Here is a 72,089-nt window from a genome sequence, read left to right on the forward strand (position 1 = left end):
GTTAGTGTTCCTGGCCTCTCTCTTGCTCTCTGTAAGTGCAGTTGAGCAACTGTAGACTGCCCTACATATACTTTTTCACATGGACATTTAAATAGGTATATGACCCATACAGATATCCATGTTAATAATCATATTAGAGGAATAGATTTGACTTGAGTGGGAAGTTTTATATTGTTACCTTTAATGAGGGCAGTTCAAATGTGGCAGATATAGGAAAGTTACATTTTTCTTTGACCTTAAAATATTCCAGAGGGATTTGATTTTTTTTTTATGGTCCTCTCATGTGTCATGTATTGAGAATGTTCTACATATACATATTGCTTAGCTCTTTCTAATCAACAGGCAAGTGGAGCTGTCTATGGAGGAAATTCAATTGGCCTTGTTACTAGAGCTGTTCACTGACCCCCATGTTTTGGTTTTGGATCTGGATTAAGTTTGTGTTTTGGTTTTGGTTTTGGCAAAACCGCCCTTGCATGTTTTGGTTTTGGGTCTGTATTTTTAAGAAGAAATTGCTAAAATATGCTAAAATCACATAATTTTTCTCTTTTTTGTTCCTACATTATTATTAACCTTAATAATACAAATTTTCAGTCATTTCCAGTCAAGTATGAACACCTCACAGGTCACAATATTATTTTCATTCACTTTCGGACAAAGACTGCAGCGACCTGGCTCGATGCTAAGCGAAAGAGCAACGACACAAACACACAGCAGTTCATAGCACATCTAGGAAACATTGCCACACAGCAGTGGCAGAAAAGAAAAGTGGTACAAGATGGAGTTGCCCTTGGGCCCACCCGTCCTTATGTAAGATATTGAAAAGGACATGTACAGTTTAACTAACCAAGCACTCCAGCGACAAGCAGCGCAACTTTTGTGGATGAAGTGCTAGGTTTGTTTGGATCCCCACAAAACAAGGTAACAGTGCTGTGGCAAGATGTTGTTGTCATCATCCTCACCCTCATCAGTGTGTATATCATCCTCACACATTATTAATTTGTCACTGCTGGAATCCACCATTTGTCACTGCTGGAATCCACCATTACAGAAGTGTCTGTATTTTGATGTAATTGGCAGTATGTATATGAACTGTCTGATGTGTCTATTTCTATGCTGTCATTAAAATAATTCTCCACCATCCTTTGGATGTTGATAGTAGGATCAGGTGATCACGTTTTTTGGTCAATTCTTTTAGACCAGACCAGATGTCAAAATGTTGTGCTGAGTCATCTGCATCATCCCTGGGTCTCTTGAGAAAGCTAAGTTGTTTCCTAGCAGCAGTTGACTGAGAAGCTCAAGGAGGAGACGTTGTCCTGTCACGTAACACTTGAGCTGTCATATTGCTCACCAGGAGCTCTTTGTATCTCTCTGGGTCAGTTGGAAACAAAGAGAAGACATAGCTCTTAAATCTAGGATCAAACACAGTCGCCAAAATGTAGTAATCCAATTTCAAGATTTTGATAACTCTTGGATTCTGGCGAAGCGAATAAAGTACTTGATCTACAAGTCCGACATACTTAGCGTAATTGCTTTCTTTAATCTCTTCCTTCAGTTCCTCAAGCTGCTTTTCCAAAGGTCTAATTTAGGGAATCACTTGGCTCAAGCTAGCAGTGTCTAAACTCACTTCACAGGTGACTACTTCGAATGGTTTCAGCACCATGCACAACATGGAAAGTATTCTCCACTGCGCTTGAGTAAAATACATCCCCCTCTTTTCCCAATGTCATGGCTTGTGGAGTACGCGTGGATGGATTTTTGCTGTTCCTCCATCCACAGAAGCATATACAGAGTGGAATTCCACCTTGTCACCACCTCTTGCTTCAGTTGGTGGCAGGGCAAATTAAATAGCTCTTGTAGCTGCTGCAATTTTCTATATGCTGTTGCCGAATGCCGGAAATGTCCAGATATTTTACGGGCAACAGACAGCATCTCCTGCAAATCCCTGTCATTTTTTAATAAGCTCTGCACCACCAAGTTTATTGTGTGAGCAAAACAGGGGATATGATGTTCCTGCTGGTGAAGGGGAATCACCAACTCAGAGATACGGCTCACGCCCCAGGTATCAGATCCTAGAACCGCTTCAGAGGTCTTCACCTATAGGAACCGCTTTTCCCGTAGAGCTAGATGCGCTCACAGGTACTCTGATACCCCCAGGTCTTGTATTCTAGTAGTAGGAGCTGATAACCTGAGAAAGTAGCGCTGGTGTACACGCAGAGTTGGAGTGAAGATTCCGGCAGAGGTTTTGAGGGTCACAGGCAATACGGCAGTGTCAGTATCCGAGCAATGGGTCAGGGTCACAGGCGATAAGGAACGTCAGAATCCAGGCAATAGGTCAAGGGTCACAGGCAATCAACGATGTCAGTATCCAGGCAAGGGGTCAGCAACAATTATCATGATATCAATAGCAAGCAGGGAGCAATGACACAGCAGGGTAGCAGGGACTATAACCGGCAGGGAGGCTTTTCCGCTTCCTCCCTTAAATACTAAGGAGAACCAATGGAAAACGTTTGGCACAGCAGGAGAGAATAGCTTCAGCTGAAGCTAAATACTAATTGGCGCACTGCAGGGAGTGAGCGTCCGGGACAAACCGGAAGTGACGTCCCGGTCATCATAACGATGGCCGGAACGCTGGGGCAGAGAGTCGCGCCGGTGCCCGAAGCCGCCACGGCTCGTGACACTCGGTGGGCTGTCACAGTCATATAATCTTTAGTTTGCCCAGTTCCGTTTGTCCACATATCTGTGGTTAAGTGTACAGTGGGTAGAATGGCATTTTGTAACCCAATAATTACATTTTTACGAACCTTCTGGTAGAGGTGAGGAATAGCTTTTCTAGTAAAATGGTGTCGTGATGGAATTTGGTAACGGGGTCACAAGACCTCAAGTAGCTGTCTAAATCCAGCTGCATTAATAGTGGCTATTGGGCGCAGATCTAATACTAGCATAGTTTGCCATGGCATCTGTGATTCGCTTTCTGATTGGATGACAGATGTCATACTTGCTTCCTCTTGCAAATGATTGTTTAACAGTCAATTGTTGTAAACTACTAGTAGTCTTCTTCTTGGTCTGCTTCTGATATGAAGATCCACCCCCAGCAGCAGCAGCAGTGGGACTAACACTCAAGAATTCTTCTGCGGAATCCAGCATAGTGGAGGAGTCATCTAGCCTTAGCAACTTGGATGCAGGACTAACTCTGATTGCTACTGAGGATATTGATGAGAAAGGTGTTGTGGGGGTAGATTGCAGGAGTCGGGATCTAGCTGAGAGAAGGGACCTAGCTGATGCTGGACTGGATTTTGCTATTGTTTTATCATAAGTTTCTGATTTTCCCAACAGCTTGCCACGAACTTGCTTCAAATTGCGTACCATGGATGAGGTTTCTAGATGGCTAAGGTCCGTACCTCTACTGACTGTGGCTTTACAAACGCTGCAAATGGCTAGACAACTGTTGTCAGGATTTGGGTAGAAATAATTCCACACATAAGAGGTGGATTTTTTGGTCTTATGTCCAGGCATAACAATGGCCTTCTTCTTATCACATGCAAGACCTGCTTCCACTGGTGCAGGATTTACACAAACAACATCATCCTCATCAACATCCTCATTAGCGCCCTTGTCAGCTACACAAATATCCCCCTCATCCTGTTACAATCCCAAAGTGGCAGAAATGGACCTCTCGTGTTTTGTGTGTTAGCTATATAACACAGTACAATGTGACTTCAGATTTAGAACAAGTCTGCCAGCCATATTATTTCTATTTCAGCAATGAGAATTAGCAATGGAGCAATGGACCTCTCCTGTTTGTTAGCTAAAAACACAGTACACTGTGACTGCAGATTTAGAACTACACTGCCAGCCCTATTATTTCTATTTCAGCAATGAGAATTAGTAATAGAGCATTGGAGCTCTCCTGTTTGTGTGTTAGCTATATAAAACAGTACAATGTGACTGCAGCTTAAGAACAAGACTGCCAGCCCTATTATTTCTATTTCAGCAATGACAATTAGCAATGGAGCTCTCCTGTTTCTGTGTGAGCTAAAACTCAGTAGAATGTCACTGGAGACATTGAAGAACACTGCTACCCCTCCATTTTCTATTCTATCTATGACACTGCCCAACTGCACTAGAAACTACCAAGAATCGTGCTACCCTTTCTGTGTCTCTTTGTGAAATGGCGCTAGATCGCTGTGGAGGTTGGTACTCATAGAATCCAAAAACTCGCAAGATCTGATGACGTAACAATGATGTTATGCCTCATTTTCAATTCTGAGGGCGTGCAAAAGTACCGAGCCAGCTCAGCTCGGTACTCAGATCTGCTATGTCAAGGTGGGCTCGGTTCTCTGAGAACAGAGCCTGAGCATCTCTACTCGTTACTGTGAAAAGTAACGCGGCCTGAGCACTATTTTCATTATTACGGTAATTTCATTATTCCGCTTAAATAGCATTATTACGGTTTTGAAACGCCGGCTTTTTGCTCGCAGCTCCCTGATCTGCGAGCAGAAAGCCGGGTAAAATTTACTGTAATAACGGTAATAGGATTAATGCTACATTAATCTGAGGGGAATTGAATTCCCCCCCTATAAGATTAATGAGTAGCTCTTTGGGTCCACTTTGCCATGACTGAGACTCTAGTTTACAACTATAAGCCGAGCAGGTTACTACCATCACTGTAAGAAGTTTCACCACTATTTAGCAAATTTATGGTAAATCTCTGGAGTCATCACTAAAGGTAAATATTTTAGTATGTTTACACCTAATACCCCAACACAGTTGTGAGGTACATGCAGGGCCGCCATCAGGGGGTACAGCCAGTACTGCTGTGAGGGGCCCGGACAGACTAGGGGGGCCCGGACAGACCTCTCCGTCTGTCCAGACTACCTGGACTGTCCGGGGCCCCGCAGTCACCGACCGTGCCTCCCCCTTTTTCTTTTTTTACTTACTTTCTCCGCGATGCTACAGCTCTGCCTCCCAGGCTCTGATAGGCTGGGAGCGCGGGGCGCGGTGACGTCATCACTGCGCGCCGCACTCCCAGTGTACCAGTGACCGAAGGCAGAGCTGTAGCATCGCGGAGGAGAAGGTAAGTAAGTAAATAAGCTATTTTATTTTTTTTGAGGGAGGGAGACGGAGAGCTCAGGGGACCATAATTTTTTTTTTCATGAGACTGCTGCTTTAATATAGATTTATTGATACAACTACACCTCCTACCGAAACTTCTGTAAATTATTATTTGTTAATATTTTATGTGCACTATTCTGAGGTAACAAGTGTAGCATTGCTCAATGCAAATTGTAAATATGACAATCTAAAAATGACCCCTTGCTGGGATTGGCAACCTGTCACAGTAACATCCTCACCCTACACTGTCATCCTACTACTATAAGTCTCCACTGGTCATGGTCCACCATACCACACTTTATGAATGGTTTTATTAGTTTTGTCCTTCTCTGTCTTTCCTGAAAACATCACTCTACATCATTATTTAGCATTTCCATATATATGCAGTCAATTCCTCGTTGCTTGGCACTCCTTCTACCTCTTACCCTCCTATTGGGAAGTTTGCTACTATCACACAATATTGACACCTGCACTGTGTATCCAATGTCTTTACACTGCCCCCCCCCCCCTGCACGATAGACACAAACATTGTGCTACAGCCTTAGCTAGCCTAGTACACCCACAAAGTACAGATACTAACTCTTTGCTTCCACCAACACTACACTGCATCTTGGCCACACAGTACTCCCTCACCACAATACAAGCTACACTATACTGTCACCCTTTACAATACTTACACCATTTACATTATGCTACATCCAACAATGCACCTATACTTCAAAAATAAAGGACATTCACATTGTACTACAAATAGCACAATACTGACACCCACACTAAACTGTAATCTGCACTGCCACCAAATACCATACTTACACCCACACTAAGCTGTAATCTGCACTGCTACCACATACCATTGTGGAAGGGGGGGAGAGGGAGACCTTAATTTTGGAGGGGGGGAGAGGGAGAAGGGGACCTTAACTGTGATTGGGGGAGAGAGGGGGACCTTAACTGTGGGGGGGGGGGGGAGAGGGGGACCTTAACTGTGATTGGGGGGGAGAGAGGGGGACCTTAACTGTGATTGGGGGGAGAGAGGGGGACCTTAACTGTGATTGGGGGGGAGAGAGGGGGACATTAACTGTGATTGGGGGGAGAGAGGGGGACCTTAACTGTGATTGGGGGGGAGAGAGGGGGACCTTAACTGTGATTAGGGGGGAGAGAGGGGGACCTTAACTGTGATTGGGGGGGAGAGAGGGGGATATTAACTGTGGGGGGAGGAGAGGGGGACATTAACTGTGGGGGGGGGAGAGGGGGACATTAACTGTGGGGGGGGGGAGTGGGGGACATTAACTGTGGGGTGGAGAGGGGAACATTTACTGTGATGAGGGAGTGGGGAGGATTGTACTGTGATGAGGGATGGGGGGCGCAAGTATGGCAAAGATGGAGGGGGGCACATGTATGGGGAGGGAGGGCCCCGCCAGATTAATTAGTACTGGGCCCCACAGTTTCTGATGGCAGCCCTGGGCACATGCCCCTCTGTGATCACATTGTCGCGGGGGGAGGAATTGGGAGAACAGAGAGGTGACATGAGCAGTCCGCTTCTTTACAATAGCCATGATGAAGTTGACACTGTTAGGTTGATGTTAAACATGTGCTTTCTCCGACAGATTAAGAGTGTTCAGTGCAAGTACAGTATGCTTGTGCAAACTCGAGCTAGGTGTCTTTGTTTGAATCATATCAATCTCTGAAATATGTTCCTTATCAAAGTATGAATTCTATGCCTACACAAAATGGGTGCACTTTCAAATTGATAATGTTGATTGATGCATATTTTTTCCAGAAACAAAATTTGCTAAACTCAAGTGTGCATGTTTCTAAATATGTGTATAGCACAAAGTATAGACGTGGATTCTTAAGTAGGCAAATGCATATTTGCACATACTGTATGTAAACAATAAACTTTTGCGCTCACCTTTAAATCAAACCCCTAATGTTGCCAGGAGCTTATCAGAATGGCAGATATTTCTAAAACTGTTAAAAAAAAAGTAAAACATAAAATAAAATATCATTTACTGGTCTTTTGTTAAACATATTTTTGTAATCTGCCATAATTATAATTATTAACATTAGCGTAGAGACTGAGACACACATATATATATATATATACGTATGTATACATATATATATATATATATATATATATATATATATAAAGACACACATTGCCTTTCTTTAAACTTCTGTTATGTGAATAGATGGATAAACAATAAATCTGTAATATAGTAATTGGGCTTGCCTTTGATTTCAATAAGAAGAGATGACTGTTATGTAGTAATTGTGGATCAGTTTAGACAGTACCATTGTTTCATCTATCTCCATATATACATATGTTTTTAGGGCACTACCTACAAGTTACATTTTAATTAACTGTATAAAATGGAATTAGAACTGCAAGTTTCCTTTACTTTTAACGCTCATTATTTATTTCCATTACCAATAATTAGCATTTTTACTATGCCTGTGATAGTTTCAACATAATTTGATGTCCAAGAGGGTGGAACAAGTGTCAGGATGGAACACACAGTATGAACGAACATTTGAGTGTTTCTCCACTGAATTGTTATTGTTTAGCCTCAGTGACTTCTTGTCATCCTGACATTTGGTCCATTTTCCAAAGCTACAGAAAGCAAGATAGTCGTCACTGAAAAATAGATGCACATGTGATATTTCCATCTAAATACCTTATACTTCTAAAACAATGCATGGCTATTCATTTAATTTAATAATTTAATAAATGTAATAATTGTATTACATTAAATAAAAATAGCTATACAACAATGGTGGCAATAAAGGGTATATAAACTTTTTTAAATCAAATAACCATGCACTGCCTATTACCTAGCTACATTTTAGATTGTGGACTTGTGAAAGGAGAAACTGTTCTACACAAATGCAGTTTAGTTTAGCCCAGAGTGTTCTGGGAGAGCTAGAAATGCATCTATGGACGGTGGAGTCAATGATTCATAAGATTTTTATTAAAATTAATGATAACTAATCTGACAAATATTATGGGCATCAGGGCAAATATGGATGAAAGTCTAACTATTTCCTCCATATTTGCTGACGATAGTCGCGTTTCACGGCTAGCCATTGGGATATGGCCAGAGTTGGGGAATAGAGGCACATACATAGAGATTATATTATACCATGTGGCATGTTGCTCTCTCCCATCCTGCCTTCAGCAAAACACTGCCTCACCTTTGCTCCATTTTTAAGCATAGTTGTATTATGGGAAATGCCTAGATATTACATACAGCACTGCTACACCCCAAAAACAAAGCACTGGGACCAGAGGTTGGCTGACAAATATTAAGCTGGGGGAATGAGATTCAGTTAAATATCCTATTAGTAACATTTTAAGAAGAAAAAAATGTAGGTGGCCCACTGACCTGGCCCAAGACAGCCCAATATGGGACCGGCCCGGGAGGCACATGTCCCCTTGGCCCCAGTCCACGCAGCCCCTGACTGGGGCTTTATGTGCCTATATCTGATATTAGTTCAGCAGTCCAGGATAACGGTTCTTATATTGCATGTACCTTAACACTTATGAACATACATATCATCTTGAGACGCAAATAATTTGCCTTGAATAGATTATAGATTAAAACATGGCATTTACTACTAGTACTTTCTCTGTTCTGTGTTGCTCAGTCTCTACCTCTCTTGATTTTTTAACATGTTAGCAATAAACACCTGTATTAAAAACAGCTAGGGGAGGATTAAAGAGATATGAACACTTATAAAGGTGCCTTTGGTGTATAATTGTTGTATTATTGTCTTAAGTTTTGCACCCTATTTAGCAACTGTATTGTGTTATTCTTTTACTTCCTGATCTGCCCCCTAAGACAAGCTCAGAACATAGTGTACCATTTACACTGCATGCACAGAATTGGGGCAGGATAGACATATGAAAAGGTTCTTCCGGCCATGACAAGAGGAGGTGTTGCTCAAGTCCCTGAACTTAACTATCACCCAATGAGCCACAGTTGCAGCATTTTGGTCTTCTGCTGCCTTAGCTAAAATTTGCGATTTTCTGTTAACATGTCTAATTTCACACAATTTAAAATTACATTTAAAGGGGTTTTCCAATTTAATATAACATTTTATTAAATCTCTTCCTAATAATAGAATATATTAGTTGTATTTAGCATGGTCCCAGCACTTATACATAGCTGGGCCCTCTGCCATTTATCTTCAGCACTTCTCAGCTCTGTCTGCAGCAGGGGATATTATGGCTACATGTAAGTGCCAGTACCCTGCTAAATGCAGTGAATGGTGGGGATACCGAAGGACAGGCCGACCACCAAAGTTTGGTTATTGGGAACAAATTTAGTAAAATAAATTTTTTAAAGTACAAATCCCTTTAAATGTAATTTAAATTGTTTCAAAATTACAAATATTAACAATCACAAGAAATTTCCTAAGGTGAAATCACAATGCTGCATAAAAAAGCAGCCTGAGTTGCAAAATTTGTGCAAATATTATTCAAGCCAACATTAATGAAAAAACTTTAATAAGTGTCCAGAAAAAAATGAACTTATTGAGATGGAGCTGTAATATGCAAGATAGAAATCAGTGCATGTTTTCCATATCTCTCTGCTGGAGCACAGGTGTATTCATTACTGACTGACACATTTTGAAAGATCCACAGGTGACCTGGAAAACCTTCACTGTTGGGGGTCTCTGAGGTCTGGATTTGGGAAACATTGATCTAGGTGGACAGCGAGCAATGATAACGTGATTTCTGCATGTGCAAATGTTGCACCCAGTAGCTGGATTTGCTCCTACCTCTTTATCAACCCCTCTGTCTGAGACCTGAATCTGTCTAATTTGGCCTATTGCTCTAAGCTTAGCATTAACAAGTCAACCAACAAGAGGCATAAAAACACCACTTGTATCAAAATAGATTGAATAATAATCTGTTGTTTTGCAGATTGACAATGAATCTTTGTCGGTTGAAGTAAAAAGTGGAAATTGGGAGCTCTGCTCCAAATCATTTGAATTTAATAGCAGGTAGGGGACGTGGATTCAACAATCTGATATATGTATTGGTGGCTAATGTAAGGACAATGGGAACCAATATTGAATATAAGAATGAACATTGAAAGTCTCATCTTCGGAACTGTTGTATGGTGCGGTGTAAATTTCTGATCTAGAATGAGAATGTGGTATGAGCTACTGTATGTAATGTAAGGATTAGTAAGCAAAGATTGTACTGATTGTAAGAGCATTTCACATGCAATCCAAATAATGTATAAAAGAAAGCAAATGAAACCAGTTGGATTGGTGCTTTCCACTTTTTTTTTTGGTCACAAAACATGTGGCAGCTACAGTCTTGTTCATAGGTATTTATCATAATGATCATTAGAGCTGTCATCACACAAACACTGAGCCTTTTTGTGGGAACTAAGTACTGTAAGCGAAGCATAGGAATAAAATACATGTATACAGGATGTCATTGTTCCTTTTTCCGCATACAAGATTTTCCACATTTTTTGGACAGAAGTTAGTCAAGTGTCTGTCTTTGCAGACACTGTCCTGAAGGTTAGTCAATTACCTTAATCACAAGTGGGTGGATCAGTTTGTCACTCAGTTTTATACAGAAGGCTGTCACATACTCACAACTACAGAATCAGAGAATGAAGGATTTAACCTCTACCCCTCAATTATATATATGTAATAGTCAACGTCAGTTGGTATATGTTGGTATGCCATACTGCCAATTCTTCTATCTATCTAGCTATCTATCTATCTATCCTATCCCCAATAACACAGGATACAGCAGCTTTTCTGATGTAAAAATAATTATTAAAATCGCCTAAAATGTACAGTAAAGTCATGCAAAGTTCAAGCGTACACAGCAGCCCCCGACTCAAGCTTTGGCCATCTCAAAGGTACCTGATTTTCTGTTGTGTCACTAGCACCAGCTACAGGTCAGCTGTAAGAGCCGAGTGATAGTGATGACGGTCGTGTGTAAATGCTAGAACATATGATTGCAATGAAGAGCAACTGTAAAAATAAATTTTATGTACAGTAGACATTAATAATATCCTGGTAAATGAATTTTAGGGGGGGAAATTGAAAAATATAATTTTGTTTTCATTAATGACTATGGGCCTGATTCATTAAGGATCTTAACTTAAAAAACTTCTTATTTCAGTCTCCTGGACAAAACCATGTTACAATGCAAGGGGTGCAAATTAGTATTCTGTTTTGCACATAAGCTAAATACTGACTGTTTTTTCATGTAGCACACAAATATCAACTTTAAATTTCAGTGTACAAATAAGTAGGGATGAGCGCACTCGGATTTATGAAATCCGAGCCCACCCGAACGTTGCCGATCCGAGTCGGATCCGAGACAGATCCGGGTATTGGCGCCAAATTCAAATCTGAAACTGAGGCTCTGACTCATAATCCCGTTGTCGGATCTCGCGATACTCGGATCCTATAAATTCCCCGCTAGTCGCCGCCATCTTCACTCGGGCATTGATCAGGGTAGAGGGAGGGTGTGTTAGGTGGTCCTCTGTCCTGGTAGATCTCGTGCTGTGCTGTTTAGTTCTGTGCTGTGCTGTTTAGTTCTGTGCTGTGCTGTGCTGTGCTGTGTTCTGCAGTATCAGTCCAGTGGTGCTGTGTCCTGTGCTCTGTCCTTCTGAGGTCAGTGGTGCTGCTGGGTCCTGTGCTGTGTCCTGTTCAGTCCAGTGGTGCTGTGTCCTGTGCTCTGTGCTTCTAAGGGCATAGTTATTTCCCCAATATTCCCCTGTGTTTAAAAAAATAAAAAAAAGTTATTTAAAAAAATACCAAAAACTACTTTAATTTTTTTTAATTACCACAAAATTTGCACAACCAATCCTGCAGTATAAGCCCATTGGTACTGCAATATTACCAAGTTCACACATTCAGCAGTAAAAGTCCAGTGGTACTGCAATATTACAAAGTTTACACATTCTGCAGTATCAGTCCAGTGGTGCTGTGTCCTGTGCTCTGTCCTGCTGAGTTCCGTAGTGCTGCTGGGTCCTGTGCCGTGTCCTGTTCAGTCCAGTGGTGCTGTGTCCTGTGCTCTGTGCTTCTAAGGGCATAGTTATTTCCCCATTATTCCCAAGTTTTTAAAAAATAAAAAAAAAAGTAAAAAAAAAATTACAATTAAAAATTAAAAAAAATATATATATAATTATAACCAAATTTGCAAAACCAATCCAGCAGTATAAGTCCATTGGTACTGCAATATTACAAAGTTCACACATTCTGCAGTATCAGTCCAGTGGTGCTGTGTCCTGTGCTCTGTCCTGCTGAGTTCCGTAGTGCTGCTGGGTCCTGTGCCGTGTCCTGTTCAGTCCAGTGGTGCTGTGTCCTGTGCTCTGTGCTTCTAAGGGCATAGTTATTTCCCCATTATTCCCAAGTTTTTAAAAAATAAAAAAAAAGTAAAAAAAAATAAAAAAATTTAAAAAAAAAATAAATATATAATAATTATAACCAAATTTGCAAAACCAATCCAGCAGTATAAGTCCATTGGTACTGCAATATTACAAAGTTTACACATTCTGCAGTATCAGTCCAGTGGTGCTGTGTCCTGTGCTCTGTCCTGCTGAGTTCCGTAGTGCTGCTGGGTCCTGTGCCGTGTCCTGTTCAGTCCAGTGGTGCTGTGTCCTGTGCTCTGTGCTTCTAAGGGCATAGTTATTTCCCCATTATTCCCAAGTTTTTAAAAAATAAAAAAAAAGTAAAAAAAAAATAAAAAATTTAAAAAAAAAAAATATATAATAATTATAACCAAATTTGCAAAACCAATACAGCAGTATAAGTCCATTGGTACTGCAATATTACCAAGTTCACACATTCTGCAGTATCTTGTGCTACATATAATGGAGACCAAAAATTTGGAGGATAAAGTAGGGAAAGATCAAGACCCACTTCCTCCTAATGCTGAAGCTGCTGCCACTAGTCATGACATAGACGATGAAATGCCATCAACGTCGTCTTCCAAGCCCGATGCCCAATCTCGTAGTACCGGGCATGTAAAATCCAAAAAGCCCAAGTTAAGAAAAAGTAGCAAAAAGAGAAACTTAAAATCATCTGAGGAGAAACGTAAAGTTGCCAATATGCCATTTACGACACGGAGTGGCAAGGAACGGCTTAGGCCCTGGCCCGTGTTCATGACTAGTGGTTCAGCTTCACCCATGGATCTTAGCCCTCCTCCTCCTCCCCCCCCCTACAAAAAATTGAAGAGAGTTATGCTGTCAGCAACAAAACAGCAAACAACTCTGCCTTCTAAAGAGAAATTATCAAAAATCCACAAGGCGAGTCCAAGGATGTTGGTGGTTGTCAAGCCTGACCTTCCCATCACTGTACGGGAAGAGGTGGCTCGGGAGGAGGCTATTGATGATGTAGCTGGCGCTGTGGAGGAACTTGATGATGAGGATGGTGATGTGGTTATTGTAAATGAGGCACCAGGGGGGGAAACAGCTGATGTCCATGGGATGAAAAAGCCCATCGTCATGCCTGGTCAGAAGACCAAAAAATGCACCTCTTTGGTCTGGAGTTATTTTTATCCAAATCCAGACAACCAATGTATGGCCATATGTAGCTTATGTAAAGCTCAAATAAGCAGGGGTAAGGATCTTGCCCACCTAGGAACATCCTCCCTTATATGTCACCTAAATAACCTCATCGGTACAGGGACACCTAAATCCCGTGGTCCAGTTGGATACACACCAGCAACACCCTCCTCGTCAACTTCCTCCACAATCTCCATCAGATTCAGTCCTGCAGCCCAAGTCAGCAGCCAGACTGAGTCCTCCTCAATACGGGATTCATCCGAGGAATCCTGCAGCGGTACGCCTACTACTGCCACTGCTGCTGTTGCTGCTGTTAGTCGGTCATCTTCCCAGAGGGGAAGTCGTAAGACCGCTAAGTCTTTCACAAAACAATTGACCGTCCAACAGTCGTTTGCCATGACCACAAAATACGATAGTAGTCACCCTATTGCAAAGCGTATAACTGCGGCTGTAACTGCAATGTTGGTGTTAGACGTGCGCCCGGTGTCCGCCATCAGTGGAGTGGGATTTAGAGGGTTGATGGAGGTATTGTGTCCCCGGTACCAAATCCCGTCGAGATTCCACTTCACTAGGCAGGCGATACCAAAAATGTACAGAGAAGTACGATCAAGTGTCCTCAGTGCTCTAAAAAATGCGGTTGTACCCACTGTCCACTTAACCACGGACATGTGGACAAGTGGTTCTGGGCAAACGAAGGACTATATGACTGTGACAGCCCACTGGGTAGATGCATCCCCTTCCGCAGCAACAGCAACAGCTGCATCAGTAGCAGCAACTACAAAATGGCGGCTCGTGCAAAGGCAGGCAACATTGTGTATTACAGGCTTTAATAAGAGGCACAACGCTGACAACATATTAGAGAAAATGAGGGAAATTATCTCCCAGTGGCTTACCCCACTTAGACTCTCATGGGGATTTGTGGTGTCAGACAATGCCAGTAACATTGTGCGGGCATTAAATATGGGCAATTTCCAGCACGTCCCATGTTTTGCCCACACCATTAATTTGGTGGTGCAGCATTACCTCAAGAGTGACAGGGGTGTGCAGGAGATGCTTGCGGTGGCGCGCAAAATTGCTGGACACTTTCGGCATTCAGCCAGTGCCTACCGCAGACTAGAGGCACATCAAAAAAGCATGAACCTGCCCTGCCCTCACCTCAAACAAGAGGTTGTGACGCGCTGGAACTCCACCCTCTATATGCTGCAGAGGATGGAGGAGCAGCAAAAGGCTATTCAGGCCTACACAGCCACCTACGACATAGGCAAAGGAGTGGGGATGCGCCTCAGTCAAGCGCAGTGGAGACTGATTTCCGTGTTGTGCAAGGTTCTGCAGCCATTTGAACTTGCCACACGAGAAGTCAGTTCCGACACTGCCAGCTTGAGTCAGGTCATTCCCCTGATCAGGCTGTTGCAGAAGCAGCTGGAGAAAGTGAGGGAGGAGCTGGTAAGCCATTGCGATTACACCAAGCATGTAGCTCTTGTGGATGTAGCCCTTCGTACGCTTTGCCAGGATCCGAGGGTGGTCACTCTTTTAAAGTCAGAGGAATACATTCTGGCCACCGTGCTCGATCCTCGGTTTAAAGCGTATGTTGTGTCTCTGTTTCCGGCGGACACAAGTCTACAGCGGTGCAAAGACCTGCTGGTCAGGAGATTGTCCTCTGAAGAGGACCGTGACATGCCAACAGCTCCACCCTCATTTTCTTCCACATCTATGGCTGCGAGGAAAAAGCTCAGTTTTCCCAAAAGAGGCACTGGCGGGGATGCTGATAACATCTGGTCCGGACTGAAGGACCTGCCAACCATTGCAGACATGTCTACTCTCGCTGCATTGGATGCTGTCACAATAGAAAAAATTGTGGATGATTACTTTGCTGACACCATCCAAGTAGACATGTCAGACAGTCCATATTGTTACTGGCAGGAAAAAAAGGCAGTTTGGAAGCCCCTGTACAAACTGGCTCTATTTTACCTGAGTTGTCCCCCCTCCAGTGTGTACTCGGAAAGAGTTTTTAGTGCAGCGGGGAACCTGGTCAGTGAGCGGCGAAGGAGGTTGCTTCCTCAGAACGTTGAAAAAATGATGTTTATAAAAATGAATAATCAATTCCTCAATGAAGTACAGCACTGCCCTCCAGATACTACAGAGGGACCTGTGGTTGTGGAGTCCAGCGGGGACGAATTGATAATGTGTGATGAGGAGGAAGTACACACTGTAGGGGGAGAGGAATCAGAGGTTGAGGATGAGGACGACATCTTGCCTCAGTAGAGCCTGTTTAGTCTGTACAGGGAGAGATGAATAGCTTTTTTGGTGTGGGGGCCCAAACAAACCAATCATTTCAGCCAAAGTTGTTTGGTAGGCCCTGTCGCTGAAATGATTGGTTTGTTAAAGTGTGCATGTCCTATTTCAACAACATAAGGGTGGGTGTGAGGGCCCAAGGACAATTCCATCTTGGACCTTTTTTTTTTGCATTATATGACCAATCAACAGTCGTTTGCCATGTTCAAAAAGTAAAACCAAATTTAAAAAAATTCAAGAAATTAAACCAAAAGTAAAATGCCGTGTCATAATTTAAAACAAGAGGTATTGACGTGCTCTAAAACTACTGTATTGTTGTTTATATTTTATAAACACTACACTTGAAAGCTTGAGTCTTTCAATAAAAAAGTAACTGTCCATTGCACGAATATTTGCAACAGGGACAATTTTAGGGTTAAGAAAGTCAACTAATAACACTTCGACGCTGTCTGTCTTTATAAACACTACACTTGGAAGTTGGAGGAGGTATTGTGGCCCCGGCACCAAATTTACTACCGGGGCCACTCCACTGTGCAGTCCATATTTAGGTGTATCAGATATTAAACAACGGTGACAGTTGATGCCCAATTTTTTAATTATATTGTGGCCTCGGTACCAAATTGTGTACCGGGGCCACCACACTACGCAGTCCATACCCTTTTTTGGTGGAATTCTGACACGTAGAGGGTTTTTTAATTATATTGTGGCCTCGGTACCAAATTGTGTACCGGGGCCACCACACTACGCAGTCCAGATACTTGTTTGGTGGAATTCAGACCAGTTGAGGGTTTTATTATTATATTGTTGGGACCACTCTATCTATACCACACTACAACTCTATACCACTCTATTTAATACTTTAATTCTATTTAATACTTTAATTCTATTTAATACTTTAATTCTATTTAATACTTTAATTCTATTACTAATTACCATAAAGAGGAACTGCCGCTTCTATTTAATACTTTAATTCTATTAGTAGTTACCATAAAGAGGAACAAAATAAACCAATTTTACCAAAAGTATAATATGACTTAGACTTACAAACACTACACTTGAAAGATGATGCCTTTAAATGAAAAAGTCAGTCTTCATTGCACGACTATGTGCAACAGGGACAGTTTTTTGGTTTACAAAGTCAACCAATAACACTTCGACCCTGTCTGTCTTTAACATACTTGATGGGATCTCAATGACGAATTGTCTGTACCATGTTTGGAGGAGGTATTGTGGCCCCGGTATCAAATTGGGTACCGGGGCCACCCCACTACGCAGTCCAGATACTTGTTTGGTGGAATTCAGACCAGTTGAGGGTGTATTTATTTTATTGTGGCCCCGGCACCAAATTTACTACGGGGGCCACTCCACTGTGCAGTCCATATTTAGGTGTATCATATATTAAACAACGGTGACAGTTGATGCCCAATTTTTTAATTATATTGTGGCCTCGGTACCAAATTGTGTACCGGGGCCACCACACTACGCAGTCCATACCCTTTTTTGGTGGAATTCTGACACGTGGAGGGTTTTTTAATTATATTGTGGCCTCGGTACCAAATTGTGTACCGGGGCCACCACACTACGCAGTCAAGATAGATAGATGCGTATCATAGATAAAGTACATTCAGTGGTGTGGGGCAAATTGAAAAATATTCAAAATGCACTGACATTATCAAAAACAAGAGGTTGTCACACGCTAAAACTCCAACATGTATATGATGGAGAGGATGGAGGAGCAGCCGTATGTGTAGTGTAATGCAGACCTGTTGAAGGTTTTTTATATATTTTATTGTGGTGCCCAGTGCCCACTCCTCTAGGCAGTCCAGGTACATTTATTGGTGCGAATCATACAAGTTGATGGTTTTCTTATTAAATATATTGTGGTGACCCACTCCTCTACGCAGTCCAGGTACATTTATTGGTGCGAATCATAAAAGTTCAGGGTTTTTAATATATATTGTGGTGACCCACTCCTCTACGCAGTCCAGGTACATTTATTGGTGCGATTCATAAAAGTTCAGGGTTTTTAATATATTGTGGTGACCCACTCCTCTACGCAGTCCAGGTACATTTATTGGTGCGAATCATAAAAGTTCAGGGTTTTTAATATATATTGTGGTGACCCACTCCTCTACACAGTCCAGGTACATTTATTGGTGCGATTCATAAAAGTTCAGGGTTTTTAATATATTGTGGTGACCCACTCCTCTACGCAGTCCAGGTACATTTATTGGTGCGATTCATAAAAGTTCAGGGTTTTTAATATATTGTGGTGACCCACTCCTCTAGGCAGTCCAGGTACATTTATTGGTGCGAATCATACAAGTTGATGGTTTTCTTATTATATATATTGTGGTGACCCACTCCTCTACGCAGTCCAGGTACATTTATTGGTGCGAATCATACAAGTTGATGGTTTTCTTATTATATATATTGTGGTGACCCACTCCTCTAGGCAGTCCAGGTACATTTATTGGTGCGAATCATAAAAGTTCAGGGTTTTTAATATATATTGTGGTGACCCACTCCTCTACGCAGTCCAGGTACATTTATTGGTGCGAGTCATAAAAGTTCAGGGTTTTTAATATATTGTGGTGACCCACTCCTCTACGCAGTCCAGGTACATTTATTGGTGCGATTCATAAAAGTTCAGGGTTTTTAATATATATTGTGGTGACCCACTCCTCTACGCAGTCCAGGTACATTTATTGGTGCGATTCATAAAAGTTCAGGGTTTTTAATATATATTGTGGTGACCCACTCCTCTACGCAGTCCAGGTACATTTATTGGTGCGAATCATAAAAGTTCAGGGTTTTTAATATATATTGTGGTGACCCACTCCTCTACGCAGTCCAGAAAGATACCTTGTTGCAACGTTTTGGACTAATAACTATATTGTGAGGTGTTCAGAATACACTGTAAATTAGTGGAAATGCTTGTTATTGAATGTTATTGAGGTTAATAATAGCCTAGGAGTGAAAATAAGCCCAAAAACTTGATTTTTAAACTTTTTATGTTTTTTTCAAAAAAAATCCGAATCCAAAACCTTAAATCCGAACCGAGACGTTTCGTCAAGTGTTTTGCGAGACAAATCCGAACCCCAAAAATAACGAAAATCCGGATCCAAAACACAAAACACGAGACCTCAAAAGTCGCGGGTGCACATCCCTACAAATAAGCAAGTATTTGTGTGCTACATGAAAAAACTGACAGTATTTAACTTATGTGCAAAACAGAAAACTAATTCGCACCCCTTGCATTGTAACATGGTTTTGTCCAGGAGACTAAAATAATAAGAAGTTTTTTAAGTTAAGATCCTTCATGAATCAGGCCCTATATTATTAACAGGTGACAATAATTACTTTTTTTCTGTGCGTTTTCCTGTGACTTCATATTCGACATAGGTATTGTATGTATCCAGCATTGTTTTGTGTCTGTCTCAATATGGCAAGTGCCGTATAAGTAGAACGCACCAGACCCGTATTCCCACACATGGTAATACTGACAGCTTCCATCTGCCCAACAGCTTTCTCTCAAATACCTCCTGCCAACCAGCTTTCTCTCACAAGTCCCTGCATTTATTTAATTTGCCCCTTGCCCATCATCGTCCTCTCACCTGCCTCCTGCTACCCACCAGCTATTCCCTCACATACCCCCCACCCAACTGCATGTCTCTCACAAGCTGTCTGCCCACCAGCTTTTTCTCACATGCCCACTCTGCCAATCAGCTTTCCTCTCACATGCTCCCTCCTCATTAGATTATTCCCCACATGCCCTTCTTTTCACCAGTACCCCTTATTCTTACGTGATTATTCTCCATTACTGTAAACTGTGTTATGCTTTTATTAACCCTTCAGGCACTGGCCTGGCAATACAACCTCTGTGTCACAACTCCCTTCTCCCCCTGGAGGAATCATCTGGGATCATTTTTGTTATTTTTGTACAATTTATTTTTTTTGTTGTAAAACTTTCCGTTCAAATGCTGAGAAAGATGGGTGGCAGGTAGCTGCCTAAACCTTCATTCTTAAGGACTCGCCCTGTAATTCACAGACTGTTGTGCGCATATAGGAGCATATTCAATTAGGATTCGCGGATGCGAAACTGTCATCACCCAATGGGGTGCACACGGAAATCCACAATGTCGCGGTACCGGAACCCGTGCAGCCACGTGTAATCGCGGGCGTGAAACCTAATTGAATATGCCCCATAAGATTTTCCAATTGAGGTTGCTTTGCTTTCCTGGGTGCCCATCTTCACTTCTAATGGAGGAGGTGTCCGGTGGTTATGTTTTGCACATGAGCAGGATTACGCAACCAATACAGCGCATGCATCGTGGCACAGTGGTTAGCATTGCTATCTCACAATGTCGGAGTCATGGGTTTGAATCAGACCAGGGCCCTATATGTGTGAAATTTCCCCCATAATTGACTGATTCTTCCCACAGTCCAAAAACATACTGGTAGGTTAATTGGCTTTTGACATAAATGTACCCTAGTCTGGTATTTGTGTGGTAGGGAATTTGGACTATAAGCTCTAATGGAGCAGAGACTGATGTGAATGATTACATATTCTATGTACAGCTCTGCATAATAAATAAATGATCATGAATAAATATTATGTCTGTACAGCAGGTATCATTGGATGTCATTGTGGTTATAGTCTAACCACTACTAACCAATCAGAGCGATTTTCTCTAGAGATGCTCACTGACCCTCGTGTTTTGGTTTTGGATCTGGATTAACTTTGCATTTTGGTTTAGGTTTTGGAAAAACCACCCTTGCGTGGTTTGGTTTTGGTTTTGGATCTGTATTTTTTGGGGGGAAAATTGCTAAAATATGCTTTCTACATTATTATTATTATTATTATTAATATTATTATTAATAATAACCTCAATAACACTAATTTACAGTCATTTCCAGTCAATTTTGACCATCTCACAGGTCACAATATTATTTTCATACACTTTCGGACAAAGACTGCAGTGAGCTGGCTGGATGCTAAGCGACAGAGCACCAACACAAACACATGGCAGTTCATAGTTCATAGCACATCTAGGAAACATTTCAACACAGGAGTGGAGCAAGATGGAATTGTCCCACCCACCTGTATGTAAGATATTGAAAAGGACATGTACAGTTTAACAAACCAAACACTCCAGCGACAAGGAGTGGCACTTTGGTGGCTGAAGTGCTTGGTGCCCACCCACCCTTATGTTGGATTGACATATTATGATTGATGGGCAGCAGAGTAGACAAGGTTATAAAGTCGACTATACAATGACATCAATAGTATTATTAGGGCATCAATTGCAATGTAGACAGCATATATTAGGTTGAAAATTCAAATGTAGACAGTATTACCCCTAACTCTAACACTGTCCCTATCCCTAGACCTGTCCCTATCCCTGTCCTTAGACATATCCTTATCCCTGTCCCTAGACCTGTCCTTAATCATATCCCTAGCCCTATAATAATACAGTCCACATTTGAATAGTCTATCTAATCATACTGTGCACCATGTGAATTGGCGACCTAATAATGCTGTTGAAACCTGAATTGTTGACTGCCTTACTGTTTTCTTCCAGCTCGGCTTTTACATGTAAAAGTATTTGGGCACCACTTTTTGAGTCAGAATGACAAGGTCTGACCTTACAAGTAGATGGCTCACTGACAGTTGCAGAACTAGCACTTCTAGAGAAAGGCGAAGGCCTGATTTTTCCTTGCCACTGCATGTGTAGAATGGCATGTTGCCAATTTTATTTTTTTTGCCTGGACTACAGGTGTTTTTTTCTTTACCAAGGTAAAAGGTGCTTTTTTACATTCTTGTTTCCCTGACTTAAAACCACTATGCACTTTAACATAGGTTTTAGCACATGACATAGAGGGATTAGTATCATCATGACTGACACTGAAGAGTGACAAGAACAATGTGACTGAAGACTGGAGAGTGACAAGAACACTGCTACCCCTGTTTCTGTGTGACCAACGGCACTGAGACTGGAGAGTAACAAGAACAATGTGACTAAAGACTGGAGCAGGACAAGAACACTGCCACCCCTCCTGTTTCTGTATGAGCTATGGCACAGTAGAATGTTACTGGAGACTTCTAAAAACACTGCCAGCCCTATTATTACAATTTTGCTTTCAGCACTGAACACTGCCACCTCTCCTGTTTCTGGGTGAGCTATAGCACAGTAGAATGTCACTGGAGCCTTTGAAGAACACTGCCAGCCCTATAATTTGTCTTTCAGCACTGAAAACTGCCACCTCTTCTTTTTCTGTGTGAGCTATGTCACAGTACAATGTCAGTACAGTACAGTACAATGTCACTGGAGACTGCCAAGAGCACTGCCACCCCTCCTCTTTCGCTTTCATTAATGACACTGCCCAACTGCTCTGGAGACTGTCAACAACCCTGCTACCCCTTCTGTGTTTCTCTGTGAAATGGCGCTGGATCTCCGTGGAGGGAGGTACTTATAGAATCCAATCCGCGTCATCCTTACCCCGCCCCCCTTCTATAATGGGCCAAAAATGGTATTGTATAGAAGGGGGCAGGGCCTAATGCCCCCCCCCCAGACATGGCTAAGTTTGGAGATCTCCCGGGGGGTGATCTCAAAAGATGGCAAGTATGGTTTAGGCTCACAAAAAAGCAAAATCAGCAATCTTTCTGTAGTAATGGATGTGTTTGCATGTGCAGATGCTGCAAGTATTTCAGCGCTCAGAGCTCAGCTGCAATAAGACACCTAGAAAAATCTGCAAGTCAAAGCTGAGAGCACAAGCTGTCCTGGACCTAAAGCAGTGTAGTAACAGAACTTCCTCTCCTGAGTGCAAGAAATGACAGGAATAAACACAGAAGCAGGATGCCTGACAGCACCCTGCCCAGACAGAAACAGTGACACAGTCTGCGGGCCAACTAAAGTGACACAATGGAGAATAGACAACCATATCTCTATTCAGACACAATGGGGGGGATTCAATTGCCGGCGATGTGGTAAGTGGACATTCCGGTGTGTACAATGCTGGCAATTATGTTAAAAATCTCTGCTCATTTTACTCGCACCCCAAAATGAACAGAGATTTTACAGAAATCTCCGCCGCGAAGTGCCTCACAGACGTTCCAGAGAAACTTTGCGGCTAATTGAATTCCCCATTATGTTTTGCATATCAAAATGAAGTAATCCATACTGTAAAATAGGTTTAGAGCACTCAATGAAAAAGGGACAGATGAAGGGGTCTATGAAAGTTGCACTTTAGCAAATGATAAATATTACAACGGTTGCTGAAATTAAAGTCTCTCTTTTTAACTTCAAAGGGAAAATAAAAAATGAAAACAATCCTTTGAGTCCATAACAATTTTCAATGGCAACAACTGTTTCACTCCAGTATCTGGGAGTAAAGCTTCCCATTGGGCAGATGCCCACCTTCTCTGGTGGATTTCATTAGGTAGCAACATTCAGTGTACCACCACCACAACATGTAGTCACCTGCAGAGAGTGTTCCTGTGAAACCAGCAACAAGACTGAATGTAGTAACTCCTAGCAATAGGAAAGTAATAATATGGGAAAGGGACATTGAAAATACGCCATCTATTATTATTATTATTATTATTAATATTTATTTATAAGGCGCCACAAGGCATCCACAGCGCCGTACAGAGACAAACAAAATTACAATACAATGGGAGACAGCACAGTACAGTAAACACAGCAACTCAGTAAGCTCAATGCACAGCTAGAGAGGGCGGGGAAGGGGGAGGGAGGATCCGCAAATGACGGGGCCCAAGAAGAAGGGCGCAGAAGACAGGGAGACCCCCAGGGGGGAGGAGGGAGCGAGAGTGGACGTGGGGTGGAGGACCCTCGAGGAGGAGGGCTAAGTAGCTGGAGAGCAGAGTTAGAAGTGGTGGAAACAGGAGGAGAGATGGCCGTGCTCAGAGGAGCGTACAATCTAAGAGGAGGGGTGGTCAGACAGAGAGACGCAGGGGAGAGAGGGAGAGTAGGGGGACAGAGGCAGAAGATAAGGTAGGAAGTTAAGTGGGAGACAGAAAGGCTTTAAGAAAAAGGTGGGTTTTTAGGGCCCGTTTGAAACTGGACAGATTAGGGGAAGTTCTGATGGAGGGAGGGAGCTTGTTCCAGTGGAGGGGGGCAGCGCCGGCGAAGTCTTGGATACGCGCGTGGGAGGAGGTTATAAGGGGGAATAGAGGCGACGGTCAGAGGCAGAACGGAGAGGGCGGGATGGAGCATGAATAGAGAGGAGGGTGGAGATGTAGGGCGCAGTGGAGTTGGCGAGGGCCTTGTAGGTGAGTGTGAGGAGCTTAAAGAGGATTCTGAAGGGGAATGGGAGCCAGTGAAGGGCTAGGTAGAGGGGGGAGACAAAAGAGGAGCGGCGAGAGAGGAAAATAAGCCTAGCTGCAGCGTTAAGGACGGATCGAAGGGGATCAAGATGAGAGTGGGGGAGGCCAGTGAGGAGGAGGTTGCAGTAGTCCAGGCGGGAGATGATCAGAGAGTGGATAAGGCATTTGGTGGCATCTTGGGAGAGGAAGGGCCGGATGCGAGCGATGTTGCGGAGCTGGAAGCGGCAGGATTTAGCAAGAGAGAGGATGTGGGGGCCAAAGGAGAGAGAGGGTTCGAGGATGACACCAAGGCAGCGAAGTTGGGGGACAGGGGAGATAGAGGTGTTGTCGACAGTGATGGAGAGGTCAGAAGGGGATGGGGTATGAGAGGGAGGAAAAACTATGAGCTCAGTTTTGGCAAGGTTAAGTTTGAGGAATCGAGAGGACATCCAGGAGGAGATGGCAGAGAGGCAGGCGGACACCCTAGAGAGGAGGGAGGGAGAGAGATCAGGAAAGGAGAGGTATAGTTGAGTGTCGTCAGCGTAAAGGTGGTAGCTGAAGCCGAAGGAGCTGATGAGTTCACCCAGGGAGGAGGTGTATAGAGAGAAGAGTAAGGGTCCCAGAACAGAGCCCTGAGGGACCCCGACTGGAAGGGTGGATGGGGGGGAGAGAGACCCAGAGGTGGTGACAGAGAAGGAACGGTGAGTAAGGTAAGAGGTGAACCAGGACAGGACTGGGCCGGAGAGGCCGAAAGACTGGAGGGTGTGAAGGAGGAGGGGGTGGTCAATGGTGTCAAAGGCTGCAGAGAGGTCAAGGAGGATGAGAAGGGAGAAGTGGCCCCTGGCTTTTGCAGAGAGGAGGTCATTGGTGACTTTAGCCAGGGCAGTTTCAGTGGAGTGGAGGGGGTGGAAACCAGACTGGAGAGGATCAAGGAGGGAGTATTCAGAAAGGTAGGAGGTGAGACGGCTGCAGACGAGCCTCTCGAGAATTTTGGAGGCACAAGGGAGAAGAGATATGGGGCGATAGTTGGAGAGAGAAGAGGGGTCGAGATTAGGTTTCTTAAGAATGGGGGATATGAGAGCATGTTTGAAGGAGGAGGGGAAGATGCCAGTGGAGAGGGAGAGATTAAGGAGGTGAGCGAGGTGGGAGCAGGTGGTGGGGGAAAGGGAGCGAAGAAGGTGGGAAGGGATGGGATCCAGGGGACAGGTAGTGGGGGGGGAGGATGAAATGAGAGAGTGGACTTCCTCGCCGGTGGTGGGACGGAAGGAGTGGAGGGGAAGGTGGTTGGGGGGGGAGGACAGAAGAGTGGGAGGGGTGGAAGAGAGAGTGGCGGAGGAGATTTCAAGTCGGATGGCCTCGATTTTAGAGGAGAAGAAGAAGGCGAAATCAGAGGCAGTCAGGGAGGAGGGAGGGGGGGGAGGGGAGGGGGCCAGGAGAGTGCTGAAGGTGGCAAAGAGGCGGCGGGGGTTAGAGGACTGGGAAGAGATGAGGGATTTAAAGAAAGATTGTTTAGCGAGTGAGAGGGCAGAGCTGTAGGATGAAAGGATGAATTTAAAGTGGAGGAAGTCAGCCAGGGAGCGGGATTTTCTCCAGTGACGTTCGGCGGAACGGGAGCATTTTTGGAGGAAGCGGGTAAATTTGGAGTGCCAGGGTTGGGGTTTGGAGCAGCGGTGTCTACTTACATAAATGACACACAGCCACAGGGCTGCCATACAGTTTGTGAAATTTACAATTCATCAGTAAATAATGTTATGCGCGATCTCCACGCTTGTGACAGAACAGCAGAGGAACTGCCAGAAAGGCCGTTTGACAGTTACACAGTTACTTTCTATCTCTGATCATCATAGGATTGTATGAGAGCCAGTAGTTGCTGACCGAGATCATTTCATACAATTGTAATAAATATATCTCTATGTTCCATACAAGCACGGAGGCTGAAAATAATTATGTGGTACAGAGTTAGTGTTGATTCTAAGAAACACAGCTGATTATGTAGCAATGAGGATATCTTCCACTATATTGTATTATATTCTAATTGATACACATGTCAGTGCTGTTTGTTTGAACGAACACTAACTCTGCACCGCATAGTTATTGTCAGCAGATCTGTGCTTGTATGAATAAACCATAGAGAGACTTTCCCAATCTGTGACTGGCAGTGGGGAGATGAGGTGGGATTGTATATACCATTTCTACCACTGTAAACGGATATTAATATCATCTGTATTTTGGAACTATCGTGATTGTGTATCTACGATATATATTGAAGCTTTTAAGTGCTAGTTCTAAAGTGTGTTTGTTTTTTAGAAAATCAAGATTTTGCACTCTCACCTTATACATATTTTCTTGCTTTGTGTTTTTGAATGGAGACTGAAGATACATGACATATTTGTTCCTATTTTTGTGGGGATACTATAGCATTTTAAATTAACAATGTGTATTTTATTAATATGCAAGTTTTCTAGTTATTAAAAATTTGAATGCTTAATTCCTCTATGACTTTCTATTTTATATGCACTGCAAGTTTTTATGTATAGTTTTTCACCTTCTTGTGCCAAATTACACCTTACTGGCCTGTCAAACAATTGTCTGCAAAGTGTGCCTGTGCTAGAAATATTGTGTAGCATAGCATCTGTTAGTACATAGCTATCAATCTCTGACACATGTTTGAGTAGGATTAGCATCAGGTTAGCCAACTGGTTCTACTCATTATTCTTTGTGATAATGATCAGAACTACTGCTGTCATGGCTCTCAACTAGGTGATATTCTGGGAACCTGACACTGCTTTAAGTGAAGCTTATACTGTACCTGTAAAGTAATAGAATATTTATATGAATAAAGGAGTTCACATCTTTTTGTGCAACTTATTGTGAAGAGAGTAATGATATGAATGTGGAAAATGGAGTAGTCTATATTTGAGCTGTCTAACAAAACTATCTACAATCAAGTCGTCTGGGGTAACATTTTACGCTTAATGTGACAATGACCTTCTGTCAATAGGAATATTTCTAGGACAATAAACAGGTTTGTGCAATCTAGATGTAACTAGGATAATAGTAAGAGAAGTCTGATCATCCATTCACTGTTTAAGGTCTACGTAATTATCCAATAATTATTCATAAATGGCATTTTATAGAATAACTAAGATGTTTTAATTTGTAGCTAGGCAAATCCATGATGGTTCTCATTGTCAGTCATATCTAAATAGGCAGTCCATGCCACTGAAAGCAAAGTCTTGTATGTGATACTGAAAGAAAATGACATAAGTAACTTGAGCTAACAAATAATTAGAGGTACCAGAATACAAATAAGTAACATTATGTCAGGCCTATACATCCAAGATCAGACCACAGTGGCTGGTGACCCCTGATACCCAATAACCAGTCGCTATATATACAGCAATACACTTAACAAATTATATATATCAAGTATAAAAGAAACAGCAGACCTGGGGGTAAATGTATGAATCTCCGAATTCTTCATCTCTGGCGTGTTCAGCCTCTTCAGCGCTTTAATTTAAAGCGGCGCTGCATTGTAAAGGGAGGTTTCCCTTTACAATGCAGCGCCGCTTTAAATTTAAGCGCTGAAGAGGCTGAACACGCCGGAGATGAAGAATCCGGAGATTCATACATTTACCCCCTGATCTAAGAGTTGAAGTTGATCTGCAAATGTGACATCCTTATATCCATATATTCTGTAACATCAATCTTCTAAATTAGCTTGAGAGTTCAGAAATGTTCATAAAGAAACAAAAAAAGCAGCACAGCAACTTTCAGAAACTTCCTTCAGCCTTAGATAAGTTCAGGAGTCAATGGCAACAGTCTATTCAATAATAATATCATCAAATTCCAAAGCATGGTACAAGGCAAACACCATCGATGAATGGGTGGATGGAGTCAAAACTGGAAACCATATCAGAAGAAAATGTATGGCAGGCAGCAGACAAATGGTGGTCAAATGGAAACCAGATCAGATACACAGAAGAACAGAAATGGGTATGCAAGACACTAGTAAAATAAACTCAATAGTCTGGCATGGTAGCCGGATCTATATAACTGGGGGATAAGACGGGAGAAATAGATATTTCATTGTGTGGCAAATATTATATGGCAAGATTACTTAAAAAAAACATAGTGATTAAAAAATGACAAAAGCACTGCATTCCCTCTCTTTTAAGCACCCACAATGTAAAAAAAACTATACTTTGCAGACAGCTTTTTAATATCCAAGTCTTACACACAAAAATCCACTGCTCCCCTTCACATGTCTATGTCTAGTGGAAAAATGACTGAAATATAAAACCAGAAGGAGAAGGGTGCACAGTATAGAATAGCACATTTTATTACAAATACAAATAAAGAAATTAAAAATACACATATCACATTCACATCTCAGGATTAAAAATCAATCGCTTGGTCCTTGTAGTTACCGGTTCCTTTGAGGTTTTCCTAACATTTCACAGTGTCCACTTTGCAAACAAGCCACACTTTTATTCAAGGTTATCTTCACATGCACTGTGTCTTACTAATAGAATAATTATATGGTGACTTTCCATAAATGATGTGTGGTTTACTACCATTTACTACAGAAATATGGTATTGATAAGGACCGGGCCATCTTACCAACATCATGGGCGCCTGGGCAAAGCAGTGCACCGGGGCCCCTATATATATATATATATATATATATATATATATATATATATGTGTGTGTATAGAGATACAGATATAGATATATAGAGATAGATAGATGTACTTGCTCAGTGACCCTTGAAGGTTTTTTTTGCAGGTGTTTTCTTTTGCAGGATTATTCATTCTAATTAAGAGCCCTGCCTATGGGGCCCCCTTGCCCGTGGGGCCCCCGGGCACCTGCCCATCGTGCCCAATGGAAAAGATGGCCCTGGATAAGGAGTCCAAAAGTGTACTCTTAAAAAGATAACTATTACATTTATATACATTACAGTACTATCAAATCTTATATGCAGTCAAATAAAGCATATATTCAACTAATACAGAGCTTTCTTAAAGGAATCAATTTAAATATAAAAACAATAATAACATTAATTTGAATGGCACTGTACAACTCCTCTGTTAAAAGGCAGAAAACAGCAAGGGACCTGGCTTAAGAAGGCATCATGTAATGGTACAACAGATATAAGTCACTTTCCAAACCAATCACATGTGCTGATGCTGTTTTTGACCAAGAATGCCAATTGTTTTCAATCTTTGCAGTATGTCTCAGCCAGTATTTGCAAATAAATGATTGTTTTGTTTTTTTAATACAGGAGGATTGCAAAGGCCATATAAGAAAAACCCAATTAACTAATTTCATCTAGCGCTTTATTTATACATTAATTGGTTGGAAATGGAGCATATTTTCTTATTTATCCATCAAATCAATATTCAGCAGTTGCCACTAAAATGATCAGATCTGAAAAGCAACTTTTATATTATATAATGTTTTACCCAATAAGTGAAGTTATTGCTCTGTTCAGCTGACAAATGGCCATTTGATTAAGATCATGCTTTATTTTATCATTCTTTAAATATGCCATTTAAAGGAAAGTTATAAGCATTGCCAACAGTGCATTACCATAACTATATACTAAAGCACCCTGAACATGACACATTACTCAGGTATTGGTGTTATGCTAATGAACACCACCTTCAGAATTTCTCATACCAACTCAAGTTGAACATGGCTTTTCAAGAAATTGAACAGTCCACAATGCAGGTCATGGAAGATTTGTATTTAGGATTATGTCTAAATTTTTGCAGAAATTGATTCAGCAAATACTTTCTGAACAGTTGTTTAAAGTATGCAGTTTATTTAAACTAGCATAACAGCCCTCATTCTGTGTACCCAAAGGATCTAATCTCCATCAACAAATAATATGTGCAAGAAGAACTAGCTTTCAGCTTCCATCAACACATTCTTCTTGGTATGTTGTTTGTGGCCCTCAATACGAGCTATGCATGCAAATATTTGTGTGTTTCTTCTTCCTGATATCTTGCAAGTAAGTCAGTACCTGCTCATTATATGATAATACAATAGTTAGTCCTTCCAAGTATCCAGGTTTTCCCAGGACAGTGCCAGTTTTGAATATCTGAAACTCACAATGCTTAGAATCATAGAATTTAGAAGCCAGATATAGCTAGACTAACATAATTAGTGGTAACAGATTTCTATAACATTTGGAACCAAAAGTGAAGCAATGAGTTTTAATATATTGTACTGTATATTATATATGTCAGTCCTGTTTAAGATATACTGTGTTTCCCCGATAATTAGACCTACCCCGATAATAAGCCCTACTCCTGGTTTCCCCGTATGCTCCAAATTAAGCCCTACCCCGAAAATAAGCCCTACCTTAATCCCCATTTTGTCCGGTCCCTGCACTTCAATCCATGGCCCCAACTCCGCCTCCCTGCATGAAATGGATGCCGCTGTTAAACATTTAACAGTGGCATCCAATCACAGCTGCAGCGCTCACTGTCTCACAGTGAGCGCGCCCCCTCCCCCATGCGTGCCAGCGTCATTTGCAGAAGCGCCGCGGAGGAGAGAACCGAAAAGGAGGAAAGAGAAGAAACGGTAAGTAAAGTACACTGTCGCGGGGGGGAGGTGCCGCGAGTCAGGGGAGGGGCCAAAAAATGTTTTGTTTTTTTTTCCTTTTAATGTGCCACAGAGGGGAGGGTAGCGGGTGGCTGCTGCGCCCCCTTAAGCTTGCGCCCTGGGCGACGGCACCGCCCGCACCACCCTAGTTACGGCTCTGGCGAAGGGGATACAGAGTGATATGATAAAGGGGCACAATGTGATGGTGAAGGGGTCTAAATACATCTTACGTCATTTTGACCCAACTACTTAAAAAACGGGACTACCCGGTAATTATATTTGCTTAGGGGTGCCTTGGAAAAATTATGGTGACCCTAAGGGTGCCTCAAGCTGAGAAAGTTTGGGAACTACTGGGCCAAATGATGATTTAAAATGTTCCTGCACCTTGCCTCTTTCTCTATTACTTTAATATTGTTGTTTGTATGCTTAGGATACAGAGGACTCACCCAGAGGTTCTCACACAGAAAGCTGATGTTGCCAGAATTACCCTGTATTTGATCATGCAGGCTTCCTGTAACTTGTAGAACTCTGAGTAGGGCTTACAAGCACCAATACATGATGTGTAAGTCCCAGGGAAAGTGTCCCAACTTTCTGCTACCTGGGGTAGATTGGGGAAAACACAGCTAAGAGAAAACAGCTTTGGGCAGATTTCTGCTTTAATAAAAACAACTAAACACGATGGGTACATGCATAGCATTGTTGAAACAAAATGTATATATCAGAGTCTCCGGCAAGTGTGGTCTTAAACTTCTGCATTTTTTGTAACCCTTGGCATTCATTTTCCATATAACTTTGCGCCCGCTTGATCTTTTATACCTCGAGAACATCAGAATGACTGGTAACTGGGCAATAAAGTCTAAGTTCGGTCAGGACTCAGATACTGATTTGAAGGCCACACAGCAGCCATTCACACAATATGGTGTCAGCCGTCCTTCTTTTCCTAGTATTGGCAACATTACTTTAAGCACAAACCAGATTTGACTTTGGATAGTTTGTCCTGAAGTTAGATCTTTTTTTGTCTGGATGATGTAAAGTAGTTGACAGCTGCTTCATCTTTTATCTGGGGGGTTTTTTGTGGCCCTGGTCAGACCTTGGAGTACGGCCCAAGGACTTCATTAAGTCACATAATAATAGGAATGTTCATTTGCTGCAGGACTCTAATCTATTGCTTCAACTTGAAATTGGGGATCTAGATAATAGTTCCTGATGGAATTCTTTCCAGATTCACAATATATCAGTGTCCATCACTGACATTCAATCCTTCCTCACAAATGCTTCTGGATGCAGACAATACTTTTGCTCTTTGTGAACTGTATATAGTACTAAACCGCACTGCACCACTAAACTATAGAGGAACAAATCATTAATGTTACAAGAAATCATGAAGCTATAGATGCACCATAGCTCTATTTATCATTTCTGGCATCACTCAGCCACACTAAAAATGATAATCATTCAGGCTCACAATTGAAAGAAAGATAAATAGATATTCTTACTGAAGAGGCGCAGCTTAAACAAGTCTGATGAGGATTTAGAACCTGGGTGAGTGAGTTTAGGAGAAAGAAGAAGATCTCTTTACCAACAATTGCAAAACATTCCCTTGAGGAAGAAAAAGCCTAATTCTTCTCCCTAGTATCCGCTTTCCCAGAACACTTACTTCTTTAAGTCCTGCTATAAGCTGTGTTTTGTATTTGTCCACTGCACAGTTAGATTCCCTTGTCCTTTCTTGTAATCGGTTGGAGAAGTTAATCATTCCCAGACCTTGCAGCATGGCAGTTCGGTTACAGAGTCATTCCACTGTTTTGCCTTTTTTGTTTTTAGTGATTGTATATTGGAAAACAGGTTTGTTTTCTACTTTATGTATTGTGTTTACTTTTAGCTTTCTGATTTAAATGTGGCATGCATGCTTTGCTTTCTCCTTGGGATGATTTGTTATTATATGGAGACTAGAATTTCATTGCCCAGGTTACAACGACAATTAAATATCTTTCAAATATTCAAAGGACAGTCATTCTCCCAGAAGAGAAGTCTGGCATAAAATGGGGTGCTGACATAATTGGGTTGCTGGAAATGTACTTTAAAAATAATTCCATCACAACGTTTGTAGATGTGTTCTACCCTATATGTTACTTTACAATCTTTTCTGCTACACAGAAAGATGAAATTATTTCAGAATTCTAATCTGCCCCAACTGAGGTGGACAGTCAGTGATCCGAATAGCTGGTACATCTATATTGCATGTCTGGTGGCAGTGCCAGGTTGCCCAAGATTTCTGGTGGTTTATTCTATTAGCTTTGATTTTTTTCAAATAACATTTAAACCTGATCCCTGGGTAGCTCTTCTTTGTGGTCAATTGAATGTTACTGCATATGCTTGTGGCTGCCCGGTGGTATCGAGCTACCCAATGGCTTGGAGACACAGTCCCATTCCAACTTTTTCTGAAAATGATGGATTTTATACAAGAATTTGAAGCCATGATGACTACATTGCAAAACAGAGGATACCTTGCCCTAATGTACCTGGTGGGAAACCTAATTTGAAGGTGGTTCTTGTGCACACGATTATGCAACAAATTGCCTATTTACAGAACACAAATAACATAAATATGTGCTATTAAAACTCTATTCAGAATGACTGCCCTGGATGACAGCATACTAATTATTCATAATTACTCATGTGCTTACATGCTAAATAGTTCATATTTCCAGAAAGTATTTTCATTGTGCTGGCAGCATAAACACATAAGAAAATTGAACTTTGTCACCAATACCTGTAACCATTCTTCGCCAAATAGCAGACAGGAAAAACTGAAAAACATCTAATTCTAGGTAGTCGATTGTGCAGAGGTAGATCTTCACCACAGTGTGTGTGGTCTGAGGTTCCAGCATAAATCCCCACTAAAGAAAATAATCAAGGTACCTGAATGCAAGAAAATTCCAATCAAGTCTCCTTTTCATACCATGGCTCTATGACGGAATAATCCCTGTATGTCTTTCCTCTCTCATTATTGTCACTCAAGGAATCTGCCTTACAAAGGTTTGAGTTTTACAAAGGTGACTGGTACTCTCTGCATATGTACTGTACCTAATATATTTAATATTATCATCACAATAAAATACTTTTGTAAAGATTCTGTTTTATACAAAAGAAGTACTAATAGCATTCCACAAAAATGTGCTAAATATATTTCAGGCAACAATGAAAGTTTTATCATAGTAGAATATTTTTTCCTATGCACCTCATTTCCTATGTTTAAGTGGAAGTGCAATCCACCTCTAATGTCTGCAATACCACTAATACTTGCCTGAGAAAGTTTATCAATCATTGTGACTCTATAAATACCTTTGTACCATCTGAGAATCCCAGTAACAGTTTCCTGGTTTGTATGCTTTCAAAATGCAGTACTAGAATGGGAGAGTGCAGCGTGCAGTGACCCACATAAAGGGTCATTTAGATTTGGACGCATTTGTGTGCAAAAAGTACACATAAAATGCATGTCACAATAATGGCGCTCTTAAGTGGTTATTTTGAGTTGCAAATATGTTAACAATGTTTCAGACCTGAATCTCATGTCAGGTCTATATGCAAATAGCCAATCAGAGCAGCTTTCTCATGCTCTAAACAATGTGGATTGTTTTGCATTGTGGCTCCGCAAGGAGCAGATTATTATTGTCTTACATTATCTTACTTGTAGTATTACAAGTGTTATGGTGTAAGAAAAGAAAAATGTTGCCCGGTACTCAGAAACAAACAATATATAAAAACGCACTATGTGTCAGCATATACATAAAGGAGAATTTTGTACACAATAAATCTATATTGGGGTTAAGCTCACTTGCTAGCATCAGGGGCGCACGCAGGGGGGGTTTCTGGTTCTCCAGAAACCCCTCCACTCCGCGAAGAACAGTGTCCCTACATAGCGGCACTGTACTATACAGCAGCCGCGACGCTGTCAAAGAAGAGTCCGCGGCGGTGCTGTTCAGTGCAGTGCCGCTGAAATGGAGCTGCTGCTCTCTCTATATGTTTTTAAAAATCCTGCGTGCGCCCCTGAGCATCAAGATAATTTCTGTAGGTGAGTCCATAATCTAGTGATACAAATTTATATTCAGGATGTCAGATTTAAAACCTTCCCTGAGCCTCCATCTTGTAAACCCTGCAGCACCTGGAGGGAGTGGTCAACTCCCAGAAAAACAAACTAGAAAAAGTGTTATAGTGTGTCCAGTCTGTCATAGCCTGGAGCTGGATGTGAATTTTAGGTGGCGACAACACGCTATTCGTTCCCCCATAGTGGTGGTATCCAGCCCAGGCTATTGGGGTGTTTTTATTAATTTATTTTATTGGTTTTTTTTAACACTAAAAAGATCCATACAGATGATGATCCTCATCAGTGTGGATGTTTACTGCAGTGGTCTAACACCTGCAAGAGATACTGTCACGGTCACTAGGAGTTTCTACCCAGGTTCCAACAGATGGTAATGCTGCCAGAGGGGCGGAGTTACACCACGAACCTCTGAGCAGTGAGGTGAATGGTTGTTTTATTCCGCGGGTAGAAGACCCCGGGTGTAGAAAGCGCAAGGATGGAACTTCTGTTGCTCAGATCTTTGGGAGAGAATGGCTCCTAGTCCGACATTGGAGGCATCTACCTCGAGAAAGAAGGGAAGGTTCACATCAGGCTGCCGCAGAACAGGAGCGGTGGAAAAGGCCTCTTTAAGGCTTTGGAAAGCTTGAAGGGCCTCGGAGGACCAGTGTTTAGTATTGGCACCCTTTCTGGTCAGGGCCACAATAGGAGAGGCAATAGAGGAGAAGTTCAAGATAAAGCGTCTGTAATAATTCGCAAAACCCAGGAAGCGTTGTATAGCCCTGAGGGTAGTTGGCTGAGGCCAAAGTAGGACGGCATTAACTTTGTCAGGGTCCATCTCCAGACCTACTCCGGATACGATGTATCCCAAGAATGGAATTTGGGATAATTCGAAGGAGCATTTTTCTAATTTGCAGAATAGGAGGTTCCTCCGCAGTCTGGAGAGAACTTCTGCCACATGTTGATGGTGGGAGACAAGATCTTGAGAGAAGATTAAAATGTCATCCAGATAGACTACAACGCACACATATAATAGGTCCTGGAAGATCTCGTTCACGAATCCTTGGAAGACAGCAGGGGCGTTACACAGTCCAAAGGGCATAACTAGGTATTCGTAATGCCCATCCCTGGTGTTGAATGCTGTCTTCCATTCGTCGCCTGACTTGATCCGGATTAGGTTGTAAGCGCCACGGAGATCAAGTTTGGTAAAAATCCCAGCACCCTTAATACGATCGAAGAGCTCGGTGATAAGAGGAATCGGGTACCGATTTTTCACAGTTATGGCATTGAGCCCCCGATAATCAATGCAGGGTCTTAAGGTCCCATCTTTCTTCTTCACGAAGAAGAAGCCTGCTCCAGCGGGAGAGCTGGAAGGTCGAATGAACCCGCGATGAAGGTTGTCCTTGATATACTCTGACATAGCCTGTGTCTCTGGTAGCAAGAGAGGGTATACACGGCCCCTAGGAGGGTTTTTGCCAGGTAGTAGATCTATAGGACAATCCCATGCCCGATGAGGTGGCAGGCTTTCAGATTGCGCCTTATCGAACACGTCAGCGAACGGGACATACTGTGGAGGAAGGCTTGGAGGACCAGGTGTTATAGACGATCTGTTGATTTTGAGTGGTACCACTCGGGTTAGGCATCTATGATGACAATCCGGGCCCCAGGATGTGACTTGGGGAGTACTCCAATCAACTTGTGGCGAATGAAGCTGAAGCCATGGAAGGCCAAGAACGATGGGACTAGTAGTAGCAGGAAGGACCAGCAAAGAGATTTTCTCTCGGTGTAAGGCTCCAATTTGGAGGGTCAAAGGAGTCGTACAGTGAGTGATAAGTCCATTAATGATACGAGAGCCGTCTATAGCGGTGACCGCTATGGCGGTTTTTAACGTGACCACTGGTAGAGACCACTGGTTAACTAGAGCACTGGAGATAAAGTTGCCGGCAGCGCCGGAATCCAGAAGTGCTTGAGAGATAAAAGATTTGGTGGTTGAGAAGATGGTAACATCAAATGCACACACTTTGGAATCCATAGAAGATGGAGAGGAGTCCAGGGACCCTAACCTTACCTCTCCAGAACTGGTTAGGGCCTGGCATTTCCCGACTTCTTAGGGCATGAGTTCAGGCTGTGAGTAGGGTCAGTACAATAGATGCAGAGTCTATTTTGTATTCGTCGATCCCTCTCTTTAGATGTTAACTTAGAGCGTCCTACCTCCATGGGTTCCACTGGAGGGGGAAGATGACGAACTTGAGGTGATGGACGAGTGAACCCCTTAGAGGTGCTTGTTCTTTCAGACTCCCTCTCACAGAATCTCATGTCTACCCTATGACATAGGGAAATTAGATCATCCAAGGAGGAGGGTAACTCTTGTGTGGTCAGTGCGTCTTTGATCTTATCCGTCAGACCCTGCCAGAAGGCAGCTATCAGGGCCTCGGTGTTCCACTGTAGTTCAGAGGCGAGTATCCGAAACTGAATGACGTACTGGGCCACAGAGTGTGATCCTTGGCGTAGTCGGAGAATGCTGGAAGCCGCAGAGACAACGCAGACAGGGTCATCGAAAATTTTGCGAAACGTGGAAATGAAGAGTGCACTATCCTCCAATAGGGGGTCATTTCTCTCCCACAGAGGGGAGGCCCACGCAAGAGCCTGTCCGGAAAACAGAGAAATTATGTAGGCAATCTTGGCACGATGAGTGGCAAAATGGTGAGGTTGAAGCTCGAAATGGAGAGAGCACTGATTCAGAAAACCTCTACACATCTTGGGATCTCCATCATATTTTGAGGGAGTAGGCAGGTGTAGCATGGAAGCAGTAGACACCTGGGATGGCACTGGGGAATGAGAAGATGCTGGAGGTTCAACAGTCGCTGAAACATTTTGTGGAGGATCTCCTCGGGCGACCAGAGTCTGGAAACACTGGAACAGATGTTGCTGCCGAACATCCTGTTGTTCTACCCGAGTGACCAGATGCTGCAGCATCTCCTTAGCTGTTGGTTCCAATCCTGGGTCTGTCATGGCCTGATCTTACTGTCACGGGCACTAGGAGTTTCTACCCAGGTTCCACCAGATGGTAATGCTTCCAGAGGGGCGGAGTTACATCACGAACCTCTGAGCAGTGAGGTGAATGGATGGAGTGTAAGGGACAGCAGGTAGATAGGAGATGAGTGAGGAAGTCAGCGACTTGCAGCTATAGATGTGATGAGTCAGTGACTTGCAGCTATAGATGTGATGAGTCAGTGACTTGCAGCTATAGATGAGATGAGTCAGTGACTTGGAGAGCAAGTTGTACCACTGTAGTGATAAGGAGACTTGTACTGGTGCTGGTAGGTAGCGGGGTAGTCGGTGGTCTGCGTGTAGCAAGTTGTACCACCGCTGTGGTGAGAAGGCTTGTCCAACACAGATATGCAGGCACAACGAATAGTCTGTAGCAACAATGTGTAACTCGAGAAAGCAGAGCAGGTAATCAGCTGGAGAACTGAAGACACGAGCTGGAGAGTATTCAGTCTGTAGCGGTATGGGAACCGTTTGAGGAATAGAGCAGGGAATCAGCTGGAACTGAAGACACGAGCTAAACACAGGAACACCTTCAGAGACTCACAGGGAGTGAGAATCAAGATCAGGCAACTACCTAAGGCTGCAGGTGCCTTAAGTAGGGTGAGGTGATTGATCCATCAATCACATTAGTGGTCAGGTGTAGTTGTTAAAGGGACCTGCGCATGCGCAGTGCGACAGGATGGCAGACGGCCGCGGTTCAACACAGGTGTGAGCGGGAAAGATGGAGAGCCACATACCAGAGTGGAGGCACTCACACTCCGGTGAGTGACAGTACCCCCCCTTTTAAAGGTGGGCACAGAACACTTGGAACCGGGTTTGCCCGGAAATTTTTGGTAGAATTTTTAAAGCAGGGCTGGAGCGTTGAGGTCATCAGCGCGAATCCAGGAGCGTTCTTCTGGACCGAAGCCCTTCCAATGAACGAGGAATCGGAGAGTTCCTCGCAAAGTTTTTGCATCCAGAATTTGAGATATCTCGAACTCCTCTTCTTGATGAATCTGTACTGGTTTAGGTACAGAAGGAGGAGCAGAAAAGCGATTAATAACAAGAGGTTTGAGCAGTGAGACATGGAAGGCATTGGAGATCCGGAGGTTCTTTGGTAAGAGTAGCTTGAAGCATACAGGATTTATGACTTGAGTGATCTTGTATGGTCCGATGAAGTGTGGCGCAAACTTCATGGACGGAACCTTCAGGCGGATATTTTTTGTAGAAAGCCATACACGGTCTCCAATCTTGAGTGGTGGAATGGCTCGCCTCTTTTTATCTGCGAAGAATTTGTATCTGGTTGATGCCTTTCTCAGGGAGGATCTCACCTGAGTCCAGATGGTTTTGAAGTTTTTACAAAGTTTCTCCACCGCAGGAACTTGGGTGGGAGAGAGGGCAGGAAACTCTGGGAGAGACGGATGGTGGCCGTAAACCACGAAAAAAGGAGTTTTAGTAGAAGATTCATGGTACGTGTTATTGTGGGCAAACTCAGCCCACGGGGGTAGATCTACCCAATTATCTTGGTTGGCTGAGGAGAAGATTCTTATGAAGGTCTCAAGGTCTTGATTGACTCTTTCGGTCTGTCCATTTGATTGAGGGTGGTAAGAAGATGATAGGGAGATTCGGATACCCATGGTCTTGCAAAGGGCTCGCCAGAATCTGGAGACGAACTGTACTCCTCTATCAGACACGATCTCGGAGGGACAGCCATGAATCCGAAAGATCTCTTTAATAAAATGGTCAGCCAAGGTAGAAGAAGATGGTAATCCAGTTAGAGGGACGAAGTGAACCATTTTGGAGAATCTGTCCACCACTACCCAGATGGTATTACATCTCTTGCTAAGAGGAAGTTTGGTGACAAAGTCCATACTTATATGGGTCCATGGTTTGGTAGGGATAGGTAGTGGTTGGAGCAATCCCGCTGGTGTTCTGCGGGAAGACTTAAATTAAGAGCAAATCTCACAAGCGGCCACAAACTCTCTGACATCCTTTCTGATAGAGGGCCACCAATAACTCCTGGAAAGGATCTCAAAAGTCTTTCGTTCACCAGAATGTCCAGGGAAGCGTGAAGAATGGTACCATGACAATATTCTCTTACGAAGAGATGGCGGAACGAGGGTTTTTCCAAATGGTAGCACATGGGTGGAAGACGTGGCCAAAGTCACAAATTTGGGATCCAGTATAGGATGGTCGGAACAATCCGTGAAGCCAGAGGGAGGTGCAAACGCCCGTGATAAAGCGTCTGCTTTTTTGTTCTTTGCAGCTGGTTTGAATGTAATGTTGAGCTCGAAGCGGGAAAAGAAGAGTGACCATCTCGCCTGTCGAGGGTTTAAGCATTGAGCTGATTGTAGATAGAGGAGATTTTTATGGTCTGTAGAGATGGTTACAGGGAAACGAGCCCCCTCCAGGAGATATCTCCACTCCTCCAATGCGACTTTTATAGCTAACAGTTCCTTGTCACCGATGGTGTCGTTTTTTTTCCGCGGGTAGAAGACCCCGGGTGTAGAAAGCGCAAGGATGGAACTTCTGTTGCTCAGATCTTTGGGAGAGAATGGCTCCTAGTCCGACATTGGAGGCATCTACCTCGAGAAAGAAGGGAAGGTTCACATCAGGCTGCCGCAGAACAGGAGCGGTGAAAAAGGCCTCTTTAAGGCTTTGGAAAACTTGAAGGACCTCGGAGGACCAGTGTTTAGTATTGGCACCCTTTCTGGTCAGGGCCACAATAGGAGAGGCAATAGAGGAGAAGTTCAAGATAAAGTGTCTGTAATAATTCGCAAAACCCAGGAAGCGTTGTATAGCCCTGAGGGTAGTTGGCTGAGGCCAAAGTAGGACGGCATTAACTTTGTCAGGGTCCATCTCCAGACCTACTCCGGATACGATGTATCCCAAGAATGGAATTTGGGATAATTCGAAGGAGCATTTTTCTAATTTGCAGAATAGGAGGTTCCTCCGCAGTCTGGAGAGAACTTCTGCCACATGTTGATGGTGGGAGACAAGATCTTGAGAGAAGATTAAAATGTCATCCAGATAGACTACAACGCACACGTATAATAGGTCCTGGAAGATCTCGTTCACGAATCCTTGGAAGACAGCAGGGGCGTTACACAGTCCAAAGGGCATAACTAGGTATACGTAATGCCCATCCCTGGTGTTGAATGCTGTCTTCCATTCGTCGCCTGACTTGATCCGGATTAGGTTGTAAGCGCCACGGAGATCAAGTTTGGTAAAAATCCCAGCACCCTTAATACGATCGAAGAGCTCGGTGATAAGAGGAATCGGGTACCGATTTTTCACGGTTATGGCATTGAGCCCCCGATAATCAATGCAGGGTCTTAAGGTCCCATCTTTCTTCTTCATGAAGAAGAAGCCCGCTCCAGCGGGAGAGCTGGAAGGTCGAATGAACCCGCGATGAAGGTTGTCCTTGATATACTCTGACATAGCCTGTGTCTCTGGTAGCAAGAGAGGGTATACACGGCCCCTAGGAGGGTTTTCGCCAGGTAGTAGATCTATAGGACAATCCCATGCCCGATGAGGTGGCAGGCGTTCAGATTGCGCCTTATCGAACACGTCAGCGAACGGGGCATACTGTGGAGGAAGGCTCGGAGGACCAGGTGTTATAGACGATCTGTTGATTTTGAGTGGTACCACTCGGGTTAGGCATCTATGATGACAATCCGGGCCCCAGGATGTGACTTGGGGAGTACTCCAATCAACTTGTGGTGAATGAAGCTGAAGCCATGGAAGGCCAAGAACGATGAGACAAGTAGCAGGAAGGACCAGCAAAGAGATTTTCTCTCGGTGTAAGGCTCCAATTTGGAGGGTCAAAGGAGTCGTACAGTGAGTGATAAGTCCATTAATGATACGAGAGCCGTCTATAGCGGTGACCGCTATGGCGGTTTTTAATGGGACCACTGGTAGGGACCACTGGTTAACTAGAGCACTGGAGATAAAGTTGCCGGCAGCGCCGGAATCCAGAAGTGCTTGAGAGATAAAAGATTTGATGGCTGAGAAGATGGTAACATCAAATGCACACTCTTTGGAATCCATAGAAGATGGAGAGGAGTCCAGGGACCCTAACCTTACCTCTCCAGAACTGGTTAGGGCCTGGCATTTCCCGACTTCTTAGGGCATGAGTTCAGGCTGTGAGTAGGGTCAGTACAATAGATGCAGAGTCTATTTTGTATTCGTCGATCCCTCTCTTTAGATGTTAACTTAGAGCGTCCTACCTCCATGGGTTCCACTGGAGGGGGAAGATGACGAACTTGAGGTGATGGACGAGTGAACCCCTTAGAGGTGCTTGTTCTTTCAGACTCCCTCTCACAGAATCTCATGTCTACCCTGTGACATAGGGAAATTAGTTCGTCCAAGGAGGAGGGTAACTCTTGTGTGGTCAGTGCGTCTTTGATCTTATCCGTCAGACCCTGCCAGAAGGCAGCTATCAGGGCCTCGGTGTTCCACTGTAGTTCAGAGGCGAGTATCCGAAACTGAATGACGTACTGGGCCACAGAGTGTGATCCTTGGCGTAGTCGGAGAATGCTGGAAGCCGCAGAGACAACGCTGTCGAAGTCAGCAAATTGGATAAAGTCATTTCAATTAAAGTCTAGCAAACTTGGTTGTCTTTGTCTGAAAAGATGCGTACGGTACGCTTTGACGTACAAGGGCACGCTACGGCGTGAAAGGGCGCACGCATCCACTACACGTGGCAGCAACAGTAATTGGTCTTTTACCATACATTCGCACAAACACGCATACTTATAAAATAGTACACATTATTGGTAGTTGCAACACATAGTCAGTTATGTCGAAATATAGTAGTATTTATATGTTATATCAGAGTTACATGCATATTAGTGAAATACACAGAACGGGTTAAAGGAATAACATCATGAGTGGTATCATAATGAACCTTGTTACATATCCTACTGTTTGGTTCACTCTGCGAGGGAATCGCAGAGTGCATACGCAAGTTATGAATGATAGGGAATTATGAACTACTTAAGACTAAGGAATTCTGGCGGGAAGAGCAGAGCATACCCCCTGCAGAGATGACCCCCTCCTTTGGATTCCTTAGGATGAACCAGCCAATGATTGACGACCCCTTGGACATTCCTGAGACCCGGACCAATAGATGCAAGCCATACCATCTTCATTGTATTACTGTACTTGATTGTGTATATAAGCAGCAGCTTGTGATCCAGAGTGCAGACTTCTTGTCCCCAGACTTCAGGATTGAATGACTGCACTGGATCCAGAGCGCCTGCGTAAAGTAACGGCTGTATTTACTATTACATCGCTTGAGCATATTTTTTCCACTTATTGCGAATAAATCTTTGTGCGTTGGAAACACAAATCGAGGTTCGACAATCGTTATTGGTTAGCGACAATACGCACATTACAATTTGGGGGCTCGTGAGCTTTGGAGGTTTCGTTGCCGATGATACGCAAGACCAACGGATTTCGGTTCCTCAACAAAGGGTGGAGACGCGTCATAAACGGGTAAGAACGCATTGTGTTCAAAACCTGAATTTTACTCTGTGTTGTGAAACCGAATGTCCGTTTTGCATTATCTAGGGCACGCTAACTAGAACCTAGGGACAAAAGAGAAAACTGTTTCTTTTTTCTGTCATTGTGCGTTTTAACTGTATTGCATTGTTTAGCGTATGTGTACTTCCTGCTGTGCGTACGCGAACTTCCGGTAAACTTGCCACGTGGTTAAACAATCGTTTTGATAGTTATTATACATGCATAGTATAATTACTTGTGAAAGCCTCTGAGACATTATTACTATTGTTGGGAACTTTTGATTTTCTGCGCAGAAAAGGTGTATAGTGTGTGATGTTGTAACGTAGATACACTGTTTTATTGTTGAGGTGCTCAGTTGCTGTCTGACGAGGCGGATTGCCCAACTGAAGGACGGTATACAGGGCAGGTATACCGAATGCGAAAACTGGGTTTTCGCAAAGCGCTACCAATAGATCGCAAGGTTTGCTAATAATTAGTATTGGTAGGCAGTGCGATCCGGTCGCACCGTTAGTGCGAATTGGTGAAGCAGCTAGGAGGAATTATACTGGAAAGGCAAGTTGATTGTATCGACTTTGCGCTCCCAGCGATAATAAACTCAGCAGATTTTGTGGTTTAGCCAGGGTATCGAGGAGCTGATAGCCCTTGGGGCCCACAGTGATATTTCTGTATTAGGGATCCTCGCCAGGGGCGAGAAAAGCGAGTGAACGCGGCTAAAGGAAATACGTTCACCGAGGATTATAGATCTCTAGCGGTGAGTATAGCAACAGAGTTGAAATTATTAGGTGGAAAGAACAGAGCATTGCGGTGTGTCTGTATTTCACATTTGGCCGGAAGGAACAGAGCATTGCGGTGTGTCTGTGTTCCGGGTAGAAGGTATATTGTTCAACATGGGTGCTAAGCATACGCTAGAGATGGTCAGTGTACTGCCTAAGGAAGGCCCTATTGGTTCAGCAAGGTTTCTCATGTGTAAGAAGTATGGTGCATATGCAACTGTGTATTGTGACACGTGGGTCGGGATGACCAAAGCTTGTGATAGGCCTTTCCCAACAATAGGGAGTTTTAATGCAGAGGTACTGAATACTGTAAAAGATAAAATATGGTTGATCAAGTCAACGAAAAAGAGAAATAGACATAATGATTGTTTAAAATTGTGGCAAATGGAAGGTAACACGTGGCAGAGCAGCGAATACAAACCGGAAATAGGCGTGGCGAAAAGCGCGCGCAAGGCGGATGTAACCATTGAGAAGCGTGGCGAACTCAGCGCAAGCGCGCCCCCGCCACCTTATGTGGCGGGAGGGGTAAGTACAGCCGTTGTTAAAACTGAAAATAGAAAAATTACTAAGTTGTACCCTGTTTTAAATCAGTTTCAATCAAGTGTATCTGAAAACGAAGATGAACCCACTGTGATTTCGGCCATTGCCCATGCTGTTAATGTACTAGAGGCTCAGCGCAAGTATGAGAAAATGGCTGAGATAGGTGAGAGTAGCGTGATCACTAGGAGTGAAAGTGTTCTAAATCTAGGGCCTGTAAATCCTGTAGCGTCCCCTGAAGTTAGTGTACCAGAGGGTGTGTTCCCGGTCCGCACAATATCAGTTCCCAATGGGAAACCAGATAAGGATGGTGTAGTTCCTTTAAGAAATGTTACAATGCATTGTCCCTGGACTAGATCAGAATTACGTTCCATTATGACTGAATTCCCAGATCCTAGAAAAGAGTTAGCTAAATATCAAAAATTTGTTAAAGACTTAGGGAATGCTCATGAACCAACCAGTAAGGATTGGCGGGTAGTGTTGAGGGCGTGTCTTCCTCCCAATACTAACATACAAAAATTTATTGGAGATTGTTTGTTGGAGGAAGATGACACCCTGACTGATGAGATTAACCAACGGAATATAGAACAAATTGTCAAACACTTAGCCATCTGTTTTCCAGTAGTAGTAAATTGGAGTAAGATTTTCACCATCAAACAAAAAGATAGTGAAACTGCCTCAGATTACTTTGCTAGAGCTATAACAGCGATTGCACGATTTACTGGGATATCCAACATAAGTGAGGACCCACATCACAGAGAGGTAGCTGTAGGGGTACTGATGGATGGCCTTAGGGAAAATTTAAAGACGAGAGTACAAACCACATTACCTAATTGGAGAGGCGTCACGGTAGACTCCCTTAGGGAGTCTGCTGTGGAGCATGACAAGAACCTTTTTAAAAGAAGGGAAGATAAAAGTGATAGGTTAATGACGGTAAGTATACAGGCTCTAGAAGGGGTGCATACACGACCACCAGCATACAACCCATATAACAGGAAACCTAAAGTGATCAGGTGTTTCAACTGTAACGAGGAAGGACATTACGTTAGAGATTGTACTAAAGAAAGACTCAATACACATAAGGGTGGGTCACATAAATATCCTCCAAGAAAGGATTCACATAGACTAGAAGACTCACATCTACCCGCGCATATTACGGCAGCAAATGCTGCGCGGGAAATCACTAGTCAGCGCTAGGGGTCAGGTCATACCTGTAGTCTACAGCCAGTGAGGTTAACTGAGAGTCAGAGTGAAGAACCAACAATGATAGTTGACATAGCTGGCAGGAAACAAACTTTTCTTGTAGATACAGGGGCGGCCCGATCTGTGATAACCTCTCCTTTCAATCTACAGGTGACCAGCAAAACTATTCCAGCTATGGGGGTGACGGGAAAAGTGTTACATTATCCTCTAACTAAACCCGCCGAAGTTACTATCGGGCCTCTGCATACTAAGCATTCGTTTCTCTTGGCTGCAGCGGCTCCTACTAACTTGCTAGGGAGAGACTTGTTATGTAAAATGGGATGTGTCATATACTGTACTTCAGATGGTGTGTTCCTAGATATACCCGAGAGGGTTGCACATGAGGTACAGGACATATTGGACACCCCTCCAAGGTTAATGTTACACTCTCCTGTTATAGAACAAAGTCCATCTCAAGTAAAGGGGATGTTGCTGGAAATACCAGGTTCCCTATGGACCAGAGATGGACAGGACACTGGACTGATGGCAAACGTAGCCCCTGTCATGGTCAATCTAAAAAGTGGTAGGATAGCTCCAAAAATCCCACAGTATCCATTAAAACCGGAGGTGGAACTAGGGGTATATCCTGTTATTGAGAGGCTGTTACAACAAGGGATTTTAATTCGTACAGCCAGTACAGCAAATAGTCCCATTTTCCCTGTGAAGAAGAGTGGGGGGAGGGGCTATAGATTAGTCCAGGACTTAAGGGGAATTAACAAAGTTGTTGAGAGCCAATTCCCCGTAGTGCCGAATCCAGCTGTCATCCTCATGCAGATTCCACCGTCTGCCAGTCATTTTACTGTCATTGATCTATGTTCTGCTTTCTTTTCAGTCCCTCTTCACCCTGACTGCCAATACCTTTTTGCATTCTCCTACAGGGGAGTGCAATACACATGGACCAGACTACCCCAGGGGTTCATTGACAGCCCCAGTATTTTCTCCCAAGCCTTACATGACTGTTTGCAATCCTTTCAACCCCACAATGGGTCTGTTCTAATTCAATATGTGGACGATTTGTTGTTGTGTTCTGATTCTTTTATGTCATGTTTACATGATACTAAATTGTTGTTGCTTCATCTTTCACAAACAGGGCACAAGGTGGCAAAGGATAAATTACAGCCATGTCAGACTAAGGTCAAATACTTAGGACACTGCCTCACTAAGGGGCTAAGACACCTGACAACCGACAGAATTGAGGCCATACAACACATGACCCTGCCGCAGAGCCAGAAGCAGATTCGTACTTTCTTGGGGATGTGTGGATACTGTAGGTCCTGGATCCCAGGTTTTTCTATTCTGGCATTACCATTGCAGGAGCTAGTCTCTTCCTCAAAACCAGAACGTGTCGTACACACAGAAGAGTCGGAGCAAGCGTTCTTTAATCTTAAAGATAGTCTGACAAAAGCACCTGCATTGGGAATACCTGATTATGAAAAGCCTTTTGAGCTATTTTGTACAGAAGCTGATGGCTGTGCAGCAGGTGTCCTCACACAGAAACATGGTGACGCTAGCAGACCGGTAGCATACTACAGTGCACAATTAGACAATGTGGCAAGGTCACTCCCAACATGTCTCAGAAGTGTAGCAGCAACGGCCCTTCTAGTAAGTAAGAGCGAGGATGTAGTATTAGGACATAATTCAACCATCTATACACCCCATGCTGTATCAGCTCTGTTAAATTCAGCCCAAACCAGACATGTTTCTTCAGCTAGATTCACAAAGTGGGAACTAGCCCTGATGGCACCCTCAAACATCACCATCAAACGATGTAGCACCCTAAATCCAGCTACATACCTTCCGTATGTGTCTCAAGAGACACAAAGGGTGGGAGGTGAGGAGACCCTGGTTGATGATGAGTTAGGCAAGAACACTGACACGCATGACTGTATGGAACACCTGAATCAGACCTTTACTGCAAGGCCCGACATATGTGACACCCCCTTAGAAAATGTAGATTTTACGTTTTATACAGACGGAAGTTGCCATAGACAGACAGAGACAGGAGAGCTATGTACTGGTTACGCTGTTGTAGACGATCAGGATGTGGTAGAAGCTGAACCCCTTGGTCCACCTCACTCAGCCCAGGTGGCGGAACTAGTAGCACTAAGGAGAGCGTGTGAATTGGCAGAGGGTAAATCAGCCAACATATATACTGACTCTAGGTAGGCCTTCGGGGTAGTGCATGATTTTGGGGCCCTTTGGCGTCTTAGAAACTTTACGACAGCAGCAGGTACACCAGTGGCACACTCACAACACATAAAAGGACTTCTGACAGCGATACAGTTACCCAGAACAGTAGCCGTCATAAAGTGCAAAGCCCATACCTTTGAAGAAGACCCAGTGTCATTGGGCAACAACAGGGCAGACGAAGCTGCTAAATGGGCAGCAGGGCAACCTATGACTGTATCGACCGAGACTATGATGGTTTTTCAGACATTAGACACGCAGAAATTAATTGAAATGCAAGATTTGTGTTCCCTGCAGGAGAAGGCGGTCTGGAAGGCGAAGGGATGTGGTCAAGAGTCCTCAGGACTCTGGAGGGATGGACAAGGTAAGCCTGTAGCTCCCCGAACATACTATCCAAGCCTGGCTGAAGCAGCACACGGCCTGACTCACCTGGGTAAAGAAGGTATGTGCAAACTGGTGAGAGCATACTGGTGTGCTCCCGGATTTTCCTCTCAAGCTGGTAAGAAAGCAATGTCATGTCTTACTTGTTTGAGGAAAAATGTTGGGAAAACTATTCCAACTGAGCCAACCCACATCCCTCCTACAGACGGACCTTTTCAATTAATACAAATTGACTATATCCAACTACCACCGTGCAGGAATCTGAAGTATGTGTTAGTGTGTATTGATGTGTTTTCCGGTTGGGTAGAAGCATATCCGGCAGCCACTAATACTGCTGTGTTCACTGCAAAGAAAATTGTACAAGACTTTGTGTGTAGGTTCGGTATCCCTAGAATCATTGAAAGTGATAGGGGTACCCATTTTACTGGTGATGTCTTCCAAAATATGTGTAAACTCATGGGAATCAGTAGCAGACTTCACACCCCTTACCGACCACAAGCCAGTGGTAAGGTGGAGAGAGCAAATGGTACTATAAAGAACAAACTAGGTAAGATAATGGCTGAAACTGGGTTGGCATGGCCTGAGGCTTTGCCGTTGGTCCTCCACAGCATTCGAACCACTCCTAGACCTCCTCTTAATCTGTCCCCCTTTGAGATACTGTTCGGACGACAACCTCATTTGATCGTGAGTCCACAAGACGACTTAAAGTGTAATAATGAAGTGACTGTACAATATCTTATAAGAATGAGTAGACAGCTGAAACAACAACAACAAAAACTAAAAATGCTGTCACCTGGTATGCCAGAAACGAACTGTCATGATGTTGAACCTGGAGACTATGTTATGATCCGCAATTTCTTACGTTCAGGTTGTTTAACAGACCGTTGGGAAGGCCCGTACCAAGTGCTGCTGACCAGTACTACATCACTGAAGGTTGCAGAGAGAGACACTTGGGTCCATTCCACCCACTGCAGGAGAGTCCATAATCCGGAGAAAGTGCAAGACAAGACTCAGACCGACGACATAGAGCTGTCACTTGTGAGCCTGTTCCGGGAGACCTAAAGCCTGCAGTTAAGACACCTGAACCAGAGACGTTGCCTCAGAACTATCTTTCCAGCGATGGAGTGGCGGTTTTTGTTTTTCTTTTGTTCCAGGATTTTCCTTGTTTTTACTTTTTCTAGGACATTCTATTTTTGTGAAGGAGAATGGAGGATGGAGGAGAGTTCTGGGAGTGATACGGATGAAATGGAGGCCGAAGAAAAGTTAATAGGATATCCTGAGCAGCCCATTATCAAACTTGGTCCAGGGGTTATGAAAAGGTCTGCTAGCTCAGGAACTCGGAGGCAGTGTGAGGGGCTATTGTCTGATGAGTATTGTATCTGCAAGTTCTGCAACTCCCTAGTTGACGAGAGATGCATCCAACGATGCCAGTCCCCCAGTACTCTGAATATAGGCGGACATCCTTTGGAGGATTATCACTCCCTGGTGGGTAAGGTGCTAAACCAAACTGAGTGTTGGGTGTGCTCTCACGTGCCTCAAGGGCAGCATAACATAGGACTAGTGCCATTCCCGCTAAACATATCCGAAGTACTCGAATTAAGGGGTGGGAGGCCCATAGAAGGGAGGTACAATAACACTAGGTCCCCTAGTCTGACGCTTCGACAATACTCCATAGGCAGATCTTTGCTGTGCCTAAACATATCTCATGCAAAGCGCCTGGAGAATTGGGAGGCTGACCTATCAGATCAGACAATGGCTCGCCACACTCATTTTAGAGAGAGACTCACAAGGTCACTACTAGGCAGGAATGCTGATGGAAGTCACAAGTTAGGGCGCATAACCAAACATAAGAAGGTATCTATTGGAAAAGTCTCTACAGATAAATGTGAAAATATCATTAATGCCGACACGTGTCTAGAGCAGATGGAGACACTAGGCATGGGTAGTTTTATCAAAACTCTGTGTGATATAATTCATGGGCATACTGTTCCTTATGTTCTCCCTGATGATGTGTATTTTGTTTGTGGGAGGAAAGCTTATTCCTGGGTGACTCTGAGTTCCAAGGGCTTGTGTTTCTTAGCTAAACTGGTTCCTGAAATCATGACTATTACTCATGAAGAAATGGTAGATATTCACAAGACTACATCACCACCATACATACACACACAGTATGAACACCGTGGCAAGAGAAATATGATTCCTGGTGAGGAACCCATAGCTACAAAATTGATTAGTGAAACTGCTGGTTTCCAAGTTATGGTTGCTCTAGATCTCACCAGGACCGCTCGGGGAACATTAAACTTTAAATATATCCAAGACCTAGCTAAATTAATAGATAATATCACCGAGATGTATGATGACACTTTCAGGTATACTGGAAGGGAGCTACAAGCGTACAAGAAGGAGTTGGTGCAACATAGACTGGTACTAAATTATCTCACCTCCATTACTGGTGGGTACTGTGTGACACTGGCCACCCAGTTCGGTGTCAAATGTTGCACGTACATTACTAATAATACGGAAGACCCTAAAGAGGTTATAGACCGGAAGATGGATGAAATTTTGCAGCTGAAATGGGAATTTCGAAAGAGCCATAATTCTTCGTTATATGAGGTCGGGGAAAAGGTGGCGGGTTGGTTCTCATGGTTGAACCCAGCAAAATGGTTCTCCGGTCTGGGGGAGTGGGTACAGGAAATGGTTGCTAGTGTAGGTAAGCTCCTTCTCCTTATATTGGGTGTCATCTTAGCAATTGGTTTAGTTGTCAAATGTGTTCCTACTGTGTTGAAGTGTGGAAAACGGTCTCATGGGAGTAACACTAAGAAAGAGACGGAAAGGGTGGTACCAGATACCGAGATCATGGTCTGTGAAGAAGTATTGTATAATCCTGAACTTGAAACGGTGATTGGGTGATAGTTTATTACACTATCAAAGGGTGGAACTGTCGAAGTCAGCAAATTGGATAAAGTCATTTCAATTAAAGTCTAGCAAACTTGGTTGTCTTTGTCTGAAAAGATGCGTACGGTACGCTTTGACGTACAAGGGCACGCTACGGCGTGAAAGGGCGTACGCATCCACTACACGTGGCAGCAACAGTAATTGGTCTTTTACCATACATTCGCACAAACACGCATACTTATAAAATAGTACACATTATTGGTAGTTGCAACACATAGTCAGTTATGTCGAAATATAGTAGTATTTATATGTTATATCAGAGTTACATGCATATTAGTGAAATACACAGAACGGGTTAAAGGAATAACATCATGAGTGGTATCATAATGAACCTTGTTACATATCCTACTGTTTGGTTCACTCTGCGAGGGAATCGCAGAGTGCATACGCAAGTTATGAATGATAGGGAATTATGAACTACTTAAGACTAAGGAATTCTGGCGGGAAGAGCAGAGCATACCCCCTGCAGAGATGACCCCCTCCTTTGGATTCCTTAGGATGAACCAGCCAATGATTGACGACCCCTTGGACATTCCTGAGACCCGGACCAATAGATGCAAGCCATACCATCTTCATTGTATTACTGTACTTGATTGTGTATATAAGCAGCAGCTTGTGATCCAGAGTGCAGACTTCTTGTCCCCAGACTTCAGGATTGAATGACTGCACTGGATCCAGAGCGCCTGCGTAAAGTAACGGCTGTATTTACTATTACATCGCTTGAGCATATTTTTTCCACTTATTGCGAATAAATCTTTGTGCGTTGGAAACACAAATCGAGGTTCGACAATCGTTATTGGTTAGCGACAATATGCACATTACAACGCGGACAGGTTCATCGAAAATTTTGCGAAACGTGGAAATGAAGAGTGCACTATCCTCCAATAGGGGGTCATTTCTCTCCCACAGAGGGGAGGCCCACGCAAGAGCCTGTCCGGAAAACAGAGAAATGAGGTAGGCAATCTTGGCACGATGAGTGGCAAAATGGTGAGGTTGAAGCTCGAAATGGAGAGAGCACTGATTCAGAAAACCTCTACACATCTTGGGATCTCCATCATATTTTGAGGGAGTAGGCAGGTGTAGCATGGAAGCAGTAGACACCTGGGATGGCACTGGGGAATGAGAAGACGCTGGAGGTTCAACAGTCGCTGAAACATTTTGTGGAGGATCTCCTCGGGCGACCAGAGTCTGGAAACACTGGAACAAATGTTGCTGCCGAACATCCTGTTGTTCTACCTGAGTGACCAGATGCTGCAGCATCTCCTTAGCTGTTGGTTCCAATCCTGGGTCTGTCATGGCCTGATCTTACTGTCACGGGCACTAGGAGTTTCTACCCAGGTTCCACCAGATGGTAATGCTTCCAGAGGGGCGGAGTTACACCACAAACCTCTGAGCAGTGAGGTGAATGGTTGGAGTGTAAGGAACAGCAGGTAGATAGGAGATGAGTGAGGAAGTCAGCGACTTGCAGCTATAGATGTGATGAGTCAGTGACTTGCAGCTATAGATGTGATGAGTCAGTGACTTGCAGCTATAGATGATATGAGTCAGTGACTTGGAGAGCAAGTTGTACCACTGTAGTGATGAGGAGACTTGTACTGGTGCTGGTAGGTAGCGGGGTAGTCGGTGGTCTGCGTGTAGCAAGTTGTACCACCGCTGTGGTGAGAAGGCTTGTCCAACACAGATATGCAGGCACAACGAATAGTCTGTAGCAACAATGTGTAACTCGAGAAAGCAGAGCAGGTAATCAGCTGGAGAACTGAAGACACGAGCTGGAGAGTATTCAGTCTGTAGCGGTATGGGAACCGTTTGAGGAATAGAGCAGGGAATCAGCTGGAACTGAAGACACGAGCTAAACACAGGAACACCTTCAGAGACTCACACGGAGTGAGAATCAAGATCAGGCAACTACCTAAGGCTGCAGGTGCCTTAAGTAGGGTGAGGTGATTGATCCATCAATCCCATTAGTGGTCAGGTGTAGTTGTTAAAGGGACCTGCGCATGCGCAGTGCGACAGGATGGCGGACGGCCGCGGTTCAACACAGGTGTGAGCGGGAAAGATGGAGAACCACGTACCAGAGTGGAGGCACTCACACTCCGGTGAGTGACAGATACACCTGCTGACTAGCTCTTCCAATTCTAATTATATAGTTACCCAGAGTATCCAGGATTGCCACGAATGGTGTCAGGTAGTTTTGTATTAACTGTATGCTTGGGTGTAGTAGACTTACTGGAAGCAACTTGTTTAAAAATGAACATGTCCTTTAAGTTTACAGAAGGCTTTCAGAACTCAAAATGGATGTTAATAGTGAGAAATAGTTTGTAGTCCAGAGACCAAGACCAAGACCAAGGTTACATGAACTGACAAATATCTTCTCTCCTGTTACAGAATGTTGGCAGCAGATAATTCAGCACTTTGTCCATATGTGTTGAAGTTAAAGATATTTTTATTATGGAATAAAATAAATAAATAAATAAATAAATGTAATATACAATGTATATGTATACAATTAGTCATCTGACAGAAAACGCTAATGTTTTAAAAGTGTGAGTGATGCCATGGGGACTGGTGATATTAATAGACTTGTCACTAGAACCCCCTATATTGTTCTATATATGCTTCTATGAGTTAGACTAGTGTTGTGTATGGATGACTGCTTGTCTAGACTCCTTGGAGCTGGCTAATCAAGGCTTCTTATTGTATTCTCTGCTTAGTAATTTTTTAATCACAATGTGATCCATTCATTTTCTAGTGTGGAAAAGAGTCTCTTCATGACACATCTTGGTTCTTGCAATTCACCAGTTCATATAATGCTGCTAACTTTCGTCAGGTTGTTGTGAAATTTATTGAAATAGGTCAAGTCTTGCTCTTCTGTATGTTGTTCATGTGTTTAACGATCCTTGTTTAGAGTGGTCTTGCTGTGGGCTGTAGTCAGCAGGGACAGGTGATGATGTTTACTACATTTGTTATTCTGCAGCTGATGTTTTTTTGGTTGTGACTTATACTCCTGTTGTGTTTATGTATTTGTAGGGTGCTACAATACTCTGTAGCACTGGACATGATGCGTGATGCAGTTATTCATGTAGAATTGTTCCTATATAACTCTTCTATTTCCCAGGTATGGGTTGTTATGGTACATGAAGTCCCCTCCCCATATACTCATGTAAAGCTTTGTATAGCTAGGTGCAAATGTAGCTCCCATTACAGTGCCTTGAATCTGTAGTAGTATTTTTTTGGAACAGGACACAGTTGTGTGCCTATAAGCATTTGATGGCTTCTAACTGGGGAGTAATCTGCTTTTTGTCCATTTCAGGATCTTCCTTTAGTATTGCTCTAATGGCCAGTGCCAAATGATTTTGCAGAGTGAAGTGATGTCAACAAATATATCCTTCCTTCCATGTAGTTATTCAAGATGCTCGGGTTATGTCTCTGAGATAGGAGGTATTTATTTATAGTTGTAGAAACTTGTCCACGTATTCTGATTTTGAGCTATGAAATTTATCCAAGAAACTACTCATTTCCCTGGAGGATTTTTCAGAGATTTGTGGATCTTGGGTAAAAAGTAGAATGTTGGTATTTTTCTATTGAATTTGGAAAGTGCCATTATGCAGTAAGAGCAAGATTTTACCTTCTTTTAAGAATTTATTGAGCATGTGAAAATACTACTGTCTGTTTGTATTAAGACCAAAGGCTTCGCTTCTGCTGCATTTTGGAAAACTTTTCAGTTTCATTTTCCCGTTCAAGCAGTTTATTTCTTAATCTGGCTGTACTGGTCAATCTTCATATCTTTAGTGACCTGCTCTTTATCTAGCTTCCATATCACTTCACGATTCCTATGTCCTATCCCACTATTCCTATGTGTCAGGATTCCCAAAATAAAGACCATTGAGAGTGAGAGTGCGTAAGTGGAACAAAATGTTTTTTATTTAACACAGGTTACACAGGTTTTAGGATGCAATAAAGAATAAGGCAGCAAGTGCAAGTCAGCAGGGTATGGCAGTTATAGTATGGATAACTCAAGAAGCCACAGATGCAGAGAATGGTCAATAGTACTACAGTTCAAAGAGGCAGTGCTGAGAAGCCCGATGACAATGTCTGGTTCAGAGGCTGGAGAAGCAGGATAAACCATGGGTGTCAGGATACCTGGTTTACTCAAGAGGCACGAGGCACCGGATGAACCATGGATGACTGGAATCCATGTTAATCAGAAGGCAGGAGGGCACCAGACGAGTCAGGGGTGCCAGGACTCCAGGTTACTGAGGAGGCAAGAGACACTGAATGAATCACAGGTGTCAGGACTCCAGGTTATTCAGGAGGCAGGAGGCACCAGATGAGTCACGGGTTCAGGACTCCAGTTTATTCAGGAGGCACCAAATGAATCACGGGTGTCAGGACTCCAGGTTACTCAGGAGGCACCAGAGGAGACACGGGTGTCAGGACTCCAGGTTACTCAGGAGGCAATGGATGATCAGCAGGCTGAGAAAGTGTAGTGGTCTGCAGGGCTGAGAACTCTGAGGTCCAAGTAGGCAGGCAGCCAAGAGACTGGATCAGACACAGAGGTATAACAACTTCCGACACAGGAGCTAGATAGTTGGATAGCTGGAGAAGTCACATACTGTAGGTGCTGCATTGCTAGTGATGCAATGGAATGCAGGCACAGGAAAACAGAAGGGTCAAACAAGCCAGGGGTCTAAGTCAAACGGTCCATCACGATACCAGGGAGATGGCAGAAGTGAAATCACAACAAAGTCGGGTCTGGGTCACAGGATGAGGTGCAATACAGGGAGCAAAGAAAAGGTCAATACTAGGAAATCAATCAAGAATCATATGCAGTAGTTAAGGCAACAGATGAACTGGCAAAGACTGCTGGGTGAGGCAGTCTTATAAAGACCAGAGACAGGTGCTAAGGATCCAGGAGTGACGAGCTTAGCTCTAGCAGGTTGAAGGACAGTCCAAGTAATCCAATGGCCCCTTTGGTGGAATAGTGGTACTGCAGGCTGGATACATATATGACAGAGTCCAGACAAATTCATTGCAGACAAGATCAGGGGAAGGCACAGCAGCATCTTGATGCATGGCTGCAGCCAGAGGCAGATCGTGACACTATGACATTGGTGCCACATTTGGATTCAGTTCATATGTCAGTCCTGCTTGGCTGTGTTCACTGCTATTCTGCACTTTAATGATTAATCTGCCATTCTTGAATGTCACAACATTGCCTTGTGAGCTTCTTCACTAACAACTGGTGGCTTTCAATACTAGGTACATATTGAACATTAATTACTGTTATCTTTCTGGTGAGTATAAAGAGCAGTGAAGTTAATTCTTTCCATCTTACTTTGGTGAAGGTGAGAAGAGAAACTTTTATTGTTAATCATAAGACTTCGGATTCTGGATGATGAAGCATCCAGACTGGTGTTAATACCAGCCTTAATACCTGAATGTTTAAATGAAGAGGCAGATCGCTGAAAGAGAGTCCTCACATAGATCAAGTACTGAAGGACAATTTATTATAGCATAAAGAATTGAATGCACTTACGAGCATTTAATAAAAGACGCATGGATCAATAGCATACTCTCAATTATGTGTTACAATGTGAGTCTTCATCTACAGACATCTGAAAACTGCTCTATAGGCAGCCTTATTAGCTGATATGTCATCCTCTTTTATAGTGTTTTTGACCTTATGTTGAGTGTTGTTTCTTGAGTTGGTTCATTATAACTTTCCAAATTAGGTAGTTAACCACTCAGATTGTTTCACATTGCCGACTACAGTTCTTATGCCAATCTTTTGTCTGTTATGTTACCCTGATCAAATAATTATTTCTTGAGCTCTCTGTGTTATACTAGTATTCATCCACAAGCAATTCCACTATGTGAAAGTTGTTTTGTGTACCTTCTCCATTACCATATAGAGGCTCTACCATTTTTAAGATACACCTTAAGTCTTACACATGCTGGCCCTTAATCAGCTTATTTGGATATAGTTTTCTGATTATTTACAATGCATTGCTTAAATTTGCTCATTCAGGTTCTTTCTGTAGCTCCTCACACATCTCTTTTGCAGGTTCCAATTTTTACATTGTACTTTGGGCTTTTTGATCTAACCAACTGGAAGTAGAATATGCCTGGTCTATTGCATTCACATGTTTTGCTTATTAGGATTATCTTTACTTTACATGTCTATGAGTGGTATTTGTCGTTTGTCATATTGCCCACTGTGTAGTTCATTCAGCTAACATTTTTCTTAAGCTTGTGACTTTACTGTTGTCCTGGGACCGTGGCCTGCTAACACAGATAATTCAGAAAATTGTCCAGGTGTTTTGTAGGATAAAAACACGGGAGTAACAAAATGAATAGAAGAATAATACTTTTTTTTATAAAAGTGTAATGACACATTTACAAAGAAGTTAAAAGCAAAATACTCCTTAAGGAGATGTAGAGATGAAGTTTATGGTTTACCGGAGAACTGCAAATCTGTAGTGACTGATTGTTGATATGTACCATAGCCTGCAAGCATGTATTGTTGGAATCTCAACCAGTTTTATTAAAAAATGGCACTTCACCAGGAAAGCATTGTGGGGCCTGTAGTGAAAATGTAATATTAAATTCCACTAACCAATTGAGTTTGGGCAGATAGAGAGCATAGCAACAAAACAGATATAAATGCATGTTATAGTTGGGTAAGGTGCTCATGAACTGATCTAGCAGTGCCCATAACCCTCCCACTGGCCCCTGTATAGGTTGATATAGGAGGGGACAATTAATGTGTGCCCATGGCTGCCTCACCTAATCGTGCATATATACCACCTGAAAAACAATAAAATCATATTCCAAAATAAATATTATAATGTATAATTGGGTTACCATTGAAGTGTCTGTAAAAAGTTCCTTGCTAATAAAGAGGGATATTGAATCAATAGAATGTCATGTATATTCAGAAAGTCATGTAGTGAGAAAGCCAACCCCAGACACGATGGGACAGCCATGTTGGAAATCAGGTTTATTGCTTTTGGGCATGTGTTATAGCACATCCACTGACTCATTCCCCAATACATAATCAAACTCTGTTTTTGTAGAATTCTGCTTTAATAGGCTGAAATAGTTAATTTCTTTAGTTAGTTTATAAATTGGTCTCTAGAATTAGATGAAAATGTTTTATAGAAGCAAGGGTCAAGGAGGAATAGGCCCTCTGCACAAATTCTGTTCAGTCAAGGATTACCCATACTTGCCAACTTATGGAAAATATGATCCGAGAGCTGCAGAGGGAAGGTGGGTGTGCAGGGGGCGGGGCTCCGAAAATCGTGTCATTTTGGCCCTGCCCCCGTGACGTAATGATGCAAAACATGTAATTTTACAGCGGGGGCGGGGCCAAACACCGCGATTCCCGTTGAATCGCGGCGATTTGGACCAAATTCTGCCCGATGCGGGAGATTGCCATACTGTCCCGGGAGTCAGTGAGACTCACCCAAAATGTGGGAGCTGGCAAGTATGGGATTACCAAGCCACAACCCTTGTATCCTTCTTTTTTATGTGTAGTATTTTTAAATCCTGGATAGCCTTATTTTTCACTCTAGGCTTTTTTGTTTTCTCTAGAAGTTTGTATGGTTGACAGTGTTATTTTTAGTTGATAAATTGGGACAACTTTAACAGTTGATTCATCTGCAATCAAATGGCAGTTCCTCCTCATAGGAAGAAGGAGACAGCAACAGATTTTAATAGCAAATGCTATCATCCTCAGACATCAGAAAAGACAGCAATTGCAATTAAAACCTGATGCTGGAAATACTGTTATTTGTGCATACCTGGGTTCTCCCTCTTTTGTCCTCTGCGGAGGATATGCAAGTATGTATTTTTTGTTGTCATGCTATTTTGTCCAGAGACACATCACCTGGAGGCCTTTATCCCCATGATGTCTCTCTATGCAAAACCCTGATTGGTCAGCAGGTGTTTATGTTGAACTATACCCATTTTGTTCTTAAATGTTAACAACTTAACAAAACATATACATTATCGTAGCTGTGCACATAATCATTCTAACACAAAACTTTTTGTATACCTTTGTAAATGCTACATAATGTCAAATGAATTAGTCTGACTGCAGTGAAACTAATCAAAATAATTATGCAGCTGTTATAGGTCACAAATGCTACTATTGAAGAGATAAAAGGCTCTCTAGGTAGCAATATTGACACCAACAGGCTATCTGGAGGTATGACATGTCATCAAACATAAAGTGGCTGGTATACATGTCCAATAACAATGATTTATGAATTGCTAGATATTAAATGAAACTAAGGTGACATGTCAAATCCCTTGTCTTCTTAAGTCTTTTGTCATGCTGAGTGCAGTCTGTTTGTTTAAATTGTCAAACAACATGCCATGTTTTGCTGCTCCTGACTTGCACCTGCATTCATATTGCAAGGGTCACTGTGAAAGTGTAAAGAGTCTGGTGTCCGGTTACAGTCATACAAATAATATATGCATTTCTACTAACAAAAAGATACATTGCTTACTAAGCAGAGGCTAAAGCATAACTAACAAACAGTAATTGTGTAGTACAACAAAAGTTATGCAAAATGTAGCATAAACAATTTTCTATTGTGTCCATTGTTTGTATGAGTCATTATGTTATCTATAAGTCTATTTTAACATGCTTCCCCCCTTTTAAGAATATTTTTGTAGAATGCAGTTAGCTTGGGTGCATACAATTGTAAATAAACATAAAATATCATTTTACGTTCTAAATACAGCTTGCTGATCAATAGTGAACTCTTATTAATATTTCCCACCTCTAACATTGTTATGCGCCATGTACGCTATTCCTGCTCTAATTTATGGGGGTTACAACATTCAGAGTGGGCTGACAATGGAGTAAAGTATAGTAAAATGTAGTGTGATCAAATATAGTGTGGTAAAATTGCAATGGTGTACAATTAGCACAATATTTTATTAAAAAAAATACAGACTAAAGCAGCAATCCCCTCACAAAATGTCCTTGGGTTGTTTCTTCAGACTGCTATTAATTATTTATAATTCTGCATAATTTCTACCCTGGCAACTACAGTCACATGGCATATTATACTTGTCTGCCCTCCAGAGAGATTTTGAAAAGTAGATAATGATTTGTAAGAGAAGAGCTAAGAAAAATTATACATAAATGAAAAAAAAATACTTATAAAGATGCATGATTAAACAATACTTACCTTTTTAACTTATTAAAAAAAAACCTATGGGGATTACTGTTTTGACAATCAAATGTTTCTGAAAGTAATACTCAAAATGTTAAAATTTTAATTAATCAAAAAAGTGGTGTTAAGGACAACCTAAACCAATTATTTAAAATTTTACCAACTGATTATTTAATTATTATTTAAATCTTCCATTTACCTTCTTTTACAATATTCATTTAGAGGGGAGGAGGATAGTAGGGAAGAGTGTGGGAGGGATCAGAATGAATCACTGAAAAAACACTGGCTGCCTGCTGTATGTAAACACCTGTAATAGGGGGGATACTGTCATGCAGCGGTCTTACCGAGAGGACACCCAGGGTAAATGTATCAAGCTCCGATTTTTCCAGCATGTTAAAAATCGAGGCAAATCGCGAATGTTAACCCGCGATTTTAGTACAAGTCATCAAATGTATCAAGCTGCGATTTTTACCCTGATCTTCAAAATCGCTGATCATCTCTGGTGCTTTGCTGTGATGTAAAACACTCCCGTGTTTAGCTAACTCTCCTGTGTTGTAGCAGTGTGTTCTATAAACCCATCACTGTTATACTGCCTGTCATACAGCCAGGGCACCGGCAGCTGTCAAAACTGAGAAAAATAAATAAAAGTAAAAAAAAAAAAAGCGTGGGGTATTAACCCTAGTGCTGCCAGACTACAGCGGATTCCGTGAAAATGGGGGAAAAATTTGCACGGAGACCCCCCGATTTTCACTGAACTAGCACTAGGCAAACCAGCCTGGGGTTGGTGGCACTATAGCAGGGGGACACTGCCATAATGGCAACCAACCCCAGGCTTTTCAGCGCTAGGCTGGATTCCCAAGGGAGTGGGGTCCGACGAAAAAAACGAGCGGGCAACCCCTCTAGGGACAACCAGCCCAGTGCTGAAAGCACTGGGGCTCTTCCTACACCCCTGGGCGGTGGGTAGTAGGGTAATAAATGGTGATTAAAGTCTAAAAAATAAACCAACGCCTTTTTGTGTTTTAGAACTACAAATCCCAGCAAGCCAGGGTGCCATAAATAGTGTGGGCATGCTGCTACTTGTATAACTACAAGCACCAGCATACCCATGGCAGCCAGGGCATGTTGGCACTTGGAGAACCACAAGTGCCAACATGCCCTGACACCCACAGCTGGCTGGGACCTGTAGTTCCGCAAAAAATGTTAAATAAACCACCACTACCTCATTAAAACCACATACATTTAATAAAAATAATAAACCCAAAATAAAGATAGTAAACACCCTCATTTATACCATATATTTTTATTAAAAATAATAAATGCCCTTATACTCATCTCAGATGTTTTCAACTGTTGTCAGCAGCTTTTAATCCGAAAATGGCTGTCAACAAATTCCCAAATATTTTTGTATCCAATAGTCCGGCTTGATAAAGTCCCAAATAAATTTGTAATTCCCAAAGTCCGGCTTGTAAAGTCCAAAAATTATTTGTATATCCAAAAGTCCATGCTTGTAATGTCTTCTTTTCTTTTTGGTCAAAAAGCCCACCTTGTTCCTTGCAGTCTTCATTTCTTCTTGGCCAGGGGGGGGGAGGCCCTTATGCTTGAAATCTTCTTGTCTTCAGCCAGGAGGGCCCCAGATTGGTAAGATCCACACAAATATTCTTGCTTGAAAAAAAAATAAAAAGAGCAGAGCCGCCGCAAACAACTTCTACAATGTAGAAGCTCTGATACGCAATGAGCTAGGTCTATTTATAGTATTAGGGGTTTCCCACGCTGTCGTGGCTGATTACTTTCGCATGCTATATGCTATAATGCCCCTGGCTGATTACTTTTGTATGCCATGTGCTATAGTGTTCCTGGTTGATTACTATTGTACGCCCTGTGCTATAGTATTCCTGGCTGATTACTTTTGTATGCCCTGTGCCAGTGTCGGACTGGGGCATGAAGGGCCCACCGGGGGACTGCAATGCTAGGGGCCCACCAGAGGGGGTGTGGCCAGCCATCATAGAGGCAAGACTAGACGCTAGAGGGGGAGTAGTCAGCCCACGAAGGACAGCTAGCACCATAGTGTAGTATATAAAGAATGCAGTGTGTGTATAAAGAGTACACAGTCTGACCTGCCCCTTAGATTGGGCAGAACAGTCACCATAAATCGGGATTGTCCCACTAGACCAGGCTTGGCTAACCTGTGGCACTCCAGGTGTTGTGAAAATACAAGCCCCAGCATGCTTTGCCAATATATAGCAGCTTATTGCTGGAAGAGTATGCTGGGACTTGTAGTTTCACAAACACCTGGAGTGCCACAGGTTAGCCAAGCCTGCACTAGACTCAGAATATTTGACAGATTGTCCTACCTGTTCTTGTCACTTTTACCACCTGTAGCTGCAGGTTTCTTTAGTTGCGGCTTGTCTGGATCTTGGAATGTTGAGGGCCCTATTTGGAAAAAATAATGGGTACATTTAGAAGATTCCAACCAGCCCTGGCATTAAATCAATAGGACCAACAATTAATACTTAGGCCTTCCTCCAGCCCCAACATTAAAGTTATAGTATTTCCATTTAATAAACCTATTTCCCTCCCTCCAGACAGCCCCTACAATAAATTAATCGCATTTATGTATAATACGTATAATAAATATACCTATTTCCCGCAACTGTCACTGCCATTAAATAATTCATATTCACATTTAATAAATAGACCTCATGCTCCTCAAACTCAGCCCCACATTCAATTAATAGCCCCCAAACTACCCCATCTTAAATTTTATTGGCCCACCTTCACCCTACAAAGAAAATAGCACCCATTATTTAGCCATCACCTACCACACACACATTACATTTCCACAAGCCCGCTGTGCCATCACACACACATTACTGTGCCCCTTAATCACCATGCTGGGCCTCTTTATGATCACACTGCGTCCTCCATGCTGCTTTAGCCCCCCCTTCATCACCCTGTGTCATGCTGCTTTTGTTCCCCCCTTCTCCTGGCCCCCCTTCACTCTGCTATCATGCTTAGCCCTTCACTCTGCCATAATGCTCCCCCTTCACTCTGCCATCATGCTTAGCCCTTCACTCTGCCTTGATGCTCCCCCTTCACTCTGCCACCATGCTCCCCCTTCACTCTGCCTTCATGCTCCCCCTTCACTCTGCCTTCATGCTCCCCCTTCACTCTACCTTCATGCTCCCCCTTCATTCTGCCTTCATGCTCCCCCTTCACTCTGCCTTCATGCTCCCCCTTCACTCTACCTTCATGCTCCCCCTTCATTCTGCCTTCATGCTCCCCCTTCACTCTGCCTTCATGCTCCCCCTTCATGCTGCCCCTTCACTCTGCCTTCATGCTCCCCCTTCATTCTGCCTTCATGCTCCCCCTTCACTCTGCCTTCATGCTCCCCTTCACTCTGCCATCATGCTTCCCCTTCATTCTGCCTTCATGCTCCCCCTTCACTCTGCCTTCATGCTCCCCCTTCACTCTGCCTTCATGTTCCCCCTTCATGCTCCCCCTTCACTTTGCCTCCAAGCACCCCCTTCACTCTGCCATCATGCTCCCCCCTCATTCTGCCTTCATGCTCCCCCTTCACTCTGCCTTCATGCTTCCCCTTCATGCTCCCCCTTCACTCTTCCTTCATGCTCCCCCTTCACTCTGCCTTCATGCTCACCCTTCACTCTGCCTTCATGCTCCCCCTTCACTCTGCCTTCATGCTCCCCTTCACTCTGCCTTCAAGCTTCCCTTCACTCTGCCATCATGCTTCCCCTTCATTCTGCCTTCATGCTCCCCCTTCACTCTGCCTTCATGCTCCCCCTTCACTCCCCCTTCATTCTGCCTTCATGCTCCCCCTTCACTCCCCCTCACTTACCTTTTCTATCTGATTCTTTCTTCTCTTCTGTCTGCGGCGCTCCTCACTGAATGCCAGGCGTGATGACGTCACGCCCGGCATTCAGTATGAACGGAGCCGGCGTCGCAAAAAACTCAAGGTTTTTTTTGCTTTTTTTTTTTCCTTCAGTTACTCGCTCCCCCCCACCAACGAAGAGGGAAGCGATCAGGGTCGGGGCCTACCGGGGATAGACCGGTCTCCCGGCGGGCCAGTCCGACCCTGCCCTGTGCTATAGTGTTCCTGGCTGATTACTTTTGTGTGACCTGTGCTATAGTGGTCCTGGCTGATTACTATTGTATGCCTTGTGCTATAGTGTTCCTGGCTGATTAATTTTGTATGACCTGTGCTATAGTGTTCCTGGCTGATTACTGTTGGACTCTCTGTGCTACATAGTTTCTGGCTTATTTCTGTGCCTGCATGTCCCTCCTGGTGGCCGCTCCTCCACTGCCCAGTGTAGGTTCACTTCCACACCTTCCACCCCGCATACGATCTACACTTAGGACGCACTCCAGGGGTAGTCTTTGCGCAGTTCCCTGGTGAACCCTGGGGGTAAATGTATCGAGGTCCGAGTTTGACAGTATGTTAAAATCGCGGAAAATCGTGGGTGTTAACCCGTGATTTTAGTGAAAAAAACCCGAAATGTATCAAGCTGCGATTTTGACACTGATCTTCAAAATCGCTGGTCATCTCTGGCGATTTGCTGCGATGTTTTTCTGCAAGCAAGTCTAAAGATTCGTGGGATGTAAAAATATGGGGCCCTCCTGGCCGAAGCAAAGAAGACTACAATCTTGTGTTTATTGTGGGTTTTTTATTTTTATTAAATGTATGTGGTAATTACCAGGGTGTTGTGGTTTTTTTAACATTTTTTTTTTGTGGAACTACAGGTCCCAGCCAGCCAGGGATGTCAGGGCATGTTGGCACTTGTGGTTCTCCAAGTGCCAACATGCCCTGGCTGCCGTGGGTATGCTGGTGCTTGTAGTTATACAAGCAGCAGCATGGCCACACTATTTTGGGCAACCTGACTGGCTGGGACTTGTAGTTCCACAAAATAAAATGGCATCCGTTTGTTAATTTTACTTTATCGCCGGTATTACCCTACTACCCACAGCCCAGGGGTAGTAGGAAGAGCCCTAGTGCTATCAGCACTGGGCTGGGGGTCTCTAGGGGGAAGGGGCCCGCTCATTTTTTTCCGGCAGACCCCACTCCCTAGGGAATCCAGCCCAGGGCTGAACAGTCTAGGGTTGGTTAGTCATTATGGCAGGGGGACCCCTGCTGCGTGTCCCACTGCTATAGTGCCGCCAATCAAGCTATCAAGCAGCGTGTTGTATCTGGTGTGTTTTCAAGCAAACTCTCCTGAGTTTGCTTACTCGCAGCTTCATACACTTGAGAGTTGTATAGCTGCAGGGACAAACAGTCGGGAGTTTGATCTCTGGTGATTTTGCAAATAGCGATTTTGAGAGAAGCACAACTCTGGCGATTTTGTATGAAATCTCAGCTTCATACACCTGCGAGTTTCAACTCTCACGATAAAATCGCTGGATTTGCAAAATCGGACCTTGATACATTTACCCCCTGGTGTCAGTTTAGACTCCACATCCTAGGCGTTGAAAGCACCAACTTAAGCTAGTTCAGCAGGTTTTTACACAACAGGTTACAATGCAGGTTGACCGTTCAAACTTTGGAGGGTGGTGTTTTCTAAAATGATTAAAATATTAATTATGTGACCTGTTAGGTATTGTTTCTTAAAATATTATAGACAGTACCATGCCCTAATGTGAAACATGTGTTTAGTATAAACTTGCAATCACATCTATATTGGAAACACATTTCCTGCTATGTAATGATATGCTGTACTTACAACTGAAGCACAGTTGAATATCATGATCCCCCATTCTCTATCTATCTTCCATGGGGGCAGGTTCAGGATTAGTGTCCAGGGTCTCCTCTGACAAAACATCATCTTCCTCTATTGGCACTTCCTTCATAATGACAATACTATGAAATATAACACACAGAGCATTGATGTTGCACACAATTCTTGGCACATATAAGAGGGCTCCTCCCGAGTAGTCAAGACAATGAAAGTGCCTTTTAAGTAAGTCAAAGGCTCGTTCTATGATGGATCTGGTGGAAGTATGAGCTAATTCTTGCTCTGTGGCTGGATGCAATAGAGGACTGAGAAACCACACTTGCAGAGGGTAAATGCTGTCTCCTGAAAATAGAATAAATACAATTTTAAACAAACGACCAATGTGTAGTTACATTCTACCCTAAGGGCTTGATTCATTAAGGAAAGTATGGCAAAACAATGAGTCATTTTTTCTTGAACAAACCATGGTACAATGCAAAGGATGTAAATTAGTTTATTGTTTTGACATACGATAGATACTGGCTGTTTTTTCATGTAGCACACAAATAGTTGATAGTATTATTTTTACACTGAAATTTAAGTTCATCTAGGACATGCCCTACCCCAATTATAAAACTGTCCCCACATTTTAAATTTACCACCCCCTCCAATGCAACATGGTTTTGCCAAAGTGCAAAAATACTCCTTTTTTTGCTTACCTTTCCTTAATGAATCCTAAGTCTGTAAATTGTCAGTCGGTTTAATATGCATGCTTGCAAAGCATCACATAATATGTTTTTCTGATAACATACAAAAAGTAGCATGGGATGCAAAGTTTGTACCAGGGCCGGACTGGCCATCTGGCACTTCTGGCAAATGCCAGAAGGGCCGGTGGCTAGATGGGCCGGCCAACACTTCCCCTGACTTTCTGATGGCTGGCTCCTCCCCAAGTACCAGCCACCTCCGTTTGCCCTGGATCACTCTGCACTGTGCCCTGTAATGTGGACACAGTTTGCAGATTTTTATTTTTCTGAATGAGGGAGGGGATCACGGGGTGGGGGGTCCCGCGATTTTCGCGGGGGTGGGGGTCGCGGGGGGTGCCGCGATTTTCGGGGGGGGGTCGCGATTTTGCAGGGGAAGTTGTGAGGAGTGTGAGAGAGCCAGGGTGGAGTGAGTGCAGGAAGAGGACAGAGAGCCAGGGGGAAAAGGGATGCTGGAAGTGGGGTGACAGAGCCAGGGGGAAAAGGGGGTGCTGGAAGTGGAGTGAGAGCCAGGGGGAAAAGGGGGTGCTGGAAGAGGGGCGAAAGCCAGAGGGAAAAGGGATGCTGGAAGAGGTGTGACAGAGCCAGGGGGAAAAGGGGTGCTGGAATTGGGGTGACAGAGCCAGGGGGAAAAAGGGGTGCTGGAAGTGTGGTGACAGAGCCAGGGGGAAAAGGGGGTGCTGGAAGTGGGGTGAGAGCCAGGAGGAAAAGGGAGTGCTGGAAGAGGGGTGAGAGCCAGGGGGAAAAGGGAGTGCTGGAAGAGGGGTGAGAGCCAGGGGGAAAAGGGATGCTGGAAGAGGGGTGACAGCCAGGGGGAAAAGGGGTGCTGGAATTGGGGTGACAGAGCCAGGGGGAAAAAGGGGTGCTGGAAGTGGGGTGACAGATCCAGGGGGAAAAAGGGTGCTGGAAGTGGGGTGACAGAGCCAGGGGGAAAAGGGGTGCTGGAAGTGGGGTGAGAGCCAGGGGGAAAAGGGGGTGCTGGATGAGGGGTGACAGCCAGGGGGAAAAGGGTACAGGAAGAGGGGTGACAGAGCCAGGGGGAAAAGGTGGTGCAGAAAGAGGGGTGAGAGCCAGGGGGAAGGGGGTGTAGGAAGAGGGGTGAGAGGGACAAAGGATAAGATGGTGCAGGGGCATAGCTAAAAGAAAGTGTAAAGGGAGAGACATCTTAAGAATGGGAATGTCAGGGATGCAGCCATCATAAAACACAAGTAGTAATGAAGAATGGGAATGCACAGAGGGGACAAGTGTTAAAAAAAAAATCAAGCCTTCATACTCCATTCAGGTGTATTTTCTATACCCCCACTTCTAAATGTCCACTTCGACCACTGCCCTCGGCCCCTGCTCCCGACTGGCTGTGTGAGCTGACAGCTGCTGATCCCTCCTCGCCCAGTAGAAAAACAGAACACAGGATGCCATAATCAGGTAAGTTCATATATTTTCTCGTGTCCAATGTGTTTTTCACCATCCTTTCTTGAACTGCGGGTACTACTGTGTATCCAATGATGTTTAAAACACTATGTATTGCTCATTATTGCGCTGTAATGTTTCTTGCATATTTATCTGTACAGAGATTTTTAATTAAGAGGAAAAAACGCTGCTTGTCATACATTTTATCTGTGATTGTGTCAATATATCTATTTTTCTTTGCATTGTAAATGGGGTATTAAGCTGCTCCTGGGACTCACACTCTCGGTATCTGATATGCTGTACCAATTTTTATTTGTGAATGAGTTTTTGTCTGGTCACTACTATAGATTTGGGGCACTACTGTATGGCATACTGTTATTTGGGGGCACTACTGTATGGCATAATGTAATTTGTGGGCACTATTGTGGCATAATATGATTTGTGGGCACAATTGTGGCATAATATGATTTGGGGGCACTACTGTATGGTATATGATTTGGGGGCACTACTATGCCATAATATGATTTGTGGGCACTACTGCATGGCCAAATATAAATTGAGGGTAATATTATGTGACATAATATGACCTGAGGGCACTGCGATGTGACATATTATGAGCTGGGGCACTATGGTGTTGACTCACAGGCAGGGCCGACAAGAGGAATTTTGGGCCCTGGTACAGCAACTTCTTTGGGCTCCCGTCATATTCAACAATGAGAGACTTGCCTTTGGCAGAAGTTCCTTTATCAGCAAAAGGTAGTCCTCATCCAATGGCAATTCAATAAATTGGCTGATTTGCAACATAAATGCCTGTGTGTCTTGTTAGTAGATAAATGAATGCAGTCTTTCACATCCCTGGTTCCGCAGTTACTGCCAATAACGCAGGTGCACAGTCAACTATTTAGTCAGCTGTGATATTGATGTGTGCGGATATCAAGGTCACTTTGCACAGTGGACAGAGTTTCTAAACTTGATGGTAATATTTGCCCGCAGCAGCCAACATCCATATTACATATCCACATCACTCTATCTCCTCAACGTGAATTATTAAACATTTATTTAAATATATAAAACACATTACAGTTAGTCTAACCTATGTATATATATATATATATATATATATATATATATATATACGTACGTACGTACGTACGTACGTACGTACGTACAATGCCTTATGCCTTACATATGTTATTTGAATACAGGCATGCAGTAGTCTGCCATTTATTTTTATTTTTTTTAAAAAGGAAGTTGAATTGCAGCAAATGCTAGCGTTCAAATATATATTTTTGCTGTCTGGTAGTACTCCTACTTTGTGCCACTTGCTTGTTTTGAGTGAAAAGCATTGCACCTGTATGTGAATGTGTCGTATGTCACACTTGCCCACTATTATTCGCTTAGTCTGTCTTTCTGCTCCATTTATCATATAGTTCATTGTCTGTGGTACAGAGTGAAAGATTGGTAATTAAGGTGATCGCTGGGGTGGTGAAAACCATGTCTAGTGATTGAATAGACATTAGCATGCAGGATATCTGGCATTATGATGTTGGTTTCACATATTTTTATTTTATCATCACCTCATCAATGAATGCAATCAATGTTACCAAGAGACACGATTTACTTCAATATAAACTATTTTATATTGTGTATTGCTTTCAATGATGACAGAAATTATGAACATTCAGTTTCATTCTGCAAAGCAATTTGAGCCAATAGTACAAGAGTTGTGTTTCTGTAAAAATATTGTTAGAAGATTTATTCTGGTTTGACCTGTCCAATAAATGTCATCTGAGCCAAAGTCCTCAGCTCCCAGAGGTGATTGGTGCACATCATGTACTCTTCCCCATGTTTGACATTATCAGGTTTACTAACCATTTAAAACTGTAGTGTCCATAGGATGTCATATTTCTATCAATGAGCTTTATGAAGCTATTTTCCCATGCTATGTTCTAGGAATTGATTGAAGTCGCTAAACTGGCCAATACGTAATCATATATGAATTTTTACACTCTTCTGCAAAAGTCAAAGTAAAGGGTATTTGATTTCTTCTCCCCAAAGCAACACCATCTTTCTTCCTTACTACAAACCTGCTCAAAATCTCTCCTATTTTGCATTTGCTTAATATGCTCCTGGCAATTATTAGAAGATGCCATCAGCAAAGAGAATGCGGTTTTTATGTAGATCTCAAACAAAAATTGATTTCAAGTGCACTTTTAAGATGTGATATTTTGCAGATGCCTCTTGATGAGCATTTGGTTTTCAGCCAGCTTTTCAAAACAAGAGTTTAATAATTTCCTGTCATAATAAAACTTTTTGCACAGATGATCAGATGGATTACATTTTAAATCCACATACACACTTCTGAAAGAAAGGAAAACATTGTGTACAATAGAGAAAGTTATGTCAGATTTCACCAATAATATGTAAAGTACTGCAGTAAAACCATACACTAAAGAAATAAAAATAATGCTCTCAGTGAAGTTTGATAGTATATACTCTGTGTGTGTATTATATGACACCTGTCTAATTTCTCACCGATTTTAAGAGGTTTTTGCTGGATTACGGAATATATTTAGATCATTTAAGAAATATGTCCCCAGGAAAAGTTGCTATCTTGCACCTGGAAAGAAAGAACCAAGTTATGTGTCTGATACAGCATGATCTGGAAATAAGACATTTTATTCTTTATGACTATTTTACTGTTCACTCTTCATGTCAATTTTTATCAAACTGGATTACGGGATCTTCAGGGGAATATTTATCTTATACTCTCATCTGTCTGTGTAATTTTGGGTCTGATCACATTACCAACACAATCATGCCATGGCTGGGCATTGTCCTGTAATGATCAATGTCAGCTCTAGTGTGAAGGGCACAATACAATATCCGTTCTATTTTCTTGTTTCGGGTAGTCCTACCAAATCAGCTTGTATTGCGCTTCCTGTTCATGCAATTGCTTAGCATGTAAATATATATGTAAAACTCAATGAAATAAGATGCACTTTGTAAAGTTTTGATATAATATACTACCATCTATTTAATCATGACAACATTATATCTTGGCATGCTTTTATGCTCTTTTCTTTTTTTAAATGAGAACTAAACAAATAGATATGAAGGCTGGAACTATAGCATTGTTTTTCAAATTTTATTCTCATGAATAATGTATCATTAGTTGTACAAGAGAGTAAATCTTTGCTCAGGAGATATTATTAGTGCTAGAATGTTCACTCATGCATGACTAGTACACAAAAGTACATGACAGAAATAGGGAAGACATGGAGATGGAGAAAAACTGGGACAAAGATGTTAATATCACAAAAACAAACCACTCTCTTTAGTTAAAATTTGAGTGTCTTGTTGTATTCTTTCTGTATTACGGACTTGCTTTTTTTTTTTTTTTCATGTA

The sequence above is a fragment of the Mixophyes fleayi genome, chromosome 1 (assembly GCF_038048845.1).
Source record: "Mixophyes fleayi isolate aMixFle1 chromosome 1, aMixFle1.hap1, whole genome shotgun sequence".
NCBI lineage: Eukaryota > Metazoa > Chordata > Amphibia > Anura > Limnodynastidae > Mixophyes > Mixophyes fleayi.